At 32.2% G+C, this 72,089-nt stretch overlaps 3 protein-coding genes and 1 long non-coding RNA gene across 4 annotated transcripts; 2 read left to right on the forward strand and 2 right to left on the reverse strand.

Annotated features, from left to right (window-relative positions):
- The first annotated feature begins 8,502 nt into the window (after window positions 1-8,502).
- Window positions 8,503-9,985, forward strand: LOC114384256. The gene is made up of 2 exons (XM_028343911.1): window positions 8,503-8,874; window positions 9,228-9,985. Exons 1-2 carry the CDS (start codon window positions 8,653-8,655, stop codon window positions 9,678-9,680), a joined length of 675 nt encoding a protein of 224 aa, XP_028199712.1. The 5' UTR covers window positions 8,503-8,652; the 3' UTR covers window positions 9,681-9,985.
- Window positions 9,986-24,137: 14,152 nt separating this feature from the next.
- On the forward strand, window positions 24,138-24,978 carry LOC114382946. Its single transcript, XR_003660365.1, has 2 exons — window positions 24,138-24,327; window positions 24,446-24,978. It is a non-coding gene; the product is annotated as an uncharacterized LOC114382946 (long non-coding RNA).
- Window positions 24,979-25,657: 679 nt separating this feature from the next.
- Window positions 25,658-36,174, reverse strand: LOC114384680 (synaptonemal complex protein 2-like). Its single transcript, XM_028344395.1, is given in 19 exon segments — window positions 25,658-25,835; window positions 27,297-27,406; window positions 28,390-28,449; window positions 28,858-28,965; window positions 29,070-29,144; window positions 30,056-30,142; window positions 30,222-30,332; window positions 30,413-30,520; window positions 31,547-31,657; window positions 31,731-31,799; window positions 31,884-32,012; window positions 32,097-32,345; window positions 32,428-33,104; window positions 34,961-35,059; window positions 35,182-35,307; window positions 35,408-35,615; window positions 35,765-35,835; window positions 35,838-35,894; window positions 35,897-36,174. Coding segments are annotated over 18 exon segments (2,634 nt in total). The 5' UTR covers window positions 36,078-36,174; the 3' UTR covers window positions 25,658-25,835; window positions 27,297-27,298.
- A 3,363-nt stretch (window positions 36,175-39,537) lies between these two features.
- LOC114384605 (receptor-like protein 43) lies at window positions 39,538-41,533 on the reverse strand. Its single transcript, XM_028344309.1, has 2 exons — window positions 41,178-41,533; window positions 39,538-39,782 (listed from the first exon to the last, which is right to left on the reverse strand). The coding sequence occupies exons 1-2, from the start codon at window positions 41,464-41,466 to the stop codon at window positions 39,748-39,750; spliced, it is 324 nt and encodes a 107-aa protein (XP_028200110.1). The 5' UTR covers window positions 41,467-41,533; the 3' UTR covers window positions 39,538-39,747.
- Between the last annotated feature and the right edge of the window lie 30,556 nt (window positions 41,534-72,089).

The raw sequence follows: 72,089 nt of genomic DNA on the forward strand, positions 1-72,089 counted from the left end.
CATTGCACGCTTAGGGCGTGCTGCACGCTTAGGGCGTGCTGCACGCTAAGCGCAAATATTGACTTTCGCGCTTAACGCCTCGTTTACCGCCTGTGTCTCCTAGTGTGCTCAGCGCAAGCTGTGCGCTCAGTGAGACACTAGGTTGGGCCTTGTTGCCGATTTCTTCTTTTCTTTGTTATTTTTCATCTTTTTGCTTTTAGTCCCTCCAGTTCTTATAACTGCAGTCAGGATTTAACAAAACATCATTTCTTAACAATTAAACACAAATAACTGCTAAATAATTATTTTTAAGGATAATTTTGCTTTATTTTCTATTATCTACAGTACAATTATTTAACAGTTATCAAATATTCACCTTAAAATGATTTTAACCGCACATGTAGTATCTTGTGTAAAGAAAACACATGTAGTATTAAAATTATTATATATAAATTTTCCAATTATAAAAAAGTGAATATAAAAAAGTCAAAATATATTTTTATCTCCTAAAAAGGGTATATTTTATTTTGATCCCTATTAATTATTTGTTTATTTTCTTTATACCTAAAGAATATTTCGTTAAACACTTTAGTCTTTCTGTTAACTTAGGATAAGAAAGTGCACTATCACCACTTCCGATTATACTAAATGTGTCATGTGTCATTTTAAATAATCTTTTTCCATATAATCTTCAAGCACATCAAAGATATGTGACACTTGAAACCCAATTAAATTAAATAAAACCCTAAAAAGTTAGGGATTGTCTATAAATTCTTTTTTTCTATTATTATAATAACTTGTTGTCGCTATATAACTCCAACTAATTTAATAGTGTAATTATTTAGTTTTCACAAAATCTTGATGAAAGTTGTGTACGTTAGGATTGACCTGGTTTTTACCCATCGAATAAGGTATGATTGAGTTGGCAATGCATATTCACCATTGTTAAGTTATTGATAAGTGTAACAAATCATTAAAAAAAACTTTTTAATGAATAAGAGTATCCTTTTTTTCAAGAAACTCACTTAATACTTAACAGAATGACAATAATCACTAACTATGGTTATCAGAAATAACAAATTCAACTAAATTGTGACAATATAAATAACAAGAGCTTAAGTAAAGAGAAAGTAAAGGATTAAAAAAAAATAGAAACTCTTTTAGGATAACCTTTACAAACACTTGGATTACAACATGGATTGAAAAATAATGAATAAATTGGGATTAGTTAGGGGAGTAAGTAGGTCAGACTGTCTATCTATCGATGACTTATAACTCGACCCATTTAAGGTCCTATTTAATCTAATTTATCAAAATATAACATATCTAAATGCCAAAAAGATAAATGTCAAACTTTTACAAACTTTGCATTTATCAACCATAAGATAAATGCCAAAAAGATATGTAAATATATAAGACATTTATCAACCATTCATGGCACATTAGATCATAAGTTGCAAACTTGGCAACCTCTATATATCATGTCATCCTTAGTACACATCTCAACACTTCTATTGAAATCTTAGTTGATGAAACCATATAAGTGATATATTTCTAAAAAGGAGAAAAAAAACATGCTTTAAATTTGGGAGAAAATTGCCCTATTTTTAAGGACTAAAAATATATTAAACCATAAAAACTACTAAAAAGACAAAAAAAAATATAATGAAGAACGAAATATTAAAATTAAAATTAACTAAAAATGAACTTTAATCGAGAATTTGAGACTAAATACTTTTTTAAATGACACAAACAGTACAGTTACGTGATTGTATTGTAATAGTATTTTATTTTATTCTCATTGTAATCACTTACTAAAGGTTGATTGAAAAGATAGGCTAAAATTTTATATGGAGAATTTTCAAAGAAAAATGAATGGTCAATATAATACATTTTAGAAGGATTAAAAGTGAAATAAAAGAAAGCAAATTGAAATTTAAGTCAAAAATCAAAGTCTAATTGTGAAACAAATGAAAAATTAAAAAAAAATGTAAGAAGGGATTTTTTATATAAATAGATAGTTAACTACTCTTAACTTATCGAACCACACCTAAATTCTCATATACAACTCACAGTGTCATCTTTTTTAATCCAGACTCTCCAACAGTATAGGCCCCATGATCTTCCCAGGTAGGTAATCTGTAAAGAAAAAGTGGGACCCAGAGTGGGTTTTCTTCTGTCCTTATGTTCATCCTGCACTAAATGGGATATAAAATCCATCAATCGAAAGGTTTTTTTTTTTTTCTATAATCAAACAACCAAATTAAGCTTTAGTCGTTCATGCATTCTGTTGTTCTTCAGTGTGGTCCCGTCTCCACGTACTCTTCCATGCCTTAAAAACCGTCCTTCACAATTCACATATCAGAGACCACACGTTGAGTGTACAGTGCAAACAAAAATAACTATCTTATATATTTGTAAAATAAGACACAACTAGAATGGGGTTATTAGGCTGTTTTAGCTTATTATAGACCAAAGGGGGTGCAATGGTAAGGTATACGATCAATGAAGGGGTGTACCTTCGCACCAAAATTAATTACTATAATTATTGGTCCCTATCACATTCGTAAGTAGGTTTTTGATATCTTAAATTAGTGTGCTAGTCAGTGAGGTGCAAGTTATCGTTCAACTCACACACCATAACACATGCAGATGATCATACGGATTTAAGGCTCAAAACTTTTGATATGAATGAGGCTTAATTATATTACATATATACAGGCTTTACATAATTAAATTGAAGTAAATTAAATAAGTGCTTTGTACAAAGTTGTAGACTATCAAAGGTTGAGGGTATATTCTTCACTTTGATCTTATGTTTGACCTTTCCATTATAATATGTTTATTTGTTAATTTAGAGAGAAATGCAAAGAATTATTATAATTTTTTTATTACTTATCTTTCATTTTTAGGGATAAATAAAAAGAGAGAGAAAAAATAGTCCTGAGTGTTTCCGTTTTACCTGAAAATTGAAGAGGAAATTAACGAGGTCGTTTCATTATTTAATGATTGAAAGAAATGTCGCAAGCATCAATAAAAGCTATTATCAATATACACAATGACAGTTTCAAACAATCGACAAAAAAAAAATTACTATTTGCTATTTGCTATTTGCTAATATATGAATGTTTTTTTTTAAATTGCTAATATGAATATTTGAATCTAAAGATTTTGAGTATGGACGGCAAAGCCAAGAGGATAGGGTTATATCTGGAGTTAATACAATGGTGACCTAACTGTTTCTTACAATTAATATATTGATATTGATTTTATTCTAATGAACGCTATTAATATTCATAAAACGATAGGAACCTACCTCCACTTTCCATATTTTATTACAAGAGCCTGCTTTGCAGGTAGTAGGCTCTGCTACCATTATTTCCTTATTATATGTGCGCCATCATAGAATTAATGCATTGCCTTACACAAGTACGTAAATAATAATAATAATAATAATATAAACTTTACAATCTCGTATGATAAGTTGAATTAAGTTAGTGGATACTTTTCTTAGAAAAAAAAGTTAATGAATACTTATGAGATACTATTAAATTCATTAAATAATGATACCTTGTCACATTTTTTATCATAATCAAAAAATGACGTGTAAAATAATTTATTAAGGCTTTAAAATCAAAATATTTTTTTTTTCAAGATTTTAATATATTAAAAGTTACACTTTTTACATTATTTTTTTTATTCATCAGCAAGTGATATTCGATCGTTAACATGATCCCAACATTTCTTTTTATAATAAGATCGGTTAAAAGCCTAATAAGTAATAAATAAAATTAATGAAAACAGGTTCCCTCCACTATACACGTGACATAACATAACGCTAGTTGTAAATTTCCTTCCTGTCATGTCCTCTCACATTGAAGTTTGAAGATTCATATATGATGTCCTCATCAATGTATGTATATATTTCATCCATATATACATCAAACGCAGTTTAGAATTAAGTGCTTCTTTCTGAAATGTGGTACACTGGTAGATGTATGCTAAGGTAGATTCTGAACTTTCTGACAGTTTTCTAAAATGCGAGAAGTGAATGAAACTGGGAAGACATAAATGAAGGGAGCGCAAGGTGGGTTGGGGACATTTAACAGAGGAAAACCCTGCTGGTGGAGAGATTGATGACGAAGAAAAGTAACCAAGAAAACAAGGGTTGTTTCAAGTTGGTCACTGTTCAAGTAGGCATTTATGTGAATTCAAAGTGGTTATAATGAAGGCAGGTGAACTTGTTTGAGATTGAACATTGCAACCCTGTCCCTTTCTCAACGCCTTTAATGGCCCCGGTAGGTAGGACCCTTTTTTTTTTTTCCTTTGGTTTAATTTGATCATTTTCTTCGTTTCCAATTTTATCATGTTTACTATTTCAAGTGTGTTCTTTTCAATGCAATAAAGAGAAGAAAAAAAAAAGTAAGAGAGAAAACTACGAAAAATAAAAGTAGAGGAGAAATAAAATATAAAAAGACGAGTAACTTAAATGAAAATATATATAAAATTTGTACCCTACAGATTGTATGAGCGAATGTTTTTACATGCTCTTATAGTCTTTTTGTACTTCTGCGGTTGAAAATGTAAGATTAATTGTGTATTATTTTGATTGTATATATCGACCGAATGTGACTCAGTCATGTCAACTGAGCCTTAGAGGGGTCAATGTTCAATGTTGGTCAAGACTTTAACATTATCCCAAGTTCAAGTTGCATGTTACAGGGACAATTGTCTAGTGGGTGTATCTAGAGAACTCGGGCAACAACTAGATGGTGATGCACGGAGAATCACTCACAGGAAGATTGCAATAACCCTAGGTACGAGGAGGATATTATTCAAAATTGGACCTAGAAGATGGTAGGCTACACATGATTCGAATGCTTCTGCCTAGGTCTCCTAAGTCCCAGGGAAAGATCTATATCAGAACAAAAGTAAAGTAGAAAAAGTTCAGTTTGTTTTTTCTTTGTAGAGACTATATATATATATACCTTATGAAAAACAATCTTATCAACTAAAATAAGAACATCATGAACAATAAAACAATCTCTTATAGTATTTAAAATAATGTATACTCAAGATTTAATAAAAACTTAACAATAAAGTTTCACTCCCTCCGTTTGATTATAATAACTATTTTACAAAATTAATCTTATTATTATTAATTTATTTACTTTTGTTTTAAAACTTATATCATTAATATTGTAAGTAATAAGTAAATAATAATAATTAATGTTACATTAAAAAATTAAAATAAATATGTTAGGATAAATTTTTTCTTTTCACGCAACGATTATTATGAGATTAAAGAAGTTATATATATATATATTCAAAATAAATGAGTGCTTAATTTTTTACATGTCCGGCCATCTTTTATTGCCGTTTTCTAATTAAGCTATTTTCAGTTCTTGTCTTCCAGTCCTGCTTCTTTAATTAGCTTGCTATTAATTATGCTCCCAGCATTCGATCGTTATCTTGACTCCTGCAACTTTTTAGTTAGAACGCTCACGATTGTTAAGGACACGAAGAAAAAGGCAGAGCAATGATGAGAAAATTAAACGCAGGATTATTTACTTTTTTTTAAAACTCAAACTTAGGATTTTTATTCGACTTGCAGTATGCATAACGAATATCTTTGTGACAAGCAACAAGCTTCTTCGATTATAAAAAAATAAAAAGAAAAAGTAGCAAGCTACATGGCGTCAAATTTAGCGATCCATTTGGGGCCCTTCCTCAAATTTATTCAATATATTGATGACTAATTATAAATAAATGTCAACTGCAAAACACATTTTATATGTTTTGGCACATCTTGCCCAATACCTATTTTTTAATCCTTTTTTCTAAAAAGAATAATGACTTGAATATCTTACTGAATTATAAAATGGATTTTATATTCTTGAATAATAAAATATAATCACGTTTCAGAGGGAAAAATATGTAATTTTTATCATAGAAGAACTCACGTGATTAGTTATATGATCAACTGACAATATTTTTTATAAAACAATGTATATTATTTTAACTTAATCATATCTTACTATTTATTTAAAAACAAAGGAGGGGATCCAAATCCTTATAAAATTAATGAGAAGGGAAAATAGAAAGAATATTGTTCACGTGAATTTTTATTACAAGCTAGGTTTATTTATCATGGGAAACTCAACTGAATTATAAGATATAATCACGATAATGAGATCATAGTAGTTTTAATAGTTTATATTAAATTGCATGCATATATGAATAATCTCGATTAAAATATGACACGTTACATTAGATTTCAAGCCATACCATGCGATCAACCATTATTGTGTGTTCAACCATGCACGTACAACCCTACATTTGTCTCGTTGTTGTTTTTTGCATGATTCAGTTGCATATAAGGACGATTGCATAGTTGTTTTTCTGTTTCCGGGAGACAAATGCATAAAAGCAAAATTGTCAATATCTTGAGTTGAAGTGGGCATGTATCTATGAGCATGAAATGCAGCTGCAGGAATCAGGGGAGTGGTTGTTCAAACATTTATTTGGGAGAGAGAACGAACAATTAATAAATTTTGCTTTCATTTTTTTTTTCTTTGGGAGGGGTGACTCATAGGACTTGGTTGATTTAATGTGATCGAGGGAGTTGAGAGCCTTTACTTCTAATGTGTTATAAATAGCATATGTCATCCATGGATGTGGATCAGTTCGATCGCTTTAATGGCTGAAAATGATGTTGATGGCTTTCAAGTTTTTAGAATGATGAAACTCCTAAATTTCGTATCTAATTTTTTTAAAAACAAATGCTTACTAACTATCTTATTATTTTTTTGTTGAAGATAATAAATATCTTTTATGAGAGATAATTTTACTTGAATCGACTAAAACTATTATAAATAATAATATTATCATTTTGAATATTTAATGTTATTACATATCTAAAAATTGAATTTGAATTTGAGAATAATGATTGAATGGTAACATTATTTAACTTGATTTTTAATATAAATACCTTTTTATTATTGATTCTTTAATCAAGAAACATCCAAAATTTTATTCTTATTATGCATCTTGAGAATACGAAAAAATAAAAAAAATATTATGATACCTAATAATGACCATAATTATTAATTATATTAATCCTCTTCAAAGATACTACTAGAGAGAAATTTATTGCTTAGGTTTAATTATTTTTTTAATTCTTATAATTTTTAAATTTATTTTTTTAGTCCTATAATTAATTAATAAGTAAATTTTTTAGTTTTTAGAGTTTAATAATTAGATTTTTTAATCTTGAAGTTTACATTTTAATTCAAAAAGATCACTATTATTTAAATTCTTTAACTTCTTTTAGGATCTTTTGAGAATTAAAATATAAATTTTAAGAATTTTTTGAAAATTAAAATATAAATTTTAAGAATTAAAAAATTCACTTATTAAATTTTAAATACTAAAAAATCTACTTATTAACTATATAGATTAAAAAATATAAATTTTGAAAGTATGGAAATTAAATGAGTAATTAAAACTATTGCTTAAAGTATAAATGCAACAAACATTTGGTTATTCTAAAAAAATCAATAATTTTAGCATTCCACGTTGTTATTTTTGAAAAATTAGATAAATTTTGAAACTATGGAAATTAAATGAATAATTAAAGCTATTGCTTAAAGTATAAATGCAACAAACATTTTGTTATTATAAAAAACCAATAGTTTTAGCATTCCACGTTGTTATTTTTTAAAAATTTGGATTTCTAGTTTTTTTTTTCTCTTAATGAACTACTAGTAATTGGGGGAAGTTGGAATTATTATCCACATTAAATAACCATTGTCATCCGAGACCTTCCCTTCAACTGTATAGACTCCCAACATTTATGACCCGTGTCATACATCTCCTCCTCCCTCTTTCCCACCGACTTTCATAATCACAAGTACCAAATTAATTTATAACGTGTCATGTCATGTCATGAAGGAGCATAATTAATTTAATTTACACTAAGATTATAGTGTTGTTTTATTTTGTGGGTGCTACATATATTATATAGTCAATGGTGCAGTAAAAGGCAAGCAAAGAAAGTATAGGAGTTTAATTTGACTCACATTTTAGTAGGTAATTAAAGAATCAATAATATTTTTTTAAGATTAAATATCACGTTAAAGATATATTAATATCAGATATAATATTTTCTAACAAAATAATTCTATTTAAATTTCTCTTAATCATTATGTTTAATGCATGTTGATTGATATTTTTACCTTTGACTTAATTAATACCCATTGGTTAAAGTTTCTCACATAATATAATATAACAAAACTTTGATGTGTAGGCGTGGAGTTACGTATCAAGGGTCCTTTAAAGGTGAAATCATGATTCATTTATGATATGATCTTCACCCCCAACTTTTCGCAAGAGTACTTTAGAAGCAGAAAAAAGTGCATGAACCCATTTTTCCTTACGCAAGAATGAGGTAATACTAGTAAAACCGAACTCCTAGCGTTTTGATCTAATAATAATACATAACTTCATTACTTAAGATGTGAAAATGTGTACTATGAAAGGGTAGCCAAGTTGGAAAGCAAGTTGGTAAAGACCTCCAATTTTGACACTTCCACCTCCCAAGTTCTGCCACCTACTATATAACCACCTCAAACTCATTACACATTTCGCTCACTCTCTTCAATATTGAAAGCTATGGTTTCCTTTCACAAAGCTTTGGCAGAGATCCCAATAACAGAAGTTCCACCAGAATTTGAAGCTCCACCAAAGAAGAGAAAGTGGGAAGGGGAGACACTCACTGAAGAATTCTTCATGCATGATCCAACAGATGAGAAGAGAAAATCCATCTTTGATATAGAGCTACATCTTGAGACACCATTGCCTTCACATAAATTGCAACAATACCTCACTATTCAGGTACAATATATAATAATATGTTGTCTTTTTATTTTTTGATAGACATATAATAATAATATGTTGTCAAACTTTATACAAGGCTATCTAGCCTTTTTGTTTTGGTTGAACTCAGTTCTATTTCTTAGTCGAGAGTTAGAGATTAGTTCTTCGACATAGTGAGATTCATTTAAAGAATTTTCTTTCAATAGATGTTACACATATGGATATGAGGATGAAACCTTTTACTACATGTTTAAGAGACACATATATCTGTCAACTACATCACACCATGTGTAGATAGAAATATATCAAGCTTTGTATTCTTAGTTTGGTTCTCATAAGTTGATATAATGTTTCATATTATTTTCATGCAGTCAAGGCAGATACACTTGTGCAACACAGGGATGACTATGATGAAAACACAGGACTTTGAGAGAAACTCTGACCCTAAAGTGCCATCACTTGGCCAAATGAGTCTAGACCTTGAGCTGTCACTGAAGAAAAAGGAAGATGGTTATGACACAGATGAGAAGAAGAATCATGGTTCCACAGGGAGTGCTTTTGGAGAACGTGATTTGATGATTGAATCGAGCAACAAGTGTAAAAAGGATGATTCGTGTGTTTTAACTCGATCTCCACAATGGTGGCTATCATCAGAGGGAGATGATCACAAAGAGATGATTACAACGGTTTGTATGAGGTGTCACATGTTGGTAATGTTGTGCAAGTCTTCCCCAGCTTGTCCTAATTGCAAATTCATGCACCCACCTGATCAGAACCCTTCAAAATTCTTGAAGAGGAAGAAGGTCCAGCCTCTCTTGTGCTAATTAACTAGGAATGCACGTGGTGCAGATACACGGTTTAATTGAAAATTCTCAGGTGTATGTAGCACATGGTCCAAGCTTGTATTATCTGTTTAATTACCCCTTGAATATATGGTCCAAGTTTCTTTATAGTTTAGTTGTGTTCATTAAAAACAAGGGGTACGGTGGTAATTAACCTACTTCTACGTAGTGGTGAATTTAACTGTTAGGATGAGTAATGGGTGATTCATGAGAAACTAACCTAATGTTATCATAATCATATCTATGTACATATATATAAGTGTTAATGATCATCTTAAATTTATGTATGGTGTTTTGCATATAATAGTAGAATTTAGCTTGGTAGGTTCCTTCAGGATTTGAAATTAATTGCATGACCATTTTCTCTGAGGGCTCTTAATTAGCTCTCATAACAGCACGGTCCTTCAAGTTGTAACAAATGTTTCTCTGTATTATCATTTTCTTTTCCAGCAACGAGAACCGAGTATATTCGACATGTTGCATGGTAACTTGTTTTCAATCACGCAAACTATTTTCGTATTAATGTGCTAAAGAGTTACCATTGTCATTCAGTTAAGTTACTAGTTATTTCCATTGTCTTCACTCTCCATGTGTGTGATGAGTACAGTTCAAGTGAGTGGAAAAGTTAGATACTGAACTTGAAAGGTTTCTTCTTGTTTTTCTTGAGACACGTATATATATATAGTGGTACTTAAGAATTCTTTTTGTAGAATAGAAGATAATTGAATATCAGATAATTAAAAATAAGAACATTATTTGAATATCACTGAAATGAGAGATCCTGCAAGAAAAAGTTATCGGCCGAACATTGAGAAAATGCTCCAGTAATCTCTAAGCATGGTAAAGTTATCGGCCAAACAATAATAGTCTTTTTACAAGAATACTCTCTATAACATTATTTGTTTTTTCCCTCTCTCGGTCGCACAATAATCATCTTGTTCCAAACTTTTTTCTTTCTCTTTTCACATCTTTTTTTGTTAAATATAAAAAAACAACTAAAATATGTGGTGATAGTCGATATATATTTGATTTTTATTTTTTTTATTCCTAATAATTTTTTTCTTTTATTATGTAAAGTTTTTTTTTAATTTCTATCGTTAGAATTTTTTTTTATTAATGATGATATGACAATTAACTTTTTAAAAATACAATGGGGTGATTTCAAAACACCAATATTTATTTAAAATTTTAAATTATAATTTCTAACGGTTTAAAACCGCTAGAATTGACTAAACGAGAAAAAAAAATATCTAGTTGTTTAAACGAGAGAGAAAAACATTATCAACAAATACCCAGATCTAAAGCCCCCAAATCTAGAAAACCCGCATCAAACTTGCAACAGAACCCAAAAGAAAACAAAAAGTAACAGAGAACCCAAGCCACATCAATTACACTATCCTTTGCCGCATGAACGACTATGGCGGTGGCGTTCGGAACCGCCACTGATAGTACGAAGATGATGACTCCACCCAAAATGGAGAAAAGACTATAATTAATGACGGCAAATGAATATCTGAAATATAGCATTTGCATTAATCAGCTTACGTATGTTATACTAGTAATTTCTATTCATATTAAATGCGTATAGGGCGTTAATGTGTAGCGTCATGCTCATTTACGTTTCTTGCTCCATAAATTCGAGATAGTAAAGTTAATAAATAGTTAATCTTCACATATTTGACATTAAACAACCCTAATTTATTGCTCCACTTTCTATGTTATACTTTAGGAGCAAGAGATAATCGCGAGTAAAATGAATCCTCTTTCCTAAAAAAATACTAATAATAATGTATCATCTATATTTCAAATTATTTATCATTTAAAAAAAATTAATTTGTTTTAAAATATTAATGACTTAAAAATAAGAAAAATATTTTATTTTTTTAAAATGACACTTGTTTATTTGTTGTATCTTGACTAAATGCTTACTTATGGAGTATTGGTAATGAGTAACTAAAATTCTAATTCTTTACTGCTTTCATATTTTTGTCTACTTTTGAATGATTTTTTTTTTATATATACTCATCCTTCCATTTAAAAGATAAATAATACTCCTAAGTGAGTTGAAATAATTTTAATATAGACGAAAATATTAATCATATTTTTAATATGTTTGATTTTCTCCTAAGTGGTTAAATAAAAGAAACAGAAGGTCGTGAAGTAATGAGAGTTTTTAAGTATAAAGAAGTCTCTTTTGTCAAAATAAAAAAGTATAATTTAATTTTTTTAGCAAGTGTGAATTATGTTAAATGATAAGATAATTTGAAGATAAATGAAAGAAGAATTAAATGTTGAATTTAGACGGATTAAGATCTCAATACTAGTCATTGGTAAGAGCCTTGTTCATAAATTAAAGTCGGAACTCCTTTTGGATGTAGGAAGTAGGAATTACCAAGTCAGCTACATTGATGGAGTCCTTCATCGTCTGAGGCAACGGACACTCCTTTTAATATGTTTGATTTTTAAGCAAATGATAACTTTGAGTAAAAATATAAAAGCAAATGATAATCAAGAACACTGCTTAAGGAATTAAAAGAAAAAAATTGGAAGACAAAAATAATGTATTTTTAACATTTTTCTATGGCATCAACAAGACCCTAATTTTTATGTTAGGATCATCAAATGTGAGACATTGTCTACTAACCGCTTTTGGCATTGATTTGAGCCTTAGGTTTTTTTTCTTCTTCTTAAAAAAGGCATTTTGATGGGTTGAGGAAGACAAATATTTAAAAACTATCTTTCGCCTTGATTCTTAAAATATATTAGACTATTTTAATGTACTAGAACACATAGCATATAAGAGAATTTTGTAAAAAAAAAAAAACACTTATGTCTTCTTGGATAACATAATAATTATGTAATCAAGATAGTAGTATGTAATCGATTTTTTATTGGATAAATAATTATTTTTATCTCTCAATATGTAATTCGTTAACCGAAACTCCTGTGAATAATTTTATAACATATATGCACCTATGCTGATAATTAGGTATAACTATGATATATGATAGGAGGAATAAAATTAAAATTGTCTGTGTTATCTCAATTGATAAATTAAAATTGACATCATCATTGATTTTCCCTAGATATCACTAGATCCATATATAATTTTTTATATAATTAAAATTTAAAAAGAAGGAAAAGTGTATGAGAAAGTTATGTTTTTTCTGTGTATATATAAATAAATGATAAAACTTTCGAGGGTCCATCCCATCCCTGAAAATGCTATGAGGTGTTGGAAAATGGTTGATTAATTTATTGTGGTAATTTTGAATTTGGAAATGCAGTTTTCAGTGGAACTCTGAAACTCATTTCTACTGCATACTTAATAGATGATAGAAAAGCATAAAGCTAATAGAAGATACTATTAGATCAATTCTCATTGTATTGATAAGATAAAAGGATACAATGATATCTCTATATATAGTGAGTGTTGGCATAACAGAAATCTGTTACATGCTAACAAACTAATCCAGCTCATCCTTACAGCTGTCCAAAGCTAATGCAGAAAATCTAGAATATCTACTAACACTAGCTAATACAAATCATACTACATCTTTCATTCCCCCTTTGAAGCTGAGGGTAGTCCAAGCAAACTATGTTTGTAAAAAACTCTTAGCTTAGAACGCAGTGGAAGAAACTTATTTGCAGATAGAGGTTTGGTAAGGGCATCAGCCCACTGGTCTTGAGCAGGGACATGAGCCACAACAAGACTTTTGTTGAGAACTTTTTCTCTCACAAAGAAAATGTCCAACTCCATATGCTTGGTTCTATTATGGAGGACTGGATTGTGAGCAAGAGTCACAGTGCTCAGATTGTCACACAATACTTTAGGGGTCTAAAAAGGGCAGTGCAACTCCCTGAGCAATGACTGCACCCATAACAATTTTGCAGCCAGATGTGCCATGCTGCGATACTCTGCTTCAGCACTAGATCGGGCAACTAATTACTGCTTTTTAGACCACCAGGATACCAAATTAGGGCCTAGAAACCCACAAGCACCAGAGGTGGATCGCCTGTCATCTGGGTCCAAAGCCCAGTCAGCATCACAAAACCCAAGTAAATGCAAAGGCTGCTGAAGGGAAGCTGGTTTAATGAGCAGGCCATGATGTTTGGTACCACTTAAATACCTCAATATTCTCTTCACTGCCTTCCAATGTTCTTCCAAAGGGTTGGACAGAAATTGACAAACTTTGTTGACAGAAAAAGATATTTCTGGTCTAGTTAGTGTTGCATACTGCAAAGCCCCAACAACTGACCTAAACTGTGTGGGATCATCAACCTCATTGGAACCAATTTTAGATAATTTGCTGCTGGAGACCATGGGTGTGGGCATACCATTTGCACTTGTCATATTCACCTTAGCCAATAAATCAGTGATGTATTTGCTTTGTGAGAGTAGTAGGGAACCATTAGGCAAATGTGTGACTTCAATGCCGAGAAAATAGTCTAATTTTCCTAGCTGTTTGAGAGAGAAAACATCATTTAGATGCTTGATCAAAGCTGTAATAAATGAAGCAGAATTTCCTGTGATGATGATATCATCCACATACACCAAAATCATAATATGAAGTTTTCCATGATGAAGAAGAAAGAGACTGGGATCACATTTACTGGCTTGAAAACCTTGCTGAATGAGGGCATTTTTGAGCTTGTCAAACCAGGCCCTAGGGGCCTGTTTTAATCCATAAATTGCCTTATTTAATTTGCACACAAGGGACTTGTCAGAAAACTCAAATCCAGGTGGCTGCTGCATAAACACTTCCTCCTCAAGAGTGCCATTGAGGAATGCATTGTTCACATCTATTTGTTGGATGGTCCACTTGTGAGTGACAACAAGAGTCAAAACTATTCTGACAGTAACAGGTTTTACAACAGGTGAGAAGGTTTCAGTGAAATCACTTCCAGCCTGCTGATGGAAGCCTTTGGCCACCAATCTGGCCTTATACAGCCATCAGAATTCTCTTTTACCCAAAAAACCCACTTGCAGCCTATAGGTTTCCTTGATTCACATGGTTTCACCAGTGTCCAGGTCTGATTTCTCATCAGTGCCTGATACTCTTCCTTCATAGCCTGATACCAGTGGGGAGCAGCCAAGGCTTGTCCAACTGAAGTTGGTTCAAGATGAGTGAGTAATAGGGTAGGGTTCAGTTTAGGTTTAACTATGCCGCTTTTGGCTCTTGTTTGCATTGGTTGAGTATTAAGGGGATTTATGAAGGGTTGAGGGTTAGGAGAGGAAGAAGGGTTGGTAGAGGGAGACATTGCAGGAGAAGAAGATGGGGATATGGTACTTGCTTCTGCCAGATCAGAAGTGATAAGCTCAGGTGCAGATGTAGAATTGTGGGAGGAGGTGTTGGGAGAACTAGACAAAATAGGGGACTGTTCAGATAAATTGTTGGGTTCTGGAACAGTGTTAGGAGAGCCATTGGAGGCTGCATCAGTGGGAGCAGAAGATAGAGGAGTAGCAGATGTGGATTGTTCAGGACTGACTTGATGAATGGGAGTTGGTGACATGAGGGGCACAGTCAAAAATGAGGTGGGAGAAGATTTAGTTGGGACAGAAGAAGGAATAGTGTGGAATAAGGGAATTTGGACTCTTGGAACAAGACATCTTTAGAGATGTAGATGTGGCCATTGGGAGCCAAACACTTGTAGCCTTTATGAGCAGTTGAATACCTTAGAAATATGCATTCTTGGGATTTGTAGTCAAGCTTGTGTGAGTTGTAAGGGCGGAGAAAAGGGAAACAAGAGCACCCAAACACTCTTAGGCAAGAATAATCAGGTTGCTTGTTGAGTAATTTGAAGTAAGGGGATTGATTGTTGAGACTGACACTAGGGAGTCTATTAATTAGATAGGCTGCTGTAACAAAGGAATGATCCCAAAATTTTAAGGGTAAGGTGGACTAAAAAGCAAGGCTAGGCCTGTTTCAACAATATGGCGATGTTTGCACTCAACTATGCCATTTTGATGGTGAGTATGTGGGCATGTGAATCTGTGGACTATGCCCAAGTCATTAAGATACTTGGTGAATGGCCTAAATTCACCCCCTCCATCACTCTGCACACTTTGGATAGGGTAGTTAAATTGAAGTTCAACCATTTTCTTGAACTGAATAAATTGAGGGAGAGTATCAGACTTAAGTCTAAGAGGGAAAACCCACACAAATCGAGAGAAGGCATCAACACAGGTTAGGAAATAGCTATAACCTCCTAAGGACTGCATGGGAGCTGGACCCCATAGATCACAAACAACCAGCTCAAAAGGTTGACTGTAGACAGTGGCAGATAATGATGTAGGAAGTCTGTGGGATTTGCCTAAGCATCAGGCTGAACATAGTTCTGCAGGTGGTTTAGAAGGAACAAGGAGATAACAAAGTTTGAACACCTCAGTGAGAGCATGGTGATGAGGATGACCTAAACGAGAATGCCACAAAACATATTTGTTGGTTGCTATAGACAGAGAGTTATTCACATGCTGAGATGATAAAGAGTCATAAGTAGTAGCATTGAGAGAAGGAAACTTGGAACACATTGAATTATCTTTATTCATGAATAAGTTTGTAGTACATAGAGAGATACAATTGTATGAGTCATTTTCATTGGCTACAGAACGACATAAAGAACTACTACTACACTTATTGGAAGACTCAGCTATGCAAGAGTTGAGACTTGGTGGAGACTTGGAAATTTGTGAGGCAGGAATAAGAAATTTGTAGAGACCATCAGCTCCCACTAGACCACGTAGCAGAACTTCAGAAAAAGCCTGAGATTTTACAACACAAAACTTTGGGTGAAACTCAAAGAAAACCTTATTGTCCTGAGCAAATTTGCTAACACTCATGAGATTTTTAATGATGTGAGGCACGAGTAAGAGATTCTGTAAAGTGAGTGACATGTGAGGGTAGTTTGGTAAAGGAAAAGGCATAGAACCAATAGAGTGAATGGACAAACCTTGGCCGTTTCCCATAAAGACTTGCTCAGTTCCAGGCACAGAAGTAGAGTCAGACACATTTGATGGATCAGGAGTAACATGATGGGACGCACCTGAATCAGGATACCACCATTGATTGCTGAAGCCAGCATCAGTGCCTGCATAGAAAACCTGTGGCTGAGGTGCACGAGGAGAAGCAGCTCGTGGAGCAGCATAGCTAAAGGGAGGTTGATACATAGGTCGTGATGGCATCAAGAAGGGATTAAAGGGAGCTCTTTGAGGCTGATACATCGCAGCAGCAGAATTGGAGTAACGATAATAACAAATTGACGCATCATGTCCAGATTTATGGCAAATTTGACACTGAGTTTTGCCAAAACGACCACCTCCACGGCCAAAACGACCACCTCCACGGTTAGAACGTCCACCACGTGAACCATAGCCATGATTCTCAGCATTGGCAGTTACATGGCTTGTTCCCTGTGGAAAAGCGTTAGTGCCAGCGCTGGATTGATCAGAAGTAGCCGGCGACAACGGTTGCGAAGCCTGAGTCAAATTGACCGTCACCGGCTCAGTGAGAACAACTTTACGATGCTTTTCCAATCGCGATTCATGTGCCAGTAGTGACGACTCAAGTTCGTCAAGTGAACCGACTTCTTCTTTGTTGTTGACGGCGGTGACAATGGAGTCGTATTCCTCAGGCAGTGCATCAAGCACAATCTCAATTAGGTTACGGAGAGGAACGGGATCGCCAATCGAAACCAGTGATTCACTGATTTCACGGACACGGATCATCAATTCAGCAATCGTAAGCGTTCCTTTCGTAAGACGGCGTAATTCCGAGCGTAGTTGACGAGCTTTGGTGGATAGAAGTGTACCAAAGTACCGATGAACCTCCATCCAGACTTGCCAGGCATGTTTGCAGTCGACAAGTTTGGGTAAAATTGAATCGGAGATGGTGGATAACAGCCACGTGCAGATGAGTGCATCTTGCTGTTCCCAATCGGAATACCTAGAATTGGCATCATGGAGGGACGAATCAGAACCAGACGATGGCGGTGGTGGAATCACCGGTACAGTGACAAATCGTTGCAGCCTGTGGCCACGAACAACACCATCAATTTGTTGCTTCCACTGCTTGAAATTCTTATCATCAGGCTTGACAGAGATAAGATGAGGGAGCTTCACTTGCGAAGAAGGAAAAAGAGGATCCATGGAAGCGAGCTACTGGATCGAAAAGAAGGCTCTAGATACCATGATAGAAAAGCATAAAGCTAATAGAAGATACTATTAGATCAATTCTCATTGTATTGATAAGATAAAAGGATACAATGATATCTCTATATATAGTGAGTGCTGGCATAACAGAAATCTGTTACATGCTAACAAACTAAGTCAGCTCATCCTTACAGTTGTCCAAAGCTAATGCAGAAAATCTAGAATATCTACTAACACTAGCTAATACAAATCACACTACATCTTTCAATAGAAATTGGGATTAGTTCTGCAAAATAATGTAGCTCAAAGCAGGAAACACTATAAGCTTATGCCTACTGAAGAATCAAAACTGAAATATTTACTTCAAATTAGTTTAAGCAATGTACTTATCAAGATTTGGAGCTACTATGACGTATGAGTTAACCGTCGTCAAAATGGACTCGAGTGATCTTTGTGATGGTGAATGGTACTCGAATAAGTGTGTGAGTGAGTAGTATATGAGTGAAAAGGTGAGTTAATTAAAGTGAATAGAATTTTGTAAACCAATAGGGTATCTAGAAAAAAAAATTGTTGTCGTAGAAGGATGCAATAAGTTAATGAAGTGATTTTGTTCTCGCCGTATGGTTTTGTTCTGGCTGCATACTACTTCAAGGATGGAAATTCTAACTTGAAGGCTAAGGCATTATTGCTTATCATGCGTTTCCTTATTCCTCTCTCTCTTACGATTCTATCTATTACTGTTATTTTATGATTAATATAAATTATGTCTCAATTTAATTTTTAGATAATTACATTTGTTATATATTTAATAATTATTTATACTTTTGATTTGATACAAACACAACTTTTTAAAATTTACTTGATTTACAAAACAAAAGCACAACAGATCATCTATGAGTGTGATAGAATTGAATGAGAATCTAAATGTGATTATTTAATTATTTTTTTTATTTTTATTATATTAATAATTAAAAATAGTGAAGGTCACAACCACGGGTAATAATATAAATAGGGAGTAGATAATAATGTAAAATTATAGATAGATAAGAAATTAGTATTTAAAAAGAATATATCCATAATATGCACTTAGTCTTGAATGATTTTTAAAGAGAATTTTCGTTTTATTTCAAATGGCACGTAGCGACTTTTATTTCCAACTTTATATTGATAGAAAACTTGACCTCGGATAATTAAATTATTAAATGAATCTTTGCACAAGAAGAAAAATAAAATCAAGGCTAGGACAATAATAATCACTAACATATTAATCTTAACTATAAATTAAAATTAACCTAATCGTGTTATCTCCAAATCTCTAAATTCATTAAAAAGTAAAATTTTATGCCAATATCAATTTTTTAAGTATAAAATATTAAATTAAATAAATATGAAAATTTATAAATTATTTCTTTTTGTAAATCTTTCAAAATTATAATTTTAAATTTTAATTAAATTACTAAAATGAAATTGTAAATCTCTTAAAAAATATTAAAAATTAAGAAAACATGCAAATTTTATAATATATGTGAATTGGTGATTGATTAGTAAGTATTTTCTACCTTTTAAGTTTTTATCAATATATAATTATTGTATATTTATATTAATATATCATCAAACTAAATATATGCATAATATTTAATATATTATAAATTCAAATTTATGGTTTTTTTTAAAAATAAAAATTATTAACAACATTATTTGTATCCATTTTTAGTTGAGCTATTATTGATCATTTTAATTAAGTCCAATAAATTAAGTTTAATATTTTAAAATATTTGTTATTTAATTTTAAATGATTTATTTTAAAATTTTGATTTATCATTTTAATAAAAAAACAAATATATATGTTATTCAATCTAATATATAAAGAATATTTTTAAATATTCATGTTTCCGATATTTGTCAGCATTAATTATTAAATGATTGTCATTGTTTTCTCATGAATTTAAATACTATAATTTTTTTAAATGGTGTTAAAATTCATTTGACTTTTCATGTCTCGCATTCAAAAAATAAATAAATTCATGTCTCTTGGTAACTATAAGAATAAGATTAAAACTAAGAATTTATTAAAAAGTGATTGTTAGTACTATTAATTAAAAAAATCGAGTGTCTGGTTCTTGAAGGAAAACATACATTAATATTTTGGGTATCTTATTTTAATAATAATATAATATTTATAATTGAACTTACTATTAACATCAGTATTAATGATCGTTGGGTTTTGATTGGTTGATGCATAAGAAATGAACAAAATTGACTTTGTTGTTGTTGATTTTATTAAGAAAACTGTTATGGTTATAAAGCATGACGTATATCACGCATGTAAATGTATTGGGATCATCATGATTAATTAATATTTGTATTAAAAACATTAGCCTAATTTTTTTTTGGTATAGGAACAATAGCTAATTAATTGTAAGTAAATTTTAAGGGGTTTAAAAAGTGGAAGATATAATAGCTACTTTTAGAGAGTTTAAGTGCAATATAAGTCAAAGACACTTTTAAATAAACATTGCAACAGTCAAATGCAAGCACTTTATCTTATATATATATATATATATATATTAAACTAAGTATTTATAATAGAAAATTAAGTATTTCTTCAATTTTATATGAAAGAGGATTTACTATTTCAATATTTAAATAACAAATTATTAACAAAATAACAAATAAAAAATAGCAATATATTTAACAAAATATTCATAATTAGTGCTCGTATAATATTAAACAGTCTTATATTATTCTTTATACATTAAAAAAAGGCATCAAATTTATATATGTTATTTATAATAGTTGGCCCTAGAACTCATTATTACGTAGGAAGTTGAATTCGAATTTAGGAATGTGTCGAAATATCAACTTTTCCCGGCCGTCTCACCAATAGGGCATTCTAAAATTATAGAAGGTTTTAATTCGTATTTTGAGTGAAATATTATTCAATGTAATTGTGAAATTATACAAGTATTTAATAGCTATGTAATGCATTCTAAATTGGTTTTATATTGTTATATAATTATAAATTATTATTTGAATTTAAGATAATTATTTTAAAAATTAACAATAACATTTTTCCCATTATATAATTTTATTATAATAATTTTAATTTAAATATATTTTTTATGTCTGGATCTTTCCAAATTAGTCTTGGGGTTAAATTTTGTTACAGTAAAATATTTATTGATATTTTATTTTATAAACACAGAAAATATGAAATAAATATAAACTTAACTTATCAAATTAGTTATATAGTTAAATTTGTAAGAGTATTTTATCATTAAGTTATAATATTTTAAAAAATATTTAATAATAAATTATATTTGTTGATGATCAATTTATTTTTAAATTATTTATAGGATTAATTTATTGTACTTTTAAACATTTAGGAATTAAATTTGAATATTTTATAATTCATGTAATTTGATTATTTATCCTAGTTTATCATATAAAATATAACACATTGATGAATTTTTTATATATAAAAACAAGTAAATAAATTTACACTAAATTTACGGACAAATTTTTTTACTAATTTTTTAAAAAACCAAAATCAATGTTTCTTTTTATAGAATTAATATATATTTAATTTCATTACATAAAATACAAAATGATTTAAATTTTTTTATATCAAAATTTTCTTCATTTTTTTAATTTGATTAAATAAAAATTATATTTTAAATAATTATATATTTTATTTATGTTATGTTAACTGATATTTATATTCATTCATCCCATGAATATCCATATTAGGGGTAATTTATTTAAGTTTTTATTTTTATTTGAAGAGACAGTTATATATTTATTTGGATTGAAGTTTCTCGTAACGGATAAAGATTCATCTTTTTTGTTGGCTGTCTGACAGATTCGACAAATAAAAGCTCATATTTCAAAGCTAAATTTGCATGCTGAAGCACTGGCCATGGAGTACAAGCAGAAAGTTAGTAACCGTGTGGAATAAAATAAAATGATCTTGGTTGCTACTAGTTATAATTTATATATAGTTCAGCAGTACCAAGAACAAGAGTCCTTTTTTTTAAAAGACATACCAAGAACAGTAGTCCTTTTTTTTTAATTGACAAATATTAGTTCTTAGTATTATTAGTTTTTTACTAACATTAGTTTTTTTAATTTAAATTTCATTAAAATTAGACTTCTACACTAACTTCTGGAAGGAATTAAAGACCAACAACTTTATTATCATCATAACAATTACCATGTCAAGCATTCAGTTGTATATGAACAAACTTTAACATATAAACAAAATATAAAATTAATAAAACATCATATGAACATGAACCAGAGCTTCAATAAAAAAAAAAAAAAGCCACTGACCCGTTTGCAGTCCGATCAAGACCGCATTAGCTTCTTCACCAACAACTCATCTCTGATATGCGCGCTTCTTCCCTGCAACCACGATTAGCAAACATCACCATTAACAGAAATTATATGGAACCCGCGAACTTAGATAATAACAGCACACAAACCCCTTAACCAAAAACAAGCTTCAAATAACCTTAACCTAACAAAGTTTGTAAGTCACTAACAAATCTCTTTCTTCATGAAACTTCAACCTGGGAACTTGGAGCGATGAAGTTGACCTCGTCCAGTTCAATGGAAGAAGGCTCAATGTTGAATGCCAAAGAAAGGACCAAGCAGAAAGGGGAAGAAACATGCGCTAGGGTTCAAAGAAAGGACAAGCAGAAACACAGGCTAGGGTTCAAAGAAAGGACTTCGTAGCAGAGAGGTGAACAAGCTAGGACGAGATTGCGCGATTTTTTTTTTTTTTTTTTTTGAAAATTACGACGGTTTTTTACTAAAAACCGGCGTAAATTATAAGAAACATAACATTCTAAGGCGGTTTTCAATAACCGTCTTAGAATGTGCGTCCTAAAATGCCATTCGTAACACAATAATTTCAAAAATGTCACCGCACCACTTATTAAAGCGGTTCCTTGTACAATTCTAAGGGCTTTTTGTAGTAGTGCTAATTATATTCTATCACACATGTAACTAAGGGCAAATGTATTCGAATAATTAATTTCTTTTATCATCATTAATTGTTTGATGTTAAAAGACTCTTAAATATTTATATTCAGATTTAATATATACAACTTTATATGATTAGTGTTTAAATTTTTTATATCAAAATATCTTTCATTTTTTTATTTGAATGTATAAAAAGTATATATTTTTTACTGAAAAATTATATTATTTTAAATTGTTATATATTATATTTTTGTTGTGGTAATTCACGTCAATATTCATTCGTACATATCCACCAGGACAAATTCATTTGAGTATTATTTTTTCTATATTTATTATTTTTTTATGTCAAAAAACTCTTAAATATATATATTTAATATAAATAAATTTTATATAAATGATATTTATATTTTTTTTATATTAAAACATCTTTCATTTTTTAGTTTGAAAATATAATTTTTTAAATTATTATATATTCTATTTATGTTGTGCTAATACATATTTAAATTCATTATCCATTGAAACAACTAAATTTTTGTAATCAAAGATTTTTTTATGTTAGAGACTCTTATATATTCATGTTTAAATTTAATTTATATAATTTTTATATGAATGATGTTTAAATTTAAATTTAAATCAAAATATCATATTTTTTAAATTTGAAAGTATACAAATTATATTTTAAAACTATTAAATTTAAGTAAAATTTGTCATATTCTTTATTAATTATTTATGTTTATTTTCACATCAACTTACATCAAATGAATATATACATTAAATAACATGCAAAATATATTTAAGATAAAATTGTAACATCAATTTGATAAAAGAAAGATAAAATTATAAATTTAGTCTTTCTAATTGTCTCTAATTTGGATTTTGATTCTCCTTAAAATTATTAATGTATTTTGTTCTTTTTTAACTCTTGGTCCCGAAATTTAGATTTAGACGTTGACCATTACCATTGAATGTTGACGATCATCTGATTACCGAATGACAACAACAACGTATTAACGTAAATCTGAACTAAGAGACAAGATTACTAATTGGATAAAAAATGAGGACATAATACATCAATAATTTTAAAGGGATCAAAATTGAAATTGAAGATAAATAGAAAGAAAAAAAAATGTAATTTTACCCAAAAAAACAAGAAAAATTATCATATTCTTTAACAGATGTCCACATATATTATTAAACGAAATAAAAAAATTAAATCCAAATAAAAACATTCAAACTCTCTTTTATTCAAAAAAAAAAAAATCTTAATCTCACGGGGTGAAAAATCTAATTATTATTATATCTATCAAAAGAAGAAAGCTGGCGTGGGAAGAGAGAAAGTTAGTTACGGCTGGTGGCATTTTTCATTTGAAAGCGCAGCTGCAGATAGAGGAAACGGAAAAGGGTGCCAAATCGGAAGCAGCGGCCTCACTGCGTCGCTGTGCAAAAGCTGCATTGCTTCTCCATAGCTTGAATTCCCCAATCTCCCAAAATCAGGTCCTTATTCTAAACCCTAAACCCTAATATATATCTAAACCCTAAACCCTAATATATATCTCTCTGTGTGTTTATGTTTTCCTAATTAATTAATTAATTGATCGATTTGTTTTATAAGTGGAAGAGGGAAATCCATGACCTGAAAATTGAATTGCTGAAGGAGCGTTTCATGAGGAAGAAGATGAAGCTCTGCGCTATCACGGAGTTGTTCGTTCAGCTCCTCTTGTTGCTCTCCGTTTGTAACTTCGTCCTTCTCTAATTTCTTTGATATTTTCCTCTGCGTTACGACTTCAGAGAGTGCTCTTCTTCCATGCTATGTTCTACTTCCGTTTACGCAGCTTTAAACTGCTTTAGCTCGTTGATGACCGTAAACGAATCATTAGTCGTAAAATCAAGCGTTTTCGTTTCTTCTCAAGAATCACGGCATTTGTACATGTCAATGGATCATGTCTTTGAATTGAATCGGGTTTTGAATGTGTTGCTCTGATTTTGAATGTGAGTAATGGGCGTTTGATTTTTCGTCGTCGTTAAGTGAATGGAATGACGGAAATTTTAGTTGTATTGATTATTATCACTGGAAGCCAGGTCGCTAGAAGTCTAGAACTTTGACGGTTGGGCCTGATCATTATGATTTGTGATGTTTTTGTTGAATAACAGTGACCATGTATATAACTTAAACTCTTCGTACTAAATAGTAGCATAATATTTTTCCTTTCTTTTGATTTTAGAGTTTAACTTTCGTAAACTATAACTGCAGGTTTTTTTATATTGTTAATTAATCATAAATCATTCTAGATATGGTTTTTAAAATAAGTATTAGAAAACCCGACAATGTTATCAAATCTATTATTAAAAGACAATATAGAAAAGCCTATACACTATCATTATATTTTAATTAAATTATTGGTTTTGTAACTAAATCCGTTGAAGTTTAGATTAAAGCAAAACGATTTTAAATTCTGTCAAGCTTATTTAATTAGTTTCAATTTAAGGTTTATTAAATTGTAATTGTAACATTTTTCACTTTGACTCAAACTTTAAGAAGTTGACTGTTAAAAAGGTTTTAAAAGATAAATTAAAAAGGGTACGAAGTTATAGAAAAAAATATAGCATTTAATTACTAAAAAAGGTCGTTGTCATGATCAAGAATAGTGAGAGAAAATGGTTGAAAAAAAAAAGCAGTAGTTTGATATTTTGTTTCATAATGACCCTAAATGGGTCAAAACTCAAAATTATCCAACAAACTCCTTATTGCGAATGATAAATTGATAATGTCATTCTTTTTTCTATTTTCTAGAAAAATTAATATTTACAAACCAAGCCAGTGCAATTTACAGTTTATGTTCTTATATCATGAAAGTATTATGTCATGTTTGTCATTTACAATTACAAAACCTGCTACAATACCGTTCAACAGAGACAGTTCAAACAGGAGTAATTCTTTGAATTAACAAATTACAAGGGGATTGCATCTATCTATTAGTCTGTCGTCATCAGTAGATCCAAACCTGCAGAAACAAAATGTCTTTCAGCTTGATGCTTTCAATCTTCAATCCATTTTCTAACCCATTAACATCGATTAAATATGGAAAGCAAAAGAAGACAACAAGAAGCCAATAATCAATTGGTCCATTGATAAAAATTGAAGAAACGAATTGCTGGGTCACACGTTAAATCCCTACTCTCAATTCTCAAACACTAATTGTTATCAAACACATGCACTCAGAGAAAGATGGCCGAGGGAGATATACATATGTTAAGTTAAAATAAAAATTTGGTCCGATAGTTGACACTAGTTGGTTTAGTCTGTATATGAAAATCTCTACATTTTTTATTCTTATATGGAAAATTTCTACAAATTAACTTCCACCATTTGTTGACAATATATTGGTATAGAAGTATTTTTTATATGGACTAAATAAAAATAATGTGTTAAGTGTAGGGATCAAAATGTAGAAATATTTCATGAAACGAAGTATAAATTTGTTTCAACAAGATACTAAAATGAAAAACTTCATCAATTATGACAGTGTAATGGCGGCAATGGGCAAGACCATTTGGTAAATATTTTTTCATATAGAAAACAAAATGCAGAGTTTTTTCATCTAAGGATTAAAAGGAAAAAAGATGTACTAACAATTATTAAAACAAGTGATAGAAAGTATTTAACAGGGAAGTCATGAGATCTGTCAAGTTTCAACAATACCAAGAAACTATGATAACACTGCTAAATTTCAACTCAGCTTGGCTATTTTTAAGGTTCAATAAAATTGCATCTTCATGTATCACTTTATGGAAAATTGGCATTCAAGAAATAGCAGTCCATGGGCAACTGAAAATCATAAAGCAGTCATCAAGTAAAACAGGGACGGTCACTGAAGAAGACTGCATTTTTATGAACCAAAAGAAAGCCTTTAATTGACTGTTTATGCATTGGCTAATTTTCCACAACTCAATTTGAGGAAGCTGTGATTTGCATAATGTAACACAAACATGCAATTGCTCCTAGAAAACCAGTTTATTAAAAAATTTCTTGTTCATCAATCATCAATCCATCATGTGGTTGCTTGAGGACATAAGACATAAAGAATACATGTTTCTGCAGATATACTGTCATCAAAGATCCAATATCATTCTAGGTTTTGGGGAGATGGAATGTGTAAATGATAAGGAACAAAAGTGATTGAATCTAAGTAACAATGAGTTCAAGGTATTTATTTCCTGGCAGAGGCTGTGGCTGAGAGTCTGAGACAACAAATTATAGAATTCCAGGGAACGGTTATTAGTAAGTAATAGCATGGAGTCTATCTCAATTTTAACATTTGTAAAAACACTGCATCACCAAGACAGAGTTAGGAAGCTCTGGAATGGCTTTGGTACTTTTCTCTTGGCTTTTAGTAGGAGGAAGCATCACATTTCAAACGAAATAAAATTAGGATTACAGTAAGTCAGTATCAGATTGTAAATACCACTAATCAAATGCATAGGGATCGTCCGCATATGGATTAAGAGACCCTTCTGAAAACAAATCACCAATATTTGAAGGACGAGGATGGCCTCCTCCTTTGATGCTCTGCATCTGTGATATGTAATATAAAAAGTATTACTACAGCACACCAGGAAACAGCATAGCATATGCAAAAACTCTTATATGTTACCATAAACAAAAGTATGTACAAAGATTAATATCACATCAGCTTATCCTATGTTCTTTTAGAAACAAAAGGGGAAAAAGAAACTTTCAGCAATAAACCCTTCGTGTTTTTGCTTTTAATTATACCATAGCAGAAGAGCATTAACAACTTGATAAATATTGTGCCAAGGCAATTGGACCTAGAGAAGCATGAGATTCTTATAGAACTAATTACAAATATTTCAATTTACTGAGAAAAGATAAATAGTTTCACCATTAGATAATCAACATGGAAAAGACTGAAATCTAAAAAATAGTAACTGGATTAAATATAATTTTTTTAAACTAATAAGATCATATTATCTCCTAGCATTATCATTTCTGGTATCATCAGAAAGAATAATGTAACAATGAAGATTAAGTGAATATGGATGTGTGTTTGTAAAAATTGATTTTGGATCAACCTACTTTTGTAAAATTGATTATGGTTAAAATTGATTTCAACATAACTTTATTTTTTATTTGGATAATGAAATGTATAGTAGAAAAATGATTTTTACAAACAAATTGTTTGGATGCTTTTAATCAAAATCGTTTTTGTATATGTAATTACCAAAATGAATTTTAATGTACGTGTATACTTCTTTTCTATTATAATTAACTATTTTGATATATACACTAATAAATTAAAAAAAATAGACTTGCAGTGCAGTATTTTTATACTTCATGTTAATTATTAAACAAAAAGTAAATATATGCATAATATTTTAAAACACTTCAAAGTTATCATTAAAAATTTCTTTTTAACCACACTAAGAAATGCATCTCTGTGAGCTACCGATAAAGAGTTTTTTTAAACACACCAATATAAAGCTAGGGAGCTATGCATGTCAAACAAACAAAAACAAAGTTTTATCTGAGTTGGTTACCTTAACAACACTTCCAGGGGTATTTACTTTTGGTGTATTTGTCTTCCCATTTCTAGGGTCCTGATAAAGACAAGATATCATTCAATATTCACAGGCATGTAAGATGTCTGCACTCGGAAGCCAAGAGATCTGGTGTGTTAATGTAGTTCATGCGTGCAACCATATTTATATATATGGTTAATAGCATTTAAAGAGAAACAGATACATGCCTCAAACATGACAGTACTTCTTGTTTTTCTTTTCTTTGTGATAGTTCTTCCATTAGAAGTCTCAACTTCATATTCATGGCGAGTTACCTGCTAATTCAGTTAAGGAAGCTAAGGTAGTTTCCAAATATCATAAGTTATTTACTTCTACTATCTTTCCAGACCACCAATTGAGATCCCTACAATACTTATCATTTGCTATGCAATTGTTGGAATTTAAGTTTCCTTCCTCTTGGTCATTATTCATAGTGAATCAAGTCACCTTTCTATGATGCTTGGGAATGCTCACTGCACTTCCTGTTTTAACGTTCTCCACTTTTTTCAACAACTTTGGTACTGGTCTTTGTGTCGCTTCAATGTGAGGAGAGTCCTATGAGGAGAGAGGAAGGACAGAAAAAAATTAGGTGACTTGGTGAGAACATAATAATATGTTATGAATGGAAGATAAAGTAAAATTTCCTTTTTTTGGAATACCATTCTTACTAGGTCATGCTGATTTCTTTTACCACCAAAAGAACTCCTTCTCTTAATGGATGAAATGGAGTAATCCTATCATATGAAAAGCATTATGCTAATTTGAAAATTCAATTGAAATTCATTAAAAAGGTTGGTTAAATTTGCACTCACTAAATATATTCTAACACTTATCTACTAGATTATCATCATATTCATATGCTCATCACATTTGCCACAAATAGAAATTGCTGAGATATCTTAATCACTCACAACACATCTTTTCAGGAAATTTCTTTTTAAGCATATATGATATCAGAATAAAAAAACAAATTGCAATTGGAATATCCTTACACTCATGAAACCACTAAATAGAAAGAGTCGTTACTTTCGATAGCGTTCATCTTTAAGATAGTAAGGAGCTTGAAACGAAGCATGATTACAGTAACAGATACCAAAACACAACCAAACCAATGTCTATCATCTAAAAACACACACACAAACACACATTATTTCAGCTCCTACAACATGAAGCCTTCAGAGCTCTATCTTAACCATTTCCTTTGTGATGTGCAAAATCATCAATAAAAATCTTTTTAACTTAAATTTTAGAACAGCTATGCTGTGAGAAATTGTACCAATCAAATCTATCTAATATCATGTCAGTAATAAGTCATTACAAAATATTTATGCTTTAAGTAACATGATTATGCCTGTTTCATAAGTGACAATATTACCATGAAGAAAATGCATAGACCAGTGGGTCTTTATTTGCATCACCCTTCTATGTATTTAAGTTCACAATTCACAGGCTAGTGTTGAAAGAATATTAAAGAAGCACATTTAGGTTACAATGCTATACAAGCAATATCTTCTCATTTCCCCAACTGTGCCTACCAAAGGATAAATGTTATATGTCAAACCAAAGGTTTCTCAACATGAAAATTAACAAATGTGGCATCCATTTGGAGACAGACACAAACAAATAGATTGAAACACAAGTCAACCTGTTTTGAATTCACTTCTTGGTCCTCTTTGGGCTTGTCACTCATCACTTTCCACTGCAACTGCAACAAAGCCCGTTGCCTGTCTTCCTGCAATATATTCCGAAAAATAAATATAATAAGAAAAATTATGAGAAGAAATAAATTTATTGTATCAGGTATTCCATACTTTGGATTTTTGAAGATGCAACTCCTCTTCCAGCTTCTGACACTCATCTTCAAGTTCACACCTCAATGCTTTAATCTGAGCTTCATGATCATTCCTCATAAACATTGTTTTCTACATATAATTAAGATAGCAACAGGTGAATAAATTTGTATACAAATTTTGGCTTTGACAAACGTGAGTTTGTGTGGCACCTCTCTCAGTTCATTCTCAGCTTGCAGTTGGGTACGCTTTAGTTGTTCATTGTGTTCAGCTATGAGGCTTAGTTGCATCTTGTCATGCTCCTGCTTCATTTGAGTAACCTGTAAATTGAGCAGGAAAAATCAAGTGACCTAATGCCTGTAAGTTTTTCAACTTAATGTTAATCAAATTTCATAAAAAAGGAAAGTCAAAGATAAACCTTAATGAGACCAATTTAAAGAAAGGTAAGAGGACTATAATAGTCAAAGATAAACCTTAATGAGACCAATTTAAATTTTCACATGAAAATTTTGATACATTTAAATAACAGATTTAATGTTACTAATTATTACTATCATGAACCAGTTATCCAAAGTTTAAGTTCTTAGGTGAAGAGACACATGAATGATTTTATTTTACATCTTTAACATGCCCCTCACGCAAGAGCCTTTTGGACTTTAAGTGTGGATAATGCACAAGTCTCCCTATGATCTACCTTGGGCTGAAATTCAACGTTTTATTAGAATAATAAGAGTAGAAAGCATTGAACTCTAGACCACAGTTATAGAGACTTTTCGTACCATGTAATTAACAAACTATACAGAAAGCTCAAGCTGTTAGGTAATGATACATGAATGACTTTATATTGCATCTCAAACAAATACTAATCACAAAGTAACTTTATTTAAAAAATGGTTTTTTTAATTAATTAGCACATAAAGTAATTAAAAATATAACCAAAGACAAATCAGAACATAATCCAATAATTTTATCAATTATGCAGATAAGAAAGACTCATATATTTATGGATATAGATCCCTATTTCAAGCAACAAAAGAAAAAACAGGTGATTTTTTCTAATTTACAACACATAAAAAAGAATTAATTGATATCATAGATAATCTCCTTATCAAGAATTATATATCAGAAGATGTTATTTTAGATATGGAAAAAAATCTGGATAGAAAGTATTTTTATTAGATGGTAATCATTAGAGAAATACTAAATTGTTCCATATTGAATCCAGAATTTTGGTTCTTTTCAAAATTTGTGATATTTTATAACAATCCCATGTAATAGAAAATGCAATGACAGGGATACTTCTAAGCAGCCAATAATTTTGAATTCAAGACTTTTTCTATGCTTACGAGCAACGCGTGTTCCTCCTGAATGCGCATCAACTGCTGCCTTGATTCTTCTTTCCATTCTGCAAGTTTTTGGCCACACTTTCCCTCAATTTCTGCAATGGCTTTGTTAACCTAAAGGTTCAAATTGGTTAAAAACATGCTAATGGAAATTACATTCTACAAATACCAGGAAATCATATCAAACCTTGTCTTTTTCCATGTTCACAATTTCCATCTTCTCCAACTCATACTTCCTCTTAATATCATTAATAGCCTGTTCAGATAATGAAGTTTTCGTGCAAAGTTAGGGCACTGTACCATCAGGCACCTATAGTAGGTAACCAGTTATATATAAGACCTGATCATTTCTCTGAGATATTTCTTTCAAATGCCTTGATAGTTCTAACTGTTTATTCTCTACCATTTGATCATATTGCTTTCTAGCCTCTGAAAGTTTGCTTTCAGCAGCAGTCAATAATGATAGATTCTGCAAAGTCATCCAAAAAACTTAAATAATACACAAAACACAAGTCAGGAACAGGCAATTTGCACTATATGTTTGCTCCAAAACCTCTGCAATCTGATCTTCCAGCTTCTTTTCCTGTTCCTTAGAATGTAAAATACACTTATCTTTTTCCTCCAAGGAATTCTGAAGCTGGATGACTTCTTTATCAAGAGAATCAGCATGCTGCTCTAGTTTCATTCTCTCGTTTTGCAAAGTATCTATTTCATCTGATTTCTTCGACATCTCTGCCTGCAGTCTTTCTGTATTTTCTTTGCTTTCAGTCTCTAAGGTTGAAACCTTCAGCAGTAAACCTTGCTGCAAAACATTAGATACCTCAATAAAGAACACTACAATGTATTTCAATAGGAAATTAGCTAAAGCAGATTAACTGTCATACCACTTGGTTCTCTGATGATCTAGAACTTTCTAGCAAAAAATCAGCTTTCTTTTCTAATTTGGAAATTAAAACCTCTGCATCTTTCTTTTTTGAGATTAAAGTTTCAGCTTCTGACTCCAAACTTTGAATTCTCTCAGCAGCTAATCGAGAGTCCTCTGTAAGCTTGGCTAGAGTAGATTCATGAACTTTCTGAAGTTCATCCACATTTTTGCTTAACTCATGAATTTTCATTTGAGCTGCATTATTTTCTAATTCCAAGACAAAAAATTTATTGTTAAGCTCACTATACTGGTATCGAGCATGCTTTGAGAAAGTTTCTCTCTCCTGCTGAACCAACTGGAAGCAAGAAGCATAGAGCAAATTCATTTCATCAAACTTGCTCAAAAGATTCAGGCTTTCTTTATCTAAATTTGACAAATGTGCAGCCAATGAATGAAGTGATTCTTCAAGGTTTTTGATTTCCTGAAGTGACATGTCAAGCTTTTCTGCAAGCCCTGCATTCCACAATTGAAGATCACTCTTTTCTTTCTCCAATTTCTCTTGACTGGTTAAGTGATGCATAATTTCATCTTCTTTAACTTTTAACTGTAGGTGAACCTCTTCCAACTTTGAGTTCAAATTCTCTGTAGCCAATCTACTAGATGTTAACATTTCTTCTAAATTCCTTATCATAGTGTCTGAAAACAAAGTAAAATTCCATACAACAATTCAAATCAGTAGCAAGTTGAGATACAGGATATCTAGTCTGTTGAAAATTATAAGGATTTAGGTAGGGAATGAAGGAAAAGAAAAAAACTGAGTTAATAACCTGAAATTGCATCAATTTGATGTGATACAAAAGACAAAGTACTAACCCAAGTATGATATGAGAAGAAAGCCAGTCGGTGTTATCTTAGTACATGGCATTCATTATATGTCTAGACCTCAAATGAGACAATCTTCCATGATAAATCAAAATAATGTTATTTTAAACAATTTTATCAGTGTCTTCCTAGTCAAAGTGAAACAGCAGTTACTTTTACATCTCTTTTTGTAATTTGAGATTTGGAACAGAATGGCTCCATCTTGAGGGACTCTCATGTTATATAGGACAGAAGCTGTTGAGTAAACTTGTATGTATTAAGTAAATAGTTACTTGTGATCCAGAAAAAGTCCGAGGAGGGGTTGAAAGTAAATAAATTGTGATCTATAATTATGGATGCAACACATGATAGGGATATGATACCACATGGACACAAAGAAATGACAAAGTTTAAAAACCGTAGGACATGACAATAGACAATTCATATTTTAAAAAACAAGTAGGAGTTATTGTAGACATAATAAATACTAAAATTTAATTATTAATGCAATCCAATTTGTATTGATATAAGAGTTCAAACATATAAGTAAAAAAGTTACAAAAGTGTGGTTAAAAATATTCAAAGCATCCATGTAGTGTCCAACATAAATATATATCTAACACATACATAACATCACAAGACTACTATCCAGAAGTATGCTTACCTTTTTGACCTCTACATATATAATTATATTAATAATTACAAGAGTATAACTTTTTTTCAATAATATATATATATATATATATATATATATATATATATATATATATATATATATATTATTTAAAAAAAATTGAAGAGGGAGGAGCCTAGGCCCACTCTTACCACTCCCTACATCCACCCCTGCCTGTGGTTGACCCATAGTAAGGGCATGTATACTTTTAAATCATTGTTCCAATCTTTCAAACAGAGGTATGGATATTCTATTCTTTTTCTGTCTCAAATAAGTAATGATTTCCATTCTTCAACATCCATGAAATGAATTATAAATCATTATTCTAGTACTATTTGTTAAAAATCTTTGCAATAGAGAAAACTGAAATCCATGTTAATAATCTAAATAAATTGTTAAGTGCATGATAATAATATAAATAGATATAGCAAGCCACACAGAAATGGAAGTCTAGCCTTCATTTTAGTACAGAAATGGAAGTCTAGCCTTTGATTTAATTCATCACTCTTAAGCTTATTATCAGCTCCAATTGCAATCAACCATACCTTAAATAAGCATCTCCAAATGCTATTTTTATGACTCTAACAGGCCGACACATCTTCTGGGTTTGAAATGTAGTCAAGGGGAGGACTATTACAACTTTGTACCAACTCTTGTACTGATTACCAATGGAACCTTAGATTAGCTAGATAAGTAACAGTAACAATTCCAAGAAATCAATTCATTAAAGAAGGAAGAAAGCTTAGTACAAATACTGTATAAGATTATAAACCATAAAACATGCAAAACAGGAAGTCAACTTGTTGGTACATTGCATTATGCAACTTCCCAATTTCAAAATATGACCTGAACAAAAAAAAAAAAGCACATAAACTGAACTCATGACCGTAGAGGACCAAAAGATGTTTAGTAATGACCAACCTCATCTGAAATTGTTTAAATATATTCATACAATCCTACATTCCAAGAGATAAAAACATTAAACATAACTGCAGCAAATTTGCAACTTAATCCTCACCCTTGTCTTGTATAACATTGGTAACTCTGCACTGTTCATCTCTGTGAAATTTCTCCCTTTCTTCTGTAGCATATTTGATCTTCTCTAGCTCATTATCACCTATAATAGTGATATTACAGATATTACATATTGGAACATCACAAATATGACAAATCAAACCAAGCTACATTTAAAATAATTTTTATTTTACCAAAGTTTTAAACTAATAAAAAAGAACTTACGTGTACTAATTGTTTCCTGTGCAGAATCTAGCTTCAAAGACAAACCATCCATCTGTTTATTCAAGCTATCAAGCGCTTCTGAACTAGCTGACAGTTTATTTTCCAATGTTTCCTTATCTTTTTCAGCTATATCAGCAAGATAAACCAAATGGCTAGTTAAAAGAAAAACTAAAACGATGAAAACTAAAAGATAAATAGAAAACAGAGGGAAATTGAATATTCATACCGTCCTGAACCAAACCAGCCAGCTGCTGCAAAGTCTCTGTAAGTTGATCACATAAAGTCTTAGTAGAAGAGAACTTAGACTCCAATCCCTTCCACATTTTCTTATCTTCCTTCTGCTTGACCTTGAGCTTCGCGTTTTCGTTTAACGCATTCTGCAATTTTTCTTCTAATGCATGTACATACTCCTGCGACTTCTTAAGCTTAGAATTCTGCACAACAGGAACAACAAGAAAGTAACATCATTTCAATAAAACAATGAAACGAAACCCTAAGCATCTTATATATACACTTTAATTAACGTGCGGAGATTCCTCTCTTCACAGCTCAAGCTCAATCACAAAGGAAGACATTATCATACCGCATTTTCAAGATCAGTCTTCACCGAAGCTTGCTCTTTCACCAGTTTCTCTACACATGAAAAAATCAACGATGCATGGCCATATTACGATCAAAATTTCCGACACAATCTTCGCTCAGGAGGAAAATCGGAAAATCGATATGAAATTCGGTTCAACACCTGCGGTGAGCTTCAGGTTTGCGAAACTCCCCGACGAAACGGAATCCGCAGAAGGACGCGAAGATAATGGCTTCGGTGTTGCCGAAATTGAACCGTACAGCGATTTGAATTGGTCGAGGCTTTTGGAGATTGGGAATCCTAGATTCTTCTGCATTGCAAAGATCGAAATGGAACCCTAGAAAATGAGAGTGAAGTGTTCGAGCGTTTTTCTTCTCTGTCGCGCTACGCTTCAAGAGACGAATCAGTTCAGAGTGTAATTGAAACTTAGTCACCCGCCATGGTGATGCAGTAGTATTTATACTATCGCGCGCGGGGTTCGTGTTAGTGTAGACCGTTAATGATGCTTTCAAAAGTCACAAAATGCTCCTTTTTTTCCCTCATTATATTTTATAACTTTTTATTTATATAATTTGTTTTAATTGGTTTAATTTTTAAATTTTAAGATTCAATTATGTCTAATATTTAAATATGTGTATTTTTATTTGGTGTCTAACTCAATTAGTTAAAGATGATGGGTGAGTTATTGTAAATTTATGACACTTTTCGATCCCCACACATAACAAAGGATAAATATTCATTTTTATTCTTGAGAGTGTAAATGCTAACAATTTAAATTTAATTCCTAAATATGTAAAAAAATATAATAAATTAGTTTGCTCGTTAACTCTTTTTCATTCCATTAAAGTTAATGTTTCTACCTACTTGAGAGTCCATGTATACAAATAGGATGTTACGCCATTGACAATTGTATTGGACTAATATGTTAATATGTTTATCATTGACTAAATCGTGAGTATTGAAAGTTTGTTTTTCTTTCTTTTACAACACCAAAGTGCTGACAAATTAATTTTTGAACATTACAACTTAGTGTTAATTTGGTCCTTCAAAGATACAATTTATTAACAAATTAATCAACAAAAGATAAAACACCTAATTAAATAATCTTAAACACAATACACTCACAAGCATGTAAATTGAAATTATGACTATCAAATAGGAAACTCAACTCTAACTGCCATCAACTTAGCCTATTTCAAAATCCTAATCATCTTCCTTTCATTCATGTGTGTTGATCATAGTCTTTTTTTCTATGTTCGTGTGCCTAAATATGAATTAAGCTTGGATGAACTCTTAACTTATCGGCCTACTTTTATGCAACCCATTTCAGAATAGCTTGCATGTTTTTGAAAATCTTACCACAACTATGCTCCTCCAGAAAGATTTTAATTTGAAATCTTTTTTGTAACTTTGGTTCAAGCACAATAACTAACTCTCCTAAGGGTGTTCATAGCGCTTATTATTTTTAATATATTATCATAATGTAAAATCTATTGACTAAACTTATATAATTATTATGCTATATTATTTTTCATTAAAATTTGTTTAACATATTTTTGTTGAAAATTATTAATTTTTTACTTTTATTTGGAATTATTAAAAAAAATAATATAATCAACCTTTTTTGTAACATAATAGTAAATTGTGCATCACTTGATATTTAACATTATTTTTAAGAATATTGCTACATTCTTTTTTAACAAATGAAAGTATAATATGAATGTTGATTATAATTAAAGTAAAGGAATGTAATAAATTATCTAATACTTATTATTAATTATCACAACAAAAATCAAATATTAAAAACTTATTATAGAAAGAAATACATTATAAATTGCATACTTTAATCATTAAAAATTTAAAACAATGTTAACTACATAATGCAAAACATACATTAATAAAATCAATATAACTATAATATGTGGTTTTGTTCGATTTTATAACAATAACTGACAATCGGATCAAACGGCAAAAAAGTGTGATTTTTTAAGTTTTTGATTTTTGCAATTTTCATTTAATTGATTTTTTGGAATCGATTTGACTATTTATGAACAATTAGATTCAGTTTAATTTGAACACCTTAAAAATCTCTCATGGACATCTCTTCTGTTTGCAAATTGCTCTACCTCTAATGTGATCATTTTTCTTTCACTTAACATTAATAAACATTCTAACAACATCAAATTCCATGCCTACCTCCAAGTGCACATGTTTGAAATGGTTTTTTGCATTGTATTAAACTTCTTGTTTGATAGTTGTAATTTTAGTTTGCATTCATGCAAGTGTGCATGTGCTGTGTCTGAGATTATTTAATTAGGTGCTTTATTTTTCATGGATTAATTTGTCAATAAATTATATCTTTGAAAGACTAAAATGAGAGTAAATTATTATGTTCAAAGACTAATTTGTTAACATTTTTTTAATGGAAGAGGGTGTTGTAATAAAAAAATGAAATGTTTAATACTGACAATTTAGTCTATAATAAACATACTTACATATTAATTCAGTATAGTCATTAATCACATGAGATCTTATCTGCACACTTGGACTACCATGTAGGGAGGTCACATGCCACATATGTAGAAACATTAATGTTAACGGAGAAGAGTTAATGGCAGGATTAATTTATTGTACTTTTTACGCATTTAGGGATTAAATTCAAATTTCTTATCTTTAATTGACCAAACTATCAATGCTAGACACTTTTAGGAACCAAAATGGATATTTATCCCAACAAAATGTGCATTTTATCTAAACGTCCAGTTAGACTTAATCTTCACCAATAGTTAATAATTAATGGAATCATAATTGATTAACTTTAAAAGTGTTATCCTAATTTAAATGTCAGGTTATGTAGGTTTATTTTGTTAAGTCTGAGTTAATCTTGGATAATATGGACATGTTACATGAACAACATTTGTGATAAAGAACACATTGCCACTATATCAATAATCTATTAGTTCCACAACTTTCTAAGTTATATTTATAATATATTATTTTCCAACCTATTAAAATTTTGAACAATATGTATCAGAAAAACAACCCAAGTTACAAGATCAGCCCACATATAATCAACAGTCCCAAGACCAAATTCAAGCTTCTATAATAGTCTATAACTTTTTGTGTTGTGTGAGTTGTATTAGATAGTTACTGTACCTATCATAGAGTTGTCATCAATTGTTTATTTTTGTCTCCTACTTGTTATACGCTAAACAACCAAAGACTTTTAGATTTAGAAAATCAGGGGGTTATTTGTGTAGAAGTTCAAAAGGAGTTTTGTTCCAATTGATGGGAGATGGGACACGGTTTATTAAGTGAACAATATGTGATTGAAACATGAACAAAAATGATTGGGAATATGTGATTGAAACATGAGTGCTCTTGACACATTAAGAATGTGTTGATGTCATCTCTCAATTCTCCCATTTTGTTGGGGTGTGGCAACACAACTAGTTGATGCAAAATGCCTTTAGAAGCATAAAAATCTTTAAGAAAAAACTCAGGTCCACTATTGGAGCGAATATATTTAACATTTGTTTTGCATTTGATTTTTGACTAAATGAACAAAATTTTGCAAGTGATTGGACTTCACCTTTTAATTTTAGTAGCACAATCCAAGTATAGCAACTATAATTATCAAGAATAGTTAGAAAATACTTGTAACCATGTACAAAAGTTTTGGAAAAATGACCCCATATATCAATGAGTTAATTCAAAAAATCTTGGAGGCTCTACTAATACTTGGTGAATGTAACAATTTTCTTTGTTTAGCCAAATGACAAAAATCACACATTTCATTGATAGACTTGAAAGGAAATTATTGGTATAACACATTCAAACGGTTTCTAGATAGATGTCCTAATCTAAAATGTCAAATATTGGAGTTGGTAATAGAGGTGGTGGCTGAATTAGTCTCATGTGAGGATCTAGGTGGAGTGGGTTTGCTATTCTTGTTGACAATGAGGTGATAAACACCCTCTTGCAATTTAGCCAAGCCAATCATCTTCGAGGAGCTTATTTCCTGAATTTGACAAAGGTTATTTACAAAAGTTAATATGAATGCAAAAGTGAAGATTAATTTGGAAATAGAAATAGGATTGAAACTAAACTTAGGGACATAAAGCACATCATGAACAACAAAAGTAGGTGAAAATTGGACTATAAGGGTGTCCAAGAAAGGGATTATTTTTCAATAGCGAATCCTTTGTCCAAATATGCCGATTCAGTGATGCTGATTAGGCAACCTGTGTTGATTTGCGAAAACCTATCACAGGGTATTGCTTCTTCCTTGGAAACTCCTTAATTTTATGGAAGCCGAAGAAACATGATACTGTTTCACGTTCATCATTAGAGGCTGAATACTGAGCTCTTGCTTCAACCACATGTGGGATACAATGACTTATCTTCTCAGTGATCTTCATATCACTTGCTCTAGTCTAACTATTTTATATTGTCATAATCAAAGTGCTCTTCACATAACTGCTAATCCCATGTTTCATGAGTGAACTATACATATTCATTTTAATATGCTTTACAAGGATTGACAACGACTTGTTTAGTTACATAACTTTTTCATTTTAAGAAAATATAACATGTGTCTCTAAGTATATATACTCTACAGGAAATTAAAGGTATTTTTTTTCCATAAAAGATATTATCAGTGCATGCTCATTGTGATCTAAAATCCGACTATACAATTCGTAATAAAACATTTATATTAATTGATTTCTAAATTAATGACGGTAAAACCCTGATTTTAAATATATTTTTTATATGAGGTATTTTTTATATAAAAACAGAGGAATAGTTCCTTCGAAGTCAGAGGAATAAAAATCCAAATAGTTAAGAGACTCCAAATGGTTAATGGAATTGGAAAGTTTTCCTGAAAAACCAGTGTAACAGAGATCCAAGTATCTAAGAGGAGTGCTCCGATTGAACTCTGGAAGTTCACCTTGGAGATCCAAATTGACAGACAGATCAAGCTTTTGAAGATTGGGTAAACAGAGTATGTTATTTGCTAACTTCCCTTGCAATCCTGTTTGTTGAAGACTAAGAGAGACCAAAGAGGATGAGAAATTCACTAACAAAGATAGAGAGCTCGGTTTAATGGAAGACATATCTAGGCCATCAAGAGTGAGCTCCCTTATATCAGTTGCATTTACAATGACATTTTCCAGGGTTGCTGCTTCAATTCTCATTCCAAGAAATGAGAGATCAAGCGACACTAATTTTGAGAGGTGAGAGATTTTAGAAGGAATAACACCACTAAATGCAGAGGCAGATAGATTTAGATGAGTAAGAGCCACATGATCACCAAAGCCGTTAGGCATTGGAGAATTGGAAAAATAATTGAAGGCAAGGTTGAGTTTTTGAAGATGAATGAGTTTGAAGAGAGTGGTGTTGGGATGAAATTCACCTTGAAGGCAACTGCAGCTAAGGTCTATGCCAATTACGTGACCTGACTTGGTGTCACAACTCACCCCTTCCCACAGGCAGCAATTCGTACCATTTTCCCATGATTCTGTCTTTGGATGACAAGACTCACACCAAGGATTAGAGAGAGAAGAGCTATCGAGAGTAAATGAGCTCTTGAAGCTAAGCAAGACGGAGGCGTCATCGTGGTTGCAAAATGGCATCAATGAAGACGTTTGTGAAGGAAAATGAGAAAGCAAGAAACTCAGGACAAGAAAAGGAAACCACCCCATGCTTTTATGAATTGTTTTGCTCAACAGATTTAAAGATACTCTGCTTTTCAGGAGTTCTAACACGAAAAGTATAAAAAGTATGGAATGTAAGCAATGGATGACGTTAATGGCTTCAGAATCAGAAATATATGGGTCCCATATTATTGAAATTGATCATGCGCAACAAAATTTGCCGTGTGGAACGCGAGTCCATGTATGAATTATAAAGCTCTTGACGCTGATACTATACATATGACCATTTTGATAGAAATTATAAAACAAAATGAAGAGATAAAAACTAAAAACTGAAAGATAAATCACACATGCATGACTTGTAAGACCTGACAATATTATAGTTGTTTTATATTCAGGCTTGTTGCTTGACCCACTCAGACGTAAGGAAAGGACTATATAAAACAGGTTTATTATGACAAAAAAATTTAAAAGAAAAATTCGAACGCAAGTCTTATAAATGAAAAAAAAACAAAATTAATAGATATTTGATTATAATATATATATATATATATATATATATATATAATCATTTTTATTAATTTTAACAAATATTTTCAATTCAACAAGTTATTAAAGATTTTAGTTTTTCAGCTCCTAACTTATCATTTACATCTTTTTTGTTCTATAAAAAAAATCAAAATTTAATGTCTATTGATTTTTTGTTTTTTTTTAAATACCGGTTCTTTTTCTCAACGAAAAAAAGAATGTTTTCATAAACAGATTCAAAGTTCGAAACGCTTGATTTGATAATCTGCTTTGTAGGAGTTTAAACACGAAAAGTATAATGATTATTTAATGTAATTAAGCAATGGATGAACGTTAAATTAAATCCAACTACTTAAGAAAAATAAGATCCCACGTATAATGGAAAAATTAAGCTTGCACAAAAGATTTCTGTGTGGAATGGGGTCAATGTATGACTTGCAAGTAGGGGTGGAAATTAGCCGAGCAGCTTGTCGAGGACCTTTGGCTCGGCCTATGTAAGGCTCGGCTTGTTTACTATAAAGGTCAAGTTCAAACTTTTTAAAAAACCTTTTTAGATAAAAAGATCAAGCTCAAACTATAAAAAAAGTTTGTTAAGCTTGACAAGCCGATTTGTTTAACTAACAATAATAATAATAATAATAACTTTATTTTATCAAATCTTATCTTATCCAGATTTTATTCTATCTAGATTTTATTTTATCCAGATTTTATTCCATCTAGATTTTATTTCATCCAGATTTTATTTCATCCAATCTTATCTTATCTTGTCCAGATCTTATTTTATTTTGTTTATGGACTTGGACTTAAAATAGATTTGTGAGCTTTGGGGCTGAGGACCTGTATAACAACACCAAGGTTTTAGTTGAGGGAGTTTTTATTCGGAGAGGAGAATAATTCTAGGATTCTAGAATTCCAATCTTTATTACTGTTCATGCACACTTTTCACGTAGAATAAAATTCATTTCCTGCAATTTCGTTTCGGCTTCAATCTACAGTTTCGTTTCTACTGATTAATGGAAGGCTAAGTCTCCAACATTATTTTCTCTTGAGGATCAAGCACAGTTCTCTTTGAAGTTTTGTTATTACTAATGAATGCTGATCAGTTTTTCCTCTTCACTAATTACTTTGTATTTGTTGCTATTAATCCATGCATGCTTAGTGCTTGATTAATTGTCTTTGCGCTTAATTTACGTTCATGCTTAATGATCAGTTTCATTCATGATTAATTGATGTATGTGTTGTTTAATCACATAATGACAGTCTTATCTTAATTTTCGCTTAGTAATTTAATTTAGGGTTGGATTAAGTGGTTGAACTGATTAAGGATAAATTCTCATAACCTAGGATAAGAGACTTGCTTGTGAATTAAGGGGAAACATGTTTTAATTCTGTTATTTTCTAATTCAAATTTGCTTGCTGTTTAATTTACAAAAACAAACAATCCCCCAATTCGTTACTGTTTTATTACTATCTTTTATGAACGTTTGATTGACCATTGCTCATTGGGAGACGACCTAGGATCACTTCCTAGATACTGCATTTTTAATGTTTATTTGATTCGGGTACGACCTCGATCAATAGTATATAAGATATGACTTGAGTAGACTAAGATGAAATTATTGTAGATATATTTTTTTAAAAAATATTTAATATACTTATATATTCAAAAATTGGATTAAAAATTGTTAATTTAACTAATAATAATTTTTGTTTGGCTATATTAGTGTAAATCATCTCTAATCCATACATTTTTTAATATTATGTTCTTTTTATTTTCTTTTGATATACTTTGTGCTTTAACGACTTGAATTCAATATGATTTTGTTTATCAATTATTTTTGGATTTGTACATTACTTATACGAAATTTTATAAGTTTCTTTTTTTAGTTAGTATTTCACTAGGTTTTAAAATAATTAATTAATCAAAAACGTCTTTAAGTAAGCTTTTAAATAGGTTCGTGGATCAAGTCAGACTTTTATGTAAGCCGAGCCGAGCCTTAAAAAAAGCCTATGACAGGTAATGAGCCAAGCTCAAGCCTTACGTATCCAACTCAAGTCGAGCTCAAGCCTAGTAAAGCTTGGCTTGGCTTGGCTCATTTCCACCCCTACTTGAAAGCTCCTGACACTGACACATGACAATCAAGATCATTTTTGTCAAAAACTATAAAGGATAAAGACAAAATAAAATGAAACAACATACCAATTAATTACATGTGTAACATTCCATTTTTTCGTAAATAAATTTAAAAAGTTTTTAGTAAAAATAAATAAATAAATAAATATAGAGCAAATAATAGGCTGAGTACCCTAGGTATAAATAGCTATGTTAAGTCAGGTGCCTTATTTTTGCCTCATTTTCGCTTTTCTCTTTTCTCCTCCCAAAACCCTTTCTTTTTCACCAAACCTGTCTAATGATCACAAAACGACGATCTCGGACTCATTCACCGTTTGATCATCGTGAAATTTGATCACCACGTTTGCAACCCAATTCCAAGCATTCTAACCGTTTATAATTGCAAAAACATGTCAGAGCTATGAGAAATACCCTTCGCACCATAGCTTTCTCTTTTCCTGTAAAAACCCAAAATAGTCTCAGTAAAACTATGATTCTAGTTTCTTTAACCATTGGATTTTCATGAAATTTGGATATGTTATTCGAAATCCAATTGCGCACACTTTTACCGTTAGGATTTACGAGATAATACTCTTGTAGGGAGAAAAAGGAATCTCATGAAGATAGTACAAATGGAGGCTTCAATCCCTTCTCATTCTCTTTAACGTTTAGAAATCCTATCAGAGCAATCAGAAGAATTTTAGGAACTTGTTAGAAATGTCTTTATCGCTATCGGAAGACACGTGAGCCCACTTATAGGTAAGGGATGAGTTATTCACAATTGGGGGTTAGTGAGAACATGTGTAGGGATCCTTAGAGGATTAAATTGGGGTTTTATTTTGGGATGTTTATTAAATTGAAATTTTTCCTTTATTATTATAAATAAAATATTGTTGTTCTGATGAGAATTGCTTGACAAATTGTGCTCTTGGTATCTGTATATTTTGACCTATGATTTTGATATAATTGTGTAATATTATTTGAATGGTAAAGGGTGTCACATTTAGTGGTATCAGAGCAGGTCAAACCTTTCGGCCAGTGTGTTATGTGCTTATCATATTCTGGTGTGCACTTTGTGTGGTTACTTATGAGTACTTTTGTTAAGCATGCTTGAATTATTGTTTGTATTTTCTCCTACATGATTAAATGAGACTTAATAATAATGCTTGTATATGCCTTGCATCCTTAATGTCTGCTATACTATGAATCCACTGTTGAGTCATGAGACTGGTCATCTCTATAATTTGCGAAGTGTGGTTGGACATTATGGCAAGCCATTGGGTGATGCAAGTAGTCTTGATATTGATTGATAATGTGTTAATGAACCTTTATCATCCTGTGTGTATGTTGTTAGTTAGCTTATTTCTCCTTTGATCCGTGGATTAGTGTTGCAAGAACCTTTTGGACCATATATATATATATATCTTGGATGAGTGTGTCTTTCTTGATGTGTAAACGCATGACTACTTAACTCCCTTTATTTTGTATGTAGTCGTGAATGTAGTTATTGAAGCTTATGATTCCTTAATACATCCTTATTAATTGTTTAATTCTTACTTCTTAAATGTACGTTATATACTTGTTATAGGAACCTTATAATTCTAAGTATATAGTTGTAGTATGGTGTTCTGCCTTAATTGTATAGATATTATGGTTGTTTGTGATTTATTGTTCTTAGTGATGTTAATACTCTATAGTTGGATGATTCATATCAAGTTATATTTGATAAGGAATACTCTTTTGATCGTACCTTCTAATTCTAGTGCAACCTATTCTTTGTGTTACGTGCTTAAGTCAAGTAATTTGATTACAGTTGAAAGCTTGAGTATAATTCATTCTTTGTGTTATGAGCCTACATCAAACAATTGGGTTACTGTTGTTTCTATCACAATCAAGCGATTGTTAACGTCCCCATATGTGTGTACACTGTGATTATGTTTTTGTTTCTAGAATTCTTTTGAAACGTTTGTTTTTAATTCTGAATGAGTGGTCCTTCTTGATTTAAAAATTATCGTCTCCTAATCAATTCGGTGTTCATTTTATTATTGGCTGCTCATCTTCCAATCATGTCTTGTCAAACTGCTTGATAATCTATCATGTTGTTATTTCTGTTACGAATAGAGGGAGACTTCACTCTTGTTAATCATGTTACGATGTTTCAAGAGGAAATACTTGAGTCGACATGATCATTGTTACCTGTAGATGAAAGTCAAACTTAGTAAGTCGTGTACCTGTGTTCCTTGAGGATGTGCTTAGTTACCACCTAAGTGCGAGATTGAGAATCTTGTAGGCATAATACCTATAGAAACTTGTAATCGTAGTTCTTAAGAAATATTTGGTATAGAGTTGTTTAAGAACATAGAGTAGTTGGAAAAGTTGTGAAAAATAATTAAGAGGTTTAGTGTGAAACCTTAAGAAAAGTGTAAGGTAGTTAGTAAGGCGTTAATTGCTAAGCATGGAAGGGTTCACGAATGAGTGTTCTAGCATAAGGTAGGTGACCTAAAGGATTATTGATATTAGTTATATGATTAGCGAGATAAATCTTAGTTCTCTTTACCTTAATATGGAAAATATCTGAGGATACTCTGATGATTACCTTAGTATCTCTTGTGACCTCTATGTGTACCTGGTCATGTCATAATATTGTTATGCATTTTAGTTAGATGAGGATGACCCTTAGGGTATGTCACGTTTAGGTGAAAGATAACTTTAAATCCTTCTTGGGCAAAATTTTTTTTGAGATGAGAGGAGACCTAAGATTAAGATGAAATTCCCTTAACTAGTAGTCGAACCAAAAATTTATTTTAGGATTCGTTGAATTAACCTTAACTCTTGTTGGAGATGACTCAAGTAAGTTTAAGTTTCCGGGTGAGATCCTTGTAAGGAGTAAGCCATAAGTTCATAGAAAAGTCGGTCACTGTAAACCGTTGAGTGATATCTTAGCCGCGTAGGTCCTTATTGGAGTAGTAAAATAATTGAAATAATTTTTAAGTTTAGAGGAGTGCTTGTAGGAGGACAAATAGTGATCAATGTTTCTTGACAACTTAAGACTTATGAAAAGATTTATCCTATGCGTGATTTAGAGTAGGTAACCATGGTATTCACCATAATGTTTTGGAAGACATTACCATTAGTTTGGTACATTGTGAGGACCTTTGCAATTGAATCCAAGATAAAAGAGATGGTTAAAATTCTCAAGAATCTTGTTGTGAGTTTAGTTTCAATCGTTAGAGCTAGCTTAGTAATTAGAGCTTGAGTAAGAAACCGTTAGTATGACCAGTGTCCTAGTTATAGATTTAAACATCGTAAACTACAGTTGAAACCTCAACTTCAAGTGCGAAGTTATAGAGTGGCATGAGTATAAATGTGTCAAGATTACCCTAAGTTGAACAAGTTTACAGAAGTGAGAAGTGGTCTATTTTGCTTATTCAATTAGCACCCAATAAGTATCAGGTAGCAAACCTTAGAGTGGAACCGTTGCAATTTCTTGAACTTAAGTGAGAGTTATGAGCTAAGTATACCAAAGTGAGAAAGATCGTGTTGAAGGAAGAGGCTTAGACCCGAGGGTAGGCAAATCATGTATGCTCGATAGCCATTTGTGAACTAGGATTGATAGAACGTGAGAGTCTCGAAACTCTTTTTTTTTCTTGAACGGTTCCATGTTCGAAAAAGAGTCGACCGTGTAGTTAGTCACATTTTCTTGTGTATGTTCATTCATTTCAAATTGTCATCAGTGTCTCCTATGATATTATCCTACTTCAAATAGTATGTCATTCATCATCGTTGAGATGTCACTCTTGTGATAAAACTTAACTTATGAAATACAATCATTGAGTAAACTAGGATCGCCAGATTTAGTTGCTAAGTGCAGAAGAGTCTTATGATGGAAGTCACGGAAAAAAATTTCAACTGGACACACAACTTGGTATTAAGAACTATATGTGCAATATCTTTTTCTCGATCTTTCGGCAAAGTTTCAGGGACGAAACTTCTTTTAAGGGGGATGGAATTGTAACATCCCATTTTTTTCGTAAATAAATTTAAAAAGTTTTTTAGTAAAAATAAATAAATAAATAAATAAAGAGAAAATAATAGGCTGAGTACCCTAGGTATAAATAGCTATGTTAAGTCAAGTGCCTCCTCTTCGCCTCATTTTCGTTTTTCTCTTTTCTCCTCCCAAAACCATTTCTTTTTCCCGTAGCCCACCAAACCTGTCTCAGAAAAACAACGATCTCGGACTCATTTTCCGTTGGATCGTCATGAAATTTGAGAAACACGTTTGAAACCAAATTTCAAGAATTCTAACCGTTGATAATTGCAAAAATATGTTAGAGCTAAGAGAAATACCCTTTATACCATAGCTTTCTCTTTTCCCGCAGAAACCCAAAATAGTCTCAGTAAAACTACGATCCCAATTTTGTTAACCGTTGGATTTTCATGAAATTTGGATAGGTTATTCAAATTTCAATTGCACACACTTTAGCCATTGGGATTTGCGAGATAATTCTCATGGAGGGAGGAAAAGGAATCTCATGAAGATAGTACAAATGAAGGCTTCAATCCCTTCTCATTCTCGCTAACGTTTGGAAACTCTATCAGAGCAATCAGAGGAATCTCTGGAACTTGTTAGAGATGTCTCTATCGTTGTCGGAAGATATATGAGCCTGCTTAGAGGTAAGGGATGAGTTATTCACAATTGGGGGTTAGTGAGAACATGAGTTGGAATCCTTAGAGGATTAAATTGGTGTTTTATTTTTGGATGTTTATTAAATTGAAATTTTTCCTTTATTATTATAAATAAAATATTGTTGTTTTGATGAGAATTGCTGACTAAAATTTTGGTATAAGTATATTTTGACCTATGATTTTGATATAATTGTGTAATATTATTTGAGGGGTTTTAGTCCTTAGGTTGTGATAATCTTTTTTATAAATTGTTATATTGAGGATATGAAATGATGATTCAAATTTTGAGTATGTGGTGAATTGAACATGTGATTAATGATGGAATACACGTATATTGAGATGTATATTGTGTTGTGAGCTATGAATTGTGTAATCACACAACTGTAAGACCCTTTAAGGGCAACGAGTTTTGTGCGACGAGTATTGTGATGAGATCCATTGTGGGAACTCGACGAGTTTAATCATAAGCGCGACGAATTAAAATGATTTTGAAAGTAATTGAGTAGTTGTGTGTATTACATAGTTTATAGGTAAAGTGAATATGATTCATGAGGTATGATAACATGCTATTTTGAGATTATATCATTGTAATTGAGATCGAGTGTATGTGATAAACTAAGTATGCACGTGATTGAGATGTTGTGTGCATTGAGATGTTGTATGCATTGAGTTGTAAACTATGGATTGTACAATCACACGACTATAAGTTTCTTTAAGAGCGACGAGTTAATGCTAAGACCCTTCAAGGGCGATGAGTTAATGCTAAGACCATTTAAGGGTGACGAGTTAATGCTAAGTCCCTTTAAGGGTGACGAGTTAATGCTAAGACCCTTAAAGGGCGACGAGTTAAAATTATTTTGAGAACAATTGAAAAGTCGTGTGTTTTGTACAGTTCATAGATAAAGTCTGTGTGCTAAAATGTTTTTTGGGTTGGACGTTGAAAAAAATCCAAATATCACTTCTCTGTTCTTATTTTTCCACTTGTCAAAGTTGTTGACAAATAGAGGTCAGTCTCGGTGTGGATATACGTAAAGTCTGTGTGATTGCACAGTTTATAGCTCACAACTCAATACACATGTATTTTATCTTTAATCACAGGTTCAATTTATCACATACTTACGATTTGAATCACAATTTCGTAATTTCAATATAACAATTCATACAAAAGGTTTATCACAACATGGGAAGTAAAACCCCTCATATAATTTCACACAATTATATCAAAATCATGGGTCAAAACAAAAAAAAAAATATCGAGAGCGTTCAAGTTTATCAATTAATTCTTATCAGAACATCAATTGGTATGTAAAAGACAACAATATTGTATTTATAATTGTAAAGGAAAAATTATAATTTAATAAACACCCCAAAATAAATCCCAATTTAATCCTCTAAGGGTCCCTACACATGTTCATTCTAACCCCAATTGTGATAAACTCATCCCTTACCTCTAAGCGGCTCACGTTCCGACAACAATAGCGGCATCTCTAGCAATTTCCTGAGATTCCTCAAGTTTTTCCTTTGGGAGGAGGAGAAGAGAGAAAAACGAAGATGAGGGGAAGAGGAGGCATCGTCGGTATGAAAACTGACCTAATGTGTCTCTACTTATAACTAGGGTACTTACAACTTATTATTTACTCAATTTATTTATTTTTATTATTTTATAAAAACAAACTATATTTTATTCCCTATCAAATGAATAAATAAAATACTCTTTTTATTTTCTCTTAAACCATTATTTTATTTAATAAAATTATTTTATTCCCTATCAAATGAATAAATAAAATTGTTTTCTAAAACTCTATTCATTTACAAACAATAATTCTTTTTTAAATTAGTTTACGAAAAATGGGATGTTACACTAGTAATTTGACTTTACTCATGTCTGTAGTAATGCCAACAAGTTGATCCAACAAGTAACAATTATTTTTACAATCCTACACACCTAATCAAGCATTGCTCACATTACAAAACTCCAAAATTGACGTAGAGTTTAAGACAAACTTAAAAATTATAACATTGTCAACAAAAAGTTTAATGATAATTATATTTGTAGCAATGCCAATCCTACATCTATTTAAATTAAATGAACACGAACTAAGTTCTATGAATTAATCTCAGATTCTAATTTTTAAAACATTCAAAAAAATATTTTACTTTTTAATCTAAGCACAATTTCAACTAAACACAAAGAATAATGGAGCGAAAAGGAACGACCCGTGTATATGCACGGATTGTAGGAAAAAATAGGTGTTAAAACACACATTGCAGAATAAAAGGATCTATTTTGTATTTAAATTATATCATAAAGAGATGACATATTAAAAAATGTACCTGTCGATGAGCTCTTGAAGCATAAAAATTCTTCAATAGTGTGAAGAATCTACCTGTATCCACATCGAGACTGACCTCTATTCGTCAACAACTTTGACAAGTGGAAAAATAAGAATAGAGAAGTGATATTTGGATTTTTTTTCAACGTGCAGCCTAAGGCTCTATTTATAGCACGCTAAGGATACCAAATTTTTTATCAAATCAAAATCATTATTGATAGTATCCTTTTTTAAGCTATATTATTTCTTGTTACCTTTTATTGCTAACCATTTAGCAATTAAAATTGAAATAATGACTGACCAAGTCAAACTTGTATCTATCCGTCTTTTCAACCCAAATTTCAAATACAAAATCATACATGTTTGTTTCTCTTCTTTCACCAAATCTTTCATATTATTTATATTTTCAATGCTAGCAAAAATATAATAATATTCCACCTTTTTTAAATCAATTAATCATTTGATCATATTAAATTCTCTAATTTAATTAATCATCAAATATTAAAATAATTTCTTTAACAGAGATTAGAAAACTCGTTTGTGTGTGACCTCGTAGGTTCAATACTAAGCCGGTAATATATTAATCAAATTAATATACTAATCAAGGTAGGCATCTAGAACCACTCCTTAACGTCCGAATAACATGAAGTAGCATTTTACTTTCAAGAACCATTAGAAGAATAGTGTAATAATTTCTTCTATCTTTACAGCTCTGGGTTAAGTCTAGAGTATGGTATTACTCTTAAACCCTTTTGAGTTAACTAATAATGACTTAAGAAACTCATTTCTTCTTTCATTTAATTTTCCTGGCCAGGATATAATTTTATTCATAGAGCTCAAACTCATTACCAAGAGTTGATGAATTCCTTCTTGATTAATCATTAATTCTACATGTATTTAATCATATCCAATATCCATTCAACAAGTGCTCTAAAGCATTAGGTGTCCATAATCAAGATACAACAAATAACCTGTTAATTATTATGATAATCTCAGGTCAAAGAAAGCTATTATACCTATTCTTGAGAATTTTCTATTGACAGTTTATGGTAAATTTTAACCATTAGAAAATTTCAATTGAGTCAGTTCAATGATCACATCAACATATGACTCATCTATATATGTAAATTAATAAATGAGATCTATTAATATTTATCCAATAAATACTATCACATATATATTAATCTATCCGGATTATTGATATCCTATTTACAATAATCCTATGATCAAGAACGGTTTAGATTAAAATTAGAACAAACTTGTTTCTCATTATCATAATCTCTATTATAATAACAAGTCTTTAATTTTAATCAATGACATTATCGAATGGACCATTTAATCAAATAGTGAAATATGACAATGAAAATAAAATAATACTTTATTATTAAAATTAGAATTGATCACATGATAACTTGGATCGTGGACATACAAATTTATTTCCAACACAGATAACTGACTAGTTGATAGTAAGATACATGACTAGGAAGAGCAAGCAATACGACACTAACTAGAGAAGTCAATTACACTGCATATTGGAGACTCGTGGCTTGACCCATTTAGGAGATTTTTATTTATAATGATTGCATTGTAGACCATTTAGAAATTCTTTTTAAAGGTCTTTTTTAAATAAAAATAATAATATACTAAATATTTAATATAATGATTTTAGATTTGTATTTATTGATTTATTTAAAAGCTTAAAATCACTTACATTATGAATGAAAAATATATCAAAACACACAGAAGGAGTCTATTTAGGTCAAGATTTTTTGGAGAGACTAAATTATTATTTTGGTCTTCTTATAAATTCAAATCCACAATTTTTATTTATTTTTAGTTCTAAACCAATACATTTAATCTCACTATTTTTCAGAATAAGTAATTTTTGTTATTCCATCAATTTATCATTAGTTGATCATCTAAAGAAATTGAATTCATCACCTTTTATTTAAAGTTAAGGTAATAAACAACTAGGACACTTACTTTATTTAGTTAACTTTATAATTATATACATTTTATATGTATCATTAGTTAAGAGTTAATAATTTTTTTCAAATTATAAAAAATTATAAATTAAAAATATTTTGTATAATAATCTTTTTAATTTTATTTTATAGCATTTATATATTTTTATTTTGAATAGTTTACATATTTTAATTTTACCAATATATAAATTATTTACTTTAAATTATTTTGAATAGTCTGTAACCGTGCGTATGCATGGATTGTTCTGCTACGTTGCGCTGTATTTTCTTTTTTCTTTAGTAGCAAAATTGTGATTTGATTAAGAAGTAAATTTATATGTGAAACGTTAAAATTTAGAATTTGAAATAATATATAAAGTTTGTGAGTGTTGCAATAATAATTGATACAAAATTGTAAAACAGGCTATGTATTAAGTGAAAAAATGTTTGCTCCCAAACTATGCAGAAAAAATATTAAAAATATATATCGTGTCATGTCAAAAGGCAATTGGATTAAAGACTAAGCATAAATTAAGCACTCACCATGTGCCTAACTGATGTGTTCCAGTAAAAATCCAGGGAAGATTGACTATGTTATCACATATATAAAAAATAAATCAATTCCATAATCAAGGTTCTCAACAAATAATTGTTTTTTCTCAACCACTCTTTTGTTTTGCTTCATATCCATCCTACAAAAGTTTCAAATCTTTTAATTAGGAGATAATAAAAGATTATTTCCACCTGAGTAAAGTATTATTGTTTTAGCATAATTATATTAATTGATCCGTCTAACGCTCCTTTTGAACGGTAATATTTCACTATGGGCAGTTTGGTGAAGTATGTTGCATACAGGATGATACAAACTAACTCAAAGAATGTGGAGATTGTCAAGAATAGTACCGCAAAAATAAGAAAACACAAACATGTTTATAGACTAAATCGATTTCAATATATAAATTAGGGTAAATAGTCACTTTTATCCCTCAATGTGTAATTCGCTGACAAATACGTTTCTGAAAGATGAAAATACAAAATTTAGTCCCTCAAATTGTAAAAAGTAAGACCAATATGTCTTGTCATTTGCTTCCATCCGTCACCGTTAATAAAATAGTATACGTGACACGGAGGGACAAATTTGTCACTAAAATGATTGCCAACGTGGATTGCCAGCATAGGGACATATTTGTCATGATATTTTTTTTGCCTTTTTGTCTTCCCACTCGGCTAACAAATATGTCCTTGAAAGATGAAAATATAAAATTTAGTCAAAGTATAAGAAGTGCGACAAATATATCCAGACGTTAATAATAAATTGTCTATCAAATTGTTAATTAGTTTTTTAATTAATCAATATAACTACTTATTTTCCAAAATAAAATAAAATTCTTTAGTTTTATGATTAAATAAATTGAGTTACCATTTAAAAAAATGAAAGCTTTTTATTTCTTGAAATTTTTTGTTTCTCCAACGAATTATTAATCTTTATTACGTACTCTACCATAGTATGTCAAATGGAATGCAATGTTGCTACAACGCTTAAATCAGCAAAAGATATAACTCTACGTCCCAAAGACAAAGGAATAAACCTCTGTATTTTGTTTTGTTTTTTTAAATTAAAGTTAACTTATGTATTAGTTTGAGCATTATTGTAATTTTTATTTAAATTTATTTGGGTTCTTTATATGTTAGTAACTATTTTCATTTCATTCATATTATGTATAATAAGTGTTGTCTCGAATGGAAACACATAATGTTTATCCATGGAATTCTTTCATATTTGAGGTATATATAATTACTGATTAAGGAAAAAGACTTATAATTCCATTTTAGCTTTATCTAATTTAAATTTTGTGAGATTTGTTTTAAAGAAAAATAGTTGATTAAATTCTCTTTTTAAAATAAATAAATAAATTTGGTCATACGGCCGGTTTTGTTTTTTTTACTCAAAACTCTTGAGATATTATTAAAATCTAAATATGATGGCACTTTAGTTGAAATTGTGATATGAAATAATTTTAAAGATTGAAAGTGAGAAATTTAGTAGAAATTTGATAAAATTATAAGATATAAGATATTTTTTTTAACATCAAAGATTAAGGTTTGACAAGGAAATAAAAATAATAAAAATATATATATTAAAAGGAAATTTAAAAAATATATTGCATAATTACTAAACAAATAGGAAAAGTAAATTATAAACACATAATAATAATAATAATAATAATAATAATAATAAGTCACAATCTATTATTAACGTCCGAATATATTTGTTACACTTTTTATACTTTTAAGACTAAATTTTGCATTTTCATTTTTCAGGGACGCATTTGTCAGCGGAGTGGAAAGACGAAAAGTCAAAAAAATATTATAACAAATATGCCCCTTATGCTAACAATCTCTGTTGACAATCATTTCAGTGACAAATTTGTCCCTCCGTGTCACATAAACTATTTTATGAACGGTGACGGACGAAGGTTAATGGCAGGACATATTTGTCGCACTTTTTATACTTTCAGAGACTAAATTTCATATTTTCATCTTTTAGGGATACATTTGTCAACGAATTACATATTGAGATAAAAGTGACTATTTACCCTATAAACTAATACAATAAGAGTACCAACAACATTGCGTTGAATAGATCCTACGAAATTAATTTCAATATATAAATAAGAAAATATGTAAACCGGCCAGTAATTAAACTCAGTCAATTGAGCTGAGCAACAACAACATTGCTTTTTCCAAACAGGACCCCATTTCAACCATACAGTTAAAATAAAAATCACGTGATCTATTGAGAAAAAAAATCAAGATATTTCAATTTTAAGCATAAAGTTAAAATGACATGTTCATGTTTAATTGCATAATAAAATAATAATAATACTAATAATAACAACAACACATTAACCTGAAACTTCTCTTGGTAGGCTTTTACTGCTACAGCATGAGCAAGTATGAGGTGGTGTGTAACCGGCTCACAAGTAGAATCACCGGTGGTGCAGTTAGCAAAACACTGATGATAGGAAGAATGAGTCGATCATGCTTTGATATAGATGCAATAGGAAGAGAGAAACTTTGTGCGATGTCAATGTGGCAATTCTATCACAACAACTGACCAAGAAAAGTAGTTAAAGATGGAAAAGTAAAGTGTAGTAACCATTACGTTGTGTCCTTTGGCATTGAGAATGAGGGGAGAAGGGAATGATGGAGACACCATAGGCAGGAGGCAGAAGGCGACAATCAGTGTGCCTCTCCTCTCGTTAAGCATATAAGGGCCCCACTTTCTCTCGTCGTAAGTACTGATTCCTTCACATTTCTCTCTTTTCTATTCTTTTCATTTCATTATTAATTTATCATTTTTATGTGTGGTCATTAATTAGTAAGGAGATTTGATGAGCCGCACAAGTATAAGCGGGTGGGTGGTGAGGGGAAACCTTGAGATTGGAAGTTTGTGAGAGGTTGATGTTATGTCCAGCCTCCCTGCAACTACTAGTCCTAGAGATTGGAGACTCTTGATGACAATCATCATATATTTAGTGTCAAGATTATAGGTAGTGATCATAGATATAGGGTACATAACTTATAACATCTCTACTTTCATGTCTAGCAATTTACAAATTGTGACTTGTCAGGTCAGTATTAGTTCAGATTTCTTCAATTCTATTGTCAGATCAGTTTTTGGAATAGTTGGTTTCTGACAAGCAATTTCAATTATACAATTACACTTCTAAAAAACTTAAGCCAAAGATATGGTTTTCATAAACCACCTCCCATTTGCAAATTAAGAAAAAATCTGTCATTTCAATTGTGAATGATCATGTGGTAAGTTTGTTATCTTTTATAATAACTAGTTTAATTAAAAGTTATATATAATTAATAAACAATGTAAAAATCTAACATTTGGAAATTGTATGACATGGGACACTTCGAAGAGTCAGGGGTCCTCTGTTCTAAGACATAACACATGCAACTGATACACTACTATTTGACTTCTCAGATGCTGCAGTTAACAGAATTTCATGCTATTGTTAAGGTTCCCACCAAATCTTCATGCAAGCACTAGTGCTGTAAAGGCCTTTTAGATCAGCTATTTAACTTATGCATTAATTGTTGTGGGAAAGGTTAAGCCCTTTGAGTAACTTTAACTCTTGAGTGATTTATTGCTGGAATGACTCCTTCAAACCTGTTATTTGAGAAATCAATAGTCGAGAAAGGAGTTAAGATCCTCTCCAGCTCAATTTTGTTACCTTTTATGGTGACCACCGTAGAAACGTGGTACATAGAAGAATATTTTGTACTATTCATATATTGTGTTGGAAAATAAACCTTTTCACACTCACACACAGATAGAAACATAGAATATATTTTAATGAACCTTGTGTATTTTCTTCTTATCAAGCACTTACACATATGCACCTTTATATAGTGTTTTTATAAAAAAAAACTGTTACAACAGAAAACAGAAAAAACTAACACTCTAACCAACTACTACTAACAATACCCTTACTTATATTTGGATTAAACTCAACACTCCCCCTTAATCCAAATCATTACAAGATATAACTCCCAACTCTATTATGAGTTTTACAAATCTGTCAGGCCTAATTGCCTTAGTTAGTATGTCAGCTAGCTGAGTTTCTATTGAACAATATGTCATTTAATTTCAAGCTTTCCATTATTCACCTGCTCCCTTAGGAAATAGAATCTAGTTTCAATGTGCTTGTTTCTCCCATGTGATACTGGATTTTTAGCTAAATTGATAGTTGACTTGTTATCAATTAGCAATTTAATAGGTTTCTTTGCTTCAAACTTCAATTCATCTAGCAATGAATCTAGCCAAATAGCTTGGCAAGCAACATATGAGCCTGCTATATATTCAGCTTCACAGGAAGACAAGGCCACCACAGGTTTCTACTTAGAGCACTAGGAAATTGGAGCACCTAGAAACTTGAACAAGTACCCTGTAGTGCTTCTCCTATCTATTTTGTCTCCACACCAATCTGAAGCAGAATACCCCAGTAAACTCACTGTTCTCTAGTCTATCTTCCTAGGAAACAAAACACCATATTCCAATGTTCCGTTCACATACCTCAAAATTCTTTTGGTAGCCGTCAGATGAGACTTCTTTAGATTATTCATGAACCTACTGATTAAACCAACAACAAAGGAGAGGTCAGGTCTATTGTTATACAGGTACCTCAAGGAGCCAACTAGTTGCTTATACATGGTTGGATCCACTACTTCTTCTTCTTCTGATATTTCCAATTTTGTATTAACCTATGGTGGAGTATTTGCAGGATTGCAATTTGCATATGAAATCTTTTCAATACGTCAGTAGCATACTTCTGCTGGTGAAGTAGAATTCCCTTTGAGGTAGTTACAAATTCTAACCCAAGGAAATAAGCTAGAGTACCAAAGTTTGTCATCTCAAATTCCTGCATCATTTGTGCCTTAATGAACTCAATACCTTTTAAATCACTGCCTGTTACCAATAGATCATCTACATACAAGCAAATCAGAATCTCCCTTGTCTCCTTCTTCACATAAACACCATATTTAACTGAACATTTCTTGAATCCACTCTGAATCAAGAATGTGTCAATCCTTTTATTCCATGTCCTGGGAGCTTTCTTTAGGCCATACGATGCCTTGTTAAGCCTGTACACTTTGTCTTCCATTCCTTTTTTCACAAAGCCTAGTGGTTAAGTCACAAAAATAGGTTCCTCTAATGGACCATTCAGAAAAGCATATTTTACATCCATGTGAAACAATGCCCAATTGTGGTTGCTAGCCATTGCTACTACTAGTCTAATAGTCTCGATTCTTGCCACTGATGCATAAACCTCAGAATAGTATATCCCAGGTTTTTGAAGGAAGCCTCTTACCACAAGTCTTGCCTTATGCTGTGCAACAACACAGTTGGGATTCAGTTTCAACTTGAACACCCACTTCAAACCAATTGCTCTCTTCTAATTTGGTAAGTCAACTAGCTCCCAAGTGTTATTCCTTTCAATAGCATTCAACTCTTCTAGCATTGTGTTCTTCCAAACCTGTTCTTGTAATGCTTCTTCATAATTAATTGGTTTTGCATCTGCAAGTAATGCAAAGTGAACCAATTCTCCTTCTTCTATTACCTCAATATCACTTCCCATTTCAAAATCAGAGTATCTAGTTGGCATCCTGCTCTCCTTTTGTGGCCTCTGATTTTGTGGTGATTCTGCCTCTGCATTTATTTCTACGTTTACAGTGCTAACCTCATTCTGATCTTCTTCAATTATTGATATCATTGGTCTGATCTCACAGCTTTGTCTGCTTCATTCCCATGCCTCTACCTTATTGAAGTATACATCTCTACTGATCTCAACCTTCTGCTTGTGTGGATTATAAAGTTTATAGGCACCAGTAACATGATAGCCTATCAGTATCATTGGTTCACTTTTGTCTTCCAATTTCCTCCTTTTGGCATCAGGGACATGTTTGTAGCATAGAGATCCAAAGATCCTGAGATGACTAACCAGTGGCTTTCTTCTATACCAAACCTCTTCTGGGACTTTCTCCTTCAATCTCTTAGTAGGACATCTATTCAACAGATAAGTTGTTGTACTAACATCTTCTCCCCATAGTGAATGAGCTAGTTTCTTCTACTTCAGCATACTCTTTGCCATGTCAAGGATAATTCTATTTCGTCGTTCTACCAAGCCATTGTGTTGTGGTGTATAAGGTGTCGTTACCTCATGAATTATTCCATGTTGCTCATAGTAGGTGTTTAATGCCTTAGAAGTGTATTCACCACCTCCATCTGTCCTCAGAACCTTCAAAGCTTGTTCACTTTGCTTCTCTGCCATGAACTTGAATTTCTGGAAAATTGAGAACACCTCATCTTTTGTCTTGATCAAGTATAACCACATCATTCTATTGTGCTCATCTACAAATGATGTGAAGTACTTGTTCCCACCCAGTGATGGTACCTCAAAAGGACCACACACATCAGAATGCACAACACCAAGTACACTAGAAGCTCTCATTGGAAAATGGGAATTGAAGGAATTTCTTGGTTGCTTGCCAATGAGACATACATCACACACCCTCTTTGGTACATTTAATTTTGGCAGACCTATAACCATATTATTAGTTACTAACATATTCAAACTTTTGAAATTTAAGTGACCAAACTTGAGATGCCAAAGCCAGCTCAATTGGTTGATCTATGTAGCCATTAAATATTGTACTTTTGTTGCGTTAATGTTGGCTTGAAAGGTTCTATTTCTTGAGAGTGAAGATCTCAAGACTAGCTTCAGACTAGGATCAAACAATTTTAGCATTCCATCCTTCATTGACATAGAGAATCCCTTTTCCACCAGTTGGCCTACACTCATCAGATTGCATCTCATCCCAGGAACATACAACACATTTTCAATGATTGTTATTTTCCCATCCTTTCTCTAAATAAGAATGTTCCCCATGCCTTCTGCACTTAGAGTTTTGCTATCTGCCAATTTGATCTTGGATCTTCTGTTTTCATCAAAATCACCAAGCCACTCCTTGTGACCTGTCATGTGGTTAGAACAACTAGTATCTAGATACCAAGCCTCAGAATGTGGGTTGCTATCACTAGTTGCCACTAACATCATAGGGTGCTCATCTTCCGAATCCTCATCTTGAGCTATATTTGCCTTTTTTTTAGAATTCTTGTTTTGTTTTCCTTTTCCATGCCAACATTCAAAGGCATAATGCCCCTATTTCTCACAGTTATAACATTGGATCTTTCTTTTATCTTGGCCTTTCTTTCCTTTTTGATTACTGAAGTTCCCTCCTCCTTCTTTATTAGAGGATTCAGGTTTATCTTAAATCTTATCCTTTTCTTTGTTTGAGAACCAATTCCCTTGGCCACTGCCTTTTCCTTTCTTCCATTTCTTCTTGTTTCCATCATTATTGGTAAATTGGGCCTGCATCACTTGATCCAAATCCCTTGAATTTGTCCTTTTCATTCAACCTCTACTCATGGGCTTCAAGAGAATTTTGCAGTTCTTCAATCTTTAATCTTTCAAGATCCTTCGATTCTTCAACTGCTACCACAATGTGATCAAATCGAGGAGACAAAGTTCTCAAGATCTTTAAACAATTATCTGATCTGACAATGATTCTCCACAAGTCTTCATTGAATTTACCAACAGTTGTCTATTGAAGTAATCAACCACTATTTCTTGATCACTCATTAAGAAGAGTTCATATTGTCTCCTTAAAGATTGCAACTTCACCTTCTTGGTCTTTCCTACATTTCCAAATGCCTTATGCAGAATTTCCCAAGCCTCCTTGGTTGTACTAGCCTTTGCAATCTTTTCAAATACAACAAGATCAACACTTTGCCTTGAGTATCAAGACAAGCTTTCCTTGCATTGCAAATAGCTGAAGAAATGTTGTCTCTAGACAATTTGTTATTTGAGACAGAAAAGAATCGAGTGTTGGATGAGGGAACCAGAACGTCTCCTTCCAACATGTTGAAGCTTAGGTCAATGATCTCCCACGAGAGTGAGGGATACCCAACTGATGTTAGAAGGTTATGAGAAAGGTCCAAAAAAGATGAAGTATCTTTCCCCGTGTTATTAATCCATTTGGGAATTGATGCGGGAAATGTAAGGGAAGGGGTGTCAATAGCAAGGGAGGTGCAGGAAGCAAGGAGTGCGAGACCACGAAGGGAAAGGTCCACCCCAACATATCTAGAAGGTTACGACAGAAGTCATGCAGAATGGAATGCGTGAAGCATATTGAGTGAGTCGCGAGCATGATCAAGGGGTTAGAAGGCTAGGATACCCTTCTGTTAGTTGTTTAGCTTCTGTTAGGGTTAGTTAGGATGAATCTAGAAGCTTGTAACCACCTATAAATACCATGTAATCATCCGTTGAAATCATGAAATAATACTTGATCATTTCTTCCTTCTCTTGCTTCTGGGAGGTTTGCTTGGGCCTCGAAAGCCAAGCTATAATAGTGGTGCTTTCATTGAGCATCAATGGCGGATGGAACACGTTCTAAGGCATCATCAGAGTGTCTGGAAGATGTAATTGCCAAGCTCACTGCTTCGCAACTTGCTATGAATTCGAAGATTGATGATCTTCTACATCGAATGTCTCAGCTTGAGGCGAATCAACAGCAACCGCAGTCTCCGCCGTCGTCGTCCGCAGGACACAAGCCACAGCCTCAAACCCGCTTCCACCGTATGAAGCTTGATGTCCCGAGGTTTGATGGATCTGATCCAACCGGTTGGACCTTCAAAATTATGCAATTCTTTGAGTTTCATGCTACGCCGGATCATGAGAGGTTAACCATTGCCTCCTTCTACATGGAGGGACCAGCACTCACGTGGTTCCAATGGATGCATCAAAACACTCAGTTATCCTCGTGATCAGCTTTTCTCCATGCTCTTCATTCACGATTTGCAACATCCACGTACGAAGATCCTACGGGATTACTCTGCAAATTGCAGCAGCGTTCATCGGTATCGGCGTATCTTTCAGAATTTGAATCATTGGCTAACAGGATAGTAGGGTTACCGGCTCCGTTCGTCTTGAGTTGCTTCATCTCAGGATTGAATCCAACGATTCACAGAGAAGTACAAGTCTTACAACCGACATCGCTGGCTCAGGCAGTATCCTATGCACGATTACAGGAAGAAAAACTTCTCGATGCTCGCCGGCCGCCGCCGTATCGTCCACTAGTATCCAAAGGATCTTCTTACACACGTTCATCATCAAGAAACTCTATGCAACCCTTGCTACCAACACCGGTACGAACTCCCACTTCAATTCCTTTTAAACGTTTAACACCAGAAGAATTGGCCACGCGCAGGGAAAATGGATTATGCTTTCACTGCGATGAGAAATTCTCTCGAGGCCACAAATGCGCATCTTCATTGTTTCTTTTAGTTATGGAGGATGAGGATACCATGATCGAAGCGGAGTCATTACGCGACTATACACCAACTCAGGAGTTGCTACCAGAATCGTCGCCGGCGCAGCTAAGCTTACATGCATTATCTGGCCACTTGGCACCAGAAACATTACGACTTAAAGGCTTTATTAATGACCGACCTATCAACATCTTGATAGATGGAGGCAGTACTCATAATTTCCTCCATAATCGTGTGGTATCGAGCTTAGGATTAAAATCCACTGAAACAGTGCCGCTTAGGGTCACGGTGGGGAATGGTGAGGAGATTCACTGTAATCAGTTGTGTACCGCGGTACAGGTTCACATACAACAACATTCTTTCACCATTGACTTCCATGTATTAATTACCATTATGTGGAGTTGATGTAGTCTTGGGGGTGCAATGGTTGAAGACTCTCGGCCCAGTCTTAACAGACTACGGCGGTTTAACAATGAAGTTCATCACTGGGGGTAAACTCATTGAACTCCATGGAGATCGTGAGAAGGGAATCGAACAAGTGTCGCCATCCCAACTACGCAAGTTCGTACACACAAACCCTACTACGACCTTCTTCCACATTCGTGTCGAAACAGCAACCACACACAACTCTTCCCCAAACCATCCCTTACCGACAATCAATACATTGATCTCCAAATACGCTTCCCTCTTTCAATCTCCCGCGACCCTGCCACCATCACGATCCATAGATCACACCATCAATCTATTGCCTAACTCAACCCCGGTGAACGTTAGACCAGATAGATATCCTTACTTTTAGAAGAAGGAGATCGAAGAACAGGTAGCTACTATGCTCGCGAAAGGGTTTATACAACCTAACTTGAGTCTATTTTCATCCCCAGTCTTGCTGGTAAGAAAGAAAGATGGATCATGGAGATTTTGTGTCGATTATAGGGCTCTTAATGCCATCACGGTGCGTGATTGCTTCCCCATACCCACAGTGGATGAATTACTCGATGAGCTGGGTGGAGCACGGTGGTTCTCTAAGCTTGATCTCATGCAGGGATACCATCAAATATTGATGAACATGTATGACATCTGCAAAATAGAATTTCGAACACATCAAGGGCATTACGAGTTTCGTGTAATGCCCTTTGGATTGTGCAATGCACCTTCTAGCTTTCAGGCTACAATGAATCAACTATTTCAACCATACCTCAGGAAATATATCATCGTCTTCTTTGACGATATTTTGATATACAACAGGACCATACATGATCATGTTCTTCACTTGGAGACAGCTTTTTAGGTTCTCGTGGAAGGGAAATTTTCTCTCAAGCTTTCCAAGTGCACGTTTGCACAGGAACAGTTGGAGTATTTGGGGCACATGGTGTCGTCGAGCGGGGTCACTCCGGTGCCGGAGAAGATACAAGCTGTCTCACAATGGCCAACACCTCGCACACCTCAGGCATTGAGAGGCTTTCTAGGCCTCGTCGACTTTTACAGACGATTTATAAAAGGCTACGCGGCCTTAGCTTCTCCTCTCACAAAGCTTTTGTGCCATGGCCAATTTGAATGGAGTCAAGAGGCCGAGACAGCATTTCAAAACCTCAAAATGGCTCTCACGGCAGCGCCTGTCCTTGCGTTATCAGACTTCACCATGCCGTTTGTGGTGGAAACAGATGCCTCAGGGTCTGGTATGGGGGCGGTGTTAACACAGAAGGGCCACCCTCCGGCTTACTATAGCAAGCAGTTTTGCCCTAAGCTGTTTAATGCTTCTACCTACGTTCGGGAATTAGCAGCAATCACGGCGGCCGTTAAAAAGTGGCGCCAGTATTTACTTGGCCACCACTTCGTTATCCTAACGTACCACCAGAGTCTACGCGAACTCATGAACCAGACAATTCAAACGCCGGAGCAACACCGTTATTTGGCTAGACTATTGGGGTTTGATTACTCCATTCAGTATCGCGCAAGGAAAACCAATGTGGTCGCAAATGCGTTATCCAGATCACAGGAAGACCACACTGCTTCACTCTTCTTCCTTTCGATGCCACGCTTTGTCTTCCTCGATGATCTTCGCAAGGAGCTAGCCTCTCTCGCGACGTTTCAAGACTTGCGCAATAGAATCCAAGAAAACCCAGCATCATACCCAGATTATACATTGACTGAGGGACTCATCATGTACAAGAAACGAATATGGCTTCCCTCTAACTCTTCTTTCATCAAAAAATTGCTTGAGGAGTTTCATCAATCTGCTACGGGCGGCCATATAGGGATCCAGAAGACTCTCCAAAGACTGCATGACAATTTTACCTGGGCCTCGATCAAGGAAGACACTCGCAAGTTTGTCACGGCCTGTGTAACGTGCCAACACACTAAGTACAATAACCGTAAACCTGCAGGACTTCTTTGCTCTCCCAGTTCCGACACTACCATGGGAAGATCTATCCATGGATTTTATCACGGGACTACCATCTTATCGCGGCAACACATGCATCTTCGTCGTGGTGGATTGTTTCTCGAAGGGTCTGCACTTAGGTATGTTACCCACATAACATACAGCACACGCAGTGGACCTTCTATTCATAGACATGGTGGGACGTCTTCATGGCATGCCTAAAAGCATCGTATCGAACAGAGATCCATTGTTTATCAGTAAATTCTTGCGCGGACTCTTCACGATGAGTGGTACGAAGCTGCGCTTAAGCTCATCATACCATCCGCAGTCCGATGGACAAACGGAGGTAGCAAATCGCATTGTAAAGCAATATCTACGAGCTTTCATGCATGAAAAACCAGCAACGTGGGGAAGATATCTGCATTGGGCTGAATGGTCCTATAATACGTCTTGCCATTCAACTACTGGTATGACCCCTTTCGAAATTACCTTTGGCCGGAAACCACCTACTTACCCTCATTATATAGCCGGTACTTCCACCGTTGAAGCTGTAGACGCCATACTCAGTCAGAGGGAAGAAGTTTTTGCGATATTGCGGCGCAAGCTACTTAAGGCTCAGTCTCGAATGAAGACCAATGCAGATTACCACCGCCGTGATCAGGAATTCCAGGTGGGTGATTGGGTTCTCGTCAAGCTTAGGCCACAACGACAAGTTTCGGTCACAGGCACCACCTGTTCGAAACTGAGTAAGAGATACTATGGCCCCTTTCGGATAATTGAACGTATGGGTAAGGTAGCCTACTGGTTACAACTTCCAGACCACTCACGCATTCATCCGGTTTTCCATGTCTCACTTCTCAAACCCTACACCGCGAATCCCACCACGACGACAACAGTCATGGACCTTCCCCCTTTAGCATCTGATAATCACCCAGTTATCACACCCTTAGCCATTGTAGCATCTAAAGTCATTCCGTCGGAGACCGGACCTAAGCATATGGTTCTCGTCCAGTGGCAAGGGCTACCACCAGAAGAGACCTCATGGGAGGACTGGTCAAGCTTGAAGAGCACCCACCACCTTGAGGACAAGGTGCTGCTTGAAGGGCAGGGGGGTGTTACGAAAAATGTAAGGGAAGGGGTGTCAATAGCAAGGGAGGTGCAGGAAGCAAGGAGTGCGAGGCCACGAAGGGAAAGGTCCACCCCAACGTATCTAGAAGGTTACGACAGAAGCCATGCATAATGGAATGCGTGAAGCATATCGAGTGAGCCGCGAGCATGATCAAGGGGTTAGAAGGCTAGGATACCCTTCTGTTAGTTGTTTAGCTTCTGTTAGGGTTAGTTAGGATGAATCTAGAAGCTTGTAACCACCTATAAATACCGTGTAATCATCCGTTGAAAGCATGAAATAATACTTGATCATTTCTTCCTTCTCTTGCTTCTGGGAGGTTTGCTTGGGTCTCGAAAGCCAAGCTATAACACGAATCCTTTGATATGCCAATTTGTAGATAGATCAAGCTTTCAAAGATTGGGTAAAAAGAGTATGTTATTTGGTAACTTCCCTTGCAATATTGTATCTTGAAGACTAAGAGTGACCATAGAGGATGAGAAATTAATTAACAAAGACAGAGAGCTCGGTTCAATGGAAGACATATCTAGGAAATCAAGAGTGAGCTCCCTTAAATCAGTTGCATTTACAATGAGGATTTCCAGTGTTGCTGCTTCAAATATCAGTTCATGTGTTGAAAAGAGTGACTGAGAGATCAAGCGAGACTAATTTTAACAGGTGAGAAATTTTGGAAGGATTGGCACCAACAAATTTCGAGGCAGATAGATTTAGATGAGTTAGAGACACAATATCACCCCAGCCCGTAGAGAAAATCGACTAAATGGGTTGGACCGATGGGTTGAACATTTTACCACTCCTAAACTTTTTCATATAATTTTATTCTTAAGAAAATGTAACATGTGTCTCTAAGTATATATACTCTTCAAGAAATTAAAAGTATTTATTTTTTCATAAAAGTATTATCAGCGGTACGCCTATAGTGATCTCAAATCGGACTATACAATTTGTAATAATGCATATATATTGATTGATTTCTTAATTAATGATTGTAAAATCCTGATTTTAGATTTATTTTTTATATGAGTTGTCAAAATAATATAATTTTTATATGAAGTATTTTTTATATAAAAATATTTTTGTCTTTATATACAAATTTTTTTACAGTTGAACATCTAATACCATAACTTTCAATGAAGTTCACCTTCAAATTGGGTCATGTAAGTTATTTTTGTCTTTATTTAAGAAAAAAGTGCAATTTTAATTATGGAACATGTTTAAATTTTTAATGATAAATCACTAAATTTTTAATATAAAAATTAAAAGCTAAAAAGATGTAGTTTAATATTTTGCTCAAAAATTAAAACCAATGACACCAAAAAAATATAAAGAAGTGTATCCTAAAAGCATTTCATAAAAATAAAATGCTAATTCCAAGTTATGATATTACTATATATATATATATATATATATATATATATATATATATATATATATATATATCATCAAAATGTTTTAATTTGTAAAATAGAGTTTAATATTAGAAATTTTGAGAAAAGTACATGAATCCAACTTGGGAGCCAGCCACCGTGGACAATTAAATTTGGTGGTCCATTTTAGATCATGTTTTATTCACCATCAAATTTATTAGTATAACATGCAACGTTGAAAATTGGTTACCAAAAACAGTTTTAACCAGTTTAAAATAATTTAAGTTATTAAATTATATTATTTTTACATCAATTTATTTTACTCTAGTACCCTTTAATTTTAGCGAGAAGATGGCTTCACGAGTATCAGTGTTTTTGGATGTGAAAAGAAATTGTTTTTCTGCATAACCATGAACATCGAGCTTTACTGGAAAAGATATTGACACAAAACCATTCTACAATTCCAATCCTAATACGAAAAATGTAAGAAAAGAGAACAAAAAGATAGAGAACAAATACGATACAATTCAAAAATGAAAAGTCCGATTTATCTGCTATAATCCAAAATGTATCATTTAAAAATACTAGTCCACCAAAGCAATTAATGTTCCCAACTTGACAATCGAGGACAAATACCATACAATTAAAATAAAAAGTTTACTTATCATTGTCATATGACAATGTATATATGCGTGAAATTACAACTTTATGTCACATGATCGCAATTCTTTATCACTAGTATATGATTTTTGTCATAATTAGATCCTTATTTATTTCCTTTACGATCTAATTAAACTAATTTGTTGTCGTGCATGCAAGCACATAAATATATTTGAAGCATTTGGTAAGAGAAAAAATTTTCATGTTTAAAATTATGAATTTTGAGAATTATATATATTTCTTGTAAATGAATAAAATACTTAATAAATATGAAAAAACTAAAAACTTTTCTTCCATCAAACTTTTTCCTTAAGTAAAAAATAAAAAACTTCGTACCCCATTGCCCAGAGGCTCTTCGCTATGCGAAGGTATGGGGGAGGGATATTGTACGCAGCCTACCCTTGCATAAGCAAAGAGGCTGTTTCCGAATTCGAACCCATGACCAACAAGTCACCAAGGCACAACTTTACCGCTGCACCAGAGCTCGCCCTCTCCTTAAATAAAAAAATAAATAAATAAAAATACACAGACAACTTACAGATATGCTATGTGTTGATGATATTAAGAGGTGTTAAATTCGTAATCAACTGTTTGAATTGTGAGAGCTAGTATGCAACATTCAACCTTCTCATTGTATGTGTTCTTATTGTATGAGCCATTGTTGGTTCATAATACTATGTTGGCAGTACCTACAGTTAGGGGTGGAAATGAGCCAAACAGCTTGTGGAGGGTCTTTGGTTCAGTCTATGTAAGGTTCGGCTCGGCTCGACTCGGCTTATTTACTATAAAGGCCAAACTCAAGTTTTTTTAAAAGCCTTTTTAGATAAAAAGGCCAAGCTCAAACTATAAAAAAAGTTTATTAAGCTTGACAAGCCGACTTGTTTAACTAATAATAATAATAATAACTTTATTTTATCAAATCTTATCCAGATTTTATTTTATCTAGATTTTATTTTATCCAGATTTTATTCCATCTAGATTTTATTTCGTCCAGATTTTATTTCATCCAATCTTATCTTATCTTGTATAGATTTTATTTTATTTTGTTTATGGGCTTGGATTTAAAATAGATTTGTGAGCTTTGGGGCTAAGAACCTATATAACAACACCAAGGTTTTAGTTTAGAGAGTTTTTTTTGGAGAGGAGAATAATTCTAGGATTTTAGAATTCCAGTTTTTATTACTGTTCATGCACACTGTTCACGTAGAATAAAATTCATTTTCTACAATTTCGTTTCGACTTCAATCTACAGTTTCGTTTCTACTGATTAATGGAAGGCTAAGTCTCCAGCATTGTTTTCTCTTGAGGATCAAGCACAACTCTCTTTGAGGTTTTGTTATTACTATTAAATACTGATCAGTTTTTTTCTCTTCATCAATTACTTTGTATTTGTTGCTATTAATTAATGCATGCTTAGTGCTTGATTAATTGTCTCCGCGCTTAATTTACGTTCATGTTTAATGATCAGTTTCGTTCATGATTAATTGGTGTATGTGTTGTTTAATCACACAATGACAGTCTTATGTTAATTTTTGCTTAGTAATTTAATTTAGGGTTGGATTAAGTGGTTGAATTGATTAAAGAAAAATTTTCTTAACCTAGGATAAGAGACTTGCTTGTGAATCAAGGGGAAGCATGTTTTAATTCTGTTATTTTCTAATTCAAATTTGCTTGTTGTTTAATTTACAAAAACAAACAACACCCCAATTCATTACTGTTTTATTACTATCTATTATGAAAGTTTGGTTGACCATTGCTCGTTAGGAGACGACCTAGGATCACTTCCTAGATATTGCATTTTTTTAATGTTTATTTGATTCGGGTACGGTCTCGATCAATAGTATATAAGATATGGCTTGAGTAGACTAAGATGAAATTATTGTAGATATATTTTTTTAAAAAATATTTAATATAATTATATATTCAAAAAATTGGATTAAAAATTGTTAATTTAACTAATAATAATTTTTGTTTGGCTATATCAGTGTAAATCATCTCTAATCCATACATTTTTAATATTATGCTCTTTTTATTTTCTTTTGATATACTTTGTGCTTTAATGACTTGAATTCAATATGATTTTGTTTATCAATTATTTTTGGATTTGTACATTACTTATACGAAATTTTATAAGTTTCTTTTTTTAGTTAGTATTTCACTAGGGTTTAAAATAATTAATTAATCAAAGACGTCTTTAAACAAGTTTTTAAATAGGCTCGTGGGCCAAGCCAGACTTTTATGTAAGCCGAGCCGAGCCTTAAAAAAAAGCCTATAATAAGTAATGAGCCAAGCTCAAGCCTTACGTATTCAACTCAAGCCGAGCTCAAACCTAATAAAGCTTGGCTTGACTCATTTCCATCCCTACCTACAGTACGAGACTAATACTTTGTGAGACATGATCGAAAATTAAGTGCTTCAGCAATTTATAGCAAAATTGGGTAAAAGGAGGCAGTCATGTTTTCTTTCAAGACTTTGATCACAAGTTTACAATCAGAGATACTGAAGATCTAAGGAGATAAATTCCTGCTATTCAACACACAAATGATACACGATCAAGTAAAAAAATACATAACTTATACGCTTATTACAACACACGAATTGAAAGAGCAAACTTGTCACACCAAAATTTTCTGCATGTTCAACATCACGTTCAGCAACACCAAAGGGACAAAAATAGAATGCAGTAGAAGAATGACTTCAACTGAAATGGCGTTCACTATATGGGACAGCAACTTGACACCTATATGTTGTTCCACATAAATATCAGGTTAGGGATTATCAGATTGAAGATTATGATACAATTTTTCATAAAGTAACACCTAACTTCTAAAAATATATAATCATAATGTGATTCATAAAAAAATATATTATCTTAAAATAAACTCTAAAGCAATGTATTAGATTAACATAAAAATATACAATTTTGGAAATGTAATATGCTTAGTTTAAGTTTTTTATTTGCTTAGTGGAATGATTATAATTTTTAGACTTTATTATTTACGTTTTATTTCTCAGTTTTTTTTTTCATTTCAAATACTATGTTATTTCTTTGTTATGTCAAATCTAAATATAAATTACATTTAGTTTAAATTATCTGCTTTAATTGGGGTGCAACTTGGGAGAAGAACTGAGTGTTGTGTTTCAAAAAAATTTAACATATTTTTTAACCACATATGTTTTAGTTAAGGTAAAGATCACAATTATCATTCACAAAAAATAATTATTATTTACGAAAAATAATCATGTTCAAGATTATTATATACAAAGGATTATATGTATTTAAATTATTCATAAAAATTATTTTACATAATTTATAAAAACTATACAAATTCATTTGTACATAAGTAATACAAATTTTTTATTTTAATATAAGTAATACAAGCTTCTTTGGAGATGGAGGCATTGGACACCATCTCAAGCATGATTTCATCTAAACCTTGATAAAAATTAAGAAGGTAAGTACTTGTTGATCCTTCTTCTTCATTCTCAACAAAGTCTCTTTTTCGATTCATTTTGTGGTAAAGGAACCTCATTTTCAGGTTGTGTAGAACCTTTCTCCACAACTGTCTAAGCATCTTGGGAACCAAGCAGAGCCTTCATGTGGCCA

This window comes from Glycine soja, chromosome 14 (genome assembly GCF_004193775.1).
Source record: "Glycine soja cultivar W05 chromosome 14, ASM419377v2, whole genome shotgun sequence".
In the NCBI taxonomy this organism is placed as follows: Eukaryota; Viridiplantae; Streptophyta; class Magnoliopsida; order Fabales; family Fabaceae; genus Glycine; species Glycine soja.

What these genes read in the sequence shown, in the direction of transcription:
- LOC114384256 (XM_028343911.1), top strand. Translation starts at nt 8,653, where the DNA reads ATGGTTTCCTTTCACAAAGCTTTGGCAGAGATCCCAATAACAGAAGTT. An exon ending in AACAATACCTCACTATTCAG is followed by an intron (nt 8,875 to 9,227) that starts GTACAATATATA and finishes ATTTTCATGCAG; the next exon opens with TCAAGGCAGATACACTTGTG.
- LOC114384605 (XM_028344309.1), bottom strand. Translation starts at nt 41,466, where the DNA reads ATGGGGTGGTTTCCTTTTCTTGTCCTGAGTTTCTTGCTTTCTCATTTT. An exon ending in TAGCTGCAGTTGCCTTCAAG is followed by an intron (nt 39,783 to 41,177) that starts GTGAATTTCATC and finishes TGTCAAATTCAG; the next exon opens with GAAATAAGCTCCTCGAAGAT.